The sequence below is a fragment of the Henckelia pumila genome, unplaced genomic scaffold (genome assembly GCF_033568475.1).
Source record: "Henckelia pumila isolate YLH828 unplaced genomic scaffold, ASM3356847v2 CTG_461:::fragment_3, whole genome shotgun sequence".
Classification (NCBI taxonomy): domain Eukaryota; kingdom Viridiplantae; phylum Streptophyta; class Magnoliopsida; order Lamiales; family Gesneriaceae; genus Henckelia; species Henckelia pumila.
Genome location: NW_027331831.1, coordinates 7,331,147 through 7,384,833, shown reverse-complemented (window position 1 = coordinate 7,384,833; position 53,687 = coordinate 7,331,147). Strand labels below are relative to the sequence as shown.

The 53,687-nt window shown below is 31.2% G+C and overlaps 5 protein-coding genes across 5 annotated transcripts; all 5 read right to left on the bottom strand.

The window, feature by feature from the left end:
- Positions 1-9,890: 9,890 nt before the first annotated feature.
- On the bottom strand, positions 9,891-12,447 carry LOC140872248 (protein BIIDXI-like). Its single transcript, XM_073275060.1, has 3 exons — positions 12,379-12,447; positions 11,271-11,819; positions 9,891-10,647 (listed from the first exon to the last, which is right to left on the bottom strand). The coding sequence occupies exons 1-3, from the start codon at positions 12,443-12,445 to the stop codon at positions 10,043-10,045; spliced, it is 1,221 nt and encodes a 406-aa protein (XP_073131161.1). The 5' UTR covers positions 12,446-12,447; the 3' UTR covers positions 9,891-10,042.
- Positions 12,448-22,073: 9,626 nt separating this feature from the next.
- On the bottom strand, positions 22,074-25,357 carry LOC140872298 (uncharacterized). The gene is given in 9 exon segments (XM_073275120.1): positions 22,074-22,196; positions 22,341-22,435; positions 22,674-22,721; positions 22,813-22,933; positions 23,056-23,110; positions 23,227-23,342; positions 23,531-23,599; positions 24,025-24,134; positions 25,198-25,357. Coding segments are annotated over 9 exon segments (831 nt in total). The 5' UTR covers positions 25,292-25,357.
- Positions 25,358-34,540: 9,183 nt separating this feature from the next.
- On the bottom strand, positions 34,541-36,357 carry LOC140871705 (flavonoid 3',5'-methyltransferase-like). The gene is made up of 5 exons (XM_073274357.1): positions 36,223-36,357; positions 35,630-35,712; positions 35,401-35,545; positions 35,174-35,305; positions 34,541-35,077 (listed from the first exon to the last, which is right to left on the bottom strand). The coding sequence occupies exons 1-5, from the start codon at positions 36,271-36,273 to the stop codon at positions 34,787-34,789; spliced, it is 702 nt and encodes a 233-aa protein (XP_073130458.1). The 5' UTR covers positions 36,274-36,357; the 3' UTR covers positions 34,541-34,786.
- Positions 36,358-40,168: 3,811 nt separating this feature from the next.
- Positions 40,169-41,974, bottom strand: LOC140871763 (flavonoid 3',5'-methyltransferase-like). Its single transcript, XM_073274451.1, has 5 exons — positions 41,838-41,974; positions 41,215-41,297; positions 40,982-41,126; positions 40,753-40,884; positions 40,169-40,651 (listed from the first exon to the last, which is right to left on the bottom strand). The coding sequence occupies exons 1-5, from the start codon at positions 41,886-41,888 to the stop codon at positions 40,361-40,363; spliced, it is 702 nt and encodes a 233-aa protein (XP_073130552.1). The 5' UTR covers positions 41,889-41,974; the 3' UTR covers positions 40,169-40,360.
- A 9,755-nt stretch (positions 41,975-51,729) lies between these two features.
- On the bottom strand, positions 51,730-53,306 carry LOC140871825 (flavonoid 3',5'-methyltransferase-like). The gene is made up of 5 exons (XM_073274556.1): positions 53,171-53,306; positions 52,727-52,809; positions 52,498-52,642; positions 52,268-52,399; positions 51,730-52,173 (listed from the first exon to the last, which is right to left on the bottom strand). Exons 1-5 carry the CDS (start codon positions 53,219-53,221, stop codon positions 51,883-51,885), a joined length of 702 nt encoding a protein of 233 aa, XP_073130657.1. The 5' UTR covers positions 53,222-53,306; the 3' UTR covers positions 51,730-51,882.
- Positions 53,307-53,687: the final 381 nt, after the last annotated feature.

Sequence of the window (53,687 nt, the reverse complement as noted above, 5' to 3'; positions counted from 1 at the left end):
ATTTTTGTACTCAATATGAGTTGTTTTGTGCTTAGATCTGAAGGTTTTATACTTATATCTAAAGATCTCTGTGCTTATATATCATGTTTTAATGCTTATTTTGGAACAAAGAATTATGTGCAAAAATGGTATCAGAGCTTTAGGTTAAATATTCAGACTTAATATTATTCGTTAACTCATACTTTTCTTTGTTGAGGAGAAGATTTTTTTACAAAAGATGACTTCAAACGAAGGTTTGAATCAAGAGGATTTTATTTATATGAAATCCTATAAACAAGTTAATATGTTCACAATAGATTACTTACGACAGAAAGATGATTTCTAACTCTCAATTTTTAGAAATTACCCCAGATTCCTCTAAACTCTCCGGAGATCTTAGAGAAATTAAAAAGACGGTACAATATTACAGTAATCAGCTGTATGAAATACCTCGGCAGATTGAAGGAATCCTTAAGAAACAAGAAGAAATTCTTATAACCCTAAAGGATCTTCAAACTAAAATCACAAATTTAGAACAAACTTCAGGTTCTAGAAAAGGAAATACAGGAGGAAGGTTACCACTCTCGTTTGGTACCGAACCGTTGTTACATCAGAAAGGTAAAATCAAAATGGTTCTAAAACCTTTAACTGATGATGAAAGGATGATTAATCTTATAAAAGCAGTATCAGAGAAAAACACTATCTGATGACTACTTTAGAGAGATTAAATCTCGAGGATCTACAAGATTCGCGGATTCTTTTGCGAATCTCAAAGTAGTAGATCTAAAAATGAACTCCCCTGAGGGTGAACAACCCATAGGGAATCCCCCAAGATATGCGGTTAAAACAGAATAACCACATAGTGAGTTTCAAGTTGGAGAAAATTCACATCCAGCAGGAACCAGATCAAGAAGGAGTAAAATCCCACTCCATCAAACTCCTTACGGAAAAACTGTTTTAGATCCAATACATCTTTACGGGGTTATGTTAAACCTTGATGTTTTGGACTTCAAAAACAGAGAAAATCTTAGAGATGATTGGACGTCAGCTATGAGAATTGCAGCAGGGACATTAGATCTCAATAAAGAAGGATTCATTAAACTTCTAGAAATGAGTCTAATGGGATCTGTCAAGATTGCTTGGGAGATGACTATGCCAGATACGAAGGAATCAATCTTAGCAGGAGAATCCCTCAGCGAAATTGAAGAAAGAATGGACACCCTATTTAAAGCACAATTCATAGGGGTAGACTATTTCAACAATCAAGATACAGAAAAAAAGAAAAGATACACTCAAGCTCTGTATAGCCTCGAGTTACATGATATCTGTTTAGTTGATGAATACATTATGTTATTCACTAAATACAGATGGAATTCAGGAGTCGAGGAAAATGTAGCTATTCAACTATTTTTCGCAAAAATGTCAAGTCCCTGGAGAGAAATGCTGATTAAAGAATACGTTCCAGGTCATCTTGACACTTTGGCAAGACGCGCGTCCTTTTTGAAAGGAAAATTGGCAGAATGGTGCCATATGGCAGCATTACAGAAGAACTACAAGAAAATAAGGGGTATAAATAAATGTACACCTTTATGTTGTAAAGATAATGATCTTTCAACGATCATTGGAAACAGATCACAGGGATTTAAAAGGAAGAAATTCAGAAGTAATCCCTACAATAAAAGAATGAGAAGTTCTTGGAAACCAAGAACATTTTGGTCCAAACAAAAGGCCAGATCTTATAGGTCAGGAAGAAGAAGTGGACCTACAAGAACATCCCCAGTAACAATCTCATCACAAAGCAGGGGAAGAACACCGTCAAGAAGAACTTTCAGGAGAACTCATACAAGAGCAAGTGAAAGTTTCAAGGATTGCAACTGTTGGACATGTGGAGCAAGAGGACATATATCTACAAATTGTCCAGAAAACGAGAAAAAAGGAGTTAAAATTTTTGAAGCAACACCAGATATGGATGATGCGGTCTTCTTTCAAGATCTAGTCCAAGTATATCAATTTGAGGATATCCCCTCAGATGAAAGCATATACGAAAAAGAGATATTGTTTAGTCAAGAAGATTCTGAGGATGGATCAGAATCAGAATCAGAATAAAGAAGAAGTGTTTCGGCATGAAACACACGAAAGTTTGACTGGATTCTTTAGCCAAACCACGATATCTCATAATATGGTCCAAAGGATTATGAGAGAAAATCCAACGTTACAAAAGTATCAGGGATTTTCGGCAAGACAAGTAGAAAGAGTCTTAGGTAACCTAGGGCGACATAATTTGATTTACAAAGTATCCAGAAGGAAAATGGCAATCCCCATGGAGTTAACAAGTAATCAAATAGAGATGCACTTAATTCCTTTTGAAGAAATAAAAGAGGAATTGCAAAAGTTGAAAGGTGAGGTAGCAAGGACGATGTCTTGGATTCATATTGGAGCAATCCAAATAATGATCAAGGCAACTTTTAAAGAAGGAATAGATTCACCCATAGATATCGTAGCATGCGATAAAAGAATGAGGAATATTCAAGATGCTGTCCTGGGTACTATCTCAGGAAATATTTGTGCAGGAAAAATTGTAGGAGTTATCTATCCAAGAATAGCCTACAATTTAGCTGACAGGGACTTTAGTCGAGCCTTGACGTTGTATCAAAACTTCAAGGAAAAGAGACTAGTGAAGGAAGATAATAGACCATATTCTATTACATATCAAATTTCATATGCTCTTTCTATACTCATCATTCTGAATTATTTATTAGAAATGAGTTCATTGAAATTCCAGAGATCTTTGGGAAAGTTGCTCATGCAATATACCCAGAAAGAATCGAGTTTCCTTTAATTCAGGAAACAGACATTCAAATCCAAGACATACCGGTTCTATACAGAGACCTTAAAATAGAACCTCGAAGGTTATCTTTTCAAGAAAACCGAATGACAAGTAGGAGATGGGACAAATCTCCTATTCAAGAAATTCCACCAGAAGAAAAAAAGTTTTCTTTAATAGGAAAACTTAGATCTCCAGAAGGATGGAAAGAAGTGAAAATAGTATTCGATATTACAAGTCATCGGAACCAGTTCCCTTGTAACTCGATTTACTATTTGGAACAACATGAAAAAGGAACTTACCAAGGATTAATAAATATTGGAGAATTGGAAGTTCAAATATGTGGAATTCCAGGAAAAGAAGTGGATCAGCTCATTCTTGGCCTAGAGTTTCTGGAGGACCATAAACCATGGAAACGCCTTGAAAAAGGAATAGAGTTCATGGCAAAAGAAAAGACTTGGAGGATTCAATAAGAATTCTACGAAATGGAAAACCAAGAGAATTGGATAAGGGACAATCCCTTAATCAGATTCGAGAACTCTGTTTACAAACAGAGGAAGAAGCAGCTGTTGAAATTAGTAAGTCATGAACATGATTTACTAGATCGCATCGAAGAGGTAGAAAGGAGTAACCATACTCTACCTTCTGAAGCCTTAGGAAGACTAAAGGTGAATAGTCTTAATCGGATTACTGAGTTACAACACAGTCTGTTAAAAATGGCAGGGCCATTTAGTAATCCCTTTAAAAAATGACAACAAGTCCTTTCTCCATATACATTCCGATAGGGATGTTGTATGAACAATATAAGGCTGAATACTTTGCAGCTTATATTGATTCGGGAGCAGGAATTTGTACGGCAAAAAGAGGAGTCTTCCCTGAAAAATGTGAAGAAGATTTGCCAAAAATTGCTGGACGAGATTTCTCTCGAAGAATTTTAATTCTTTGCAAAGGAATAAAACAAGCAGAGATCCTTATAGGAGGAGCAGGTCAGACACCTTGGTACAAGGTAAAGACACCACCAATCTATTTCCATGATACAAGAGCTGATATCCTGTTAAGAAATAACTTCTTACAAATGTTTAAGAAGTACACACAAGACAATGAGTCAAGAAGACTTATGTTCACTACAATTTGTGATCATAAAATTATCGTTCAAAGACTCAAAGTTGCTTTTTATCGACAATTGCCGATAATATTTCACAGCCAGCGTGGTGATAAGGGACAACTTTTTCACCCAAAAATGAAAGATCCAAGAAGGTTTGGAGAAACCATGTTGAAAATAACAACAGAACAAGAACTCCAAACAGAGGATATGGAGCTTCTCAAGGTAACTCTAAATCATAGAGATATAGAGTTAGAAAATAAGGTATCCCTTGAAGATGTCAAAAAGAGGCTCAAAGAAAGTTATAATGAGCATCCTTTGGCATGGTGGGATAGAAATCAACTCAAAGCCAGTCTTACTCTAAAAGAAGGCAAAGAGTATGAATTCGTCAGATATAAGCCTATCCCGATGAACATAACAGATCAAAGGGATATGCGAATGATTATCAAGGAACATTTGGACCTTGGTCTAATCAAAGAAGGAGTTTCACCATATAGTAGCCCATGTTTTCTGGTCAGAAATCATGGTGAAATAAAAAGAGGAAAACCCAGGTTAGTCATTAACTACCAAGGTATTAATAAAATCCTGGAGTTTGACGGGTACTTCATACCTAGTAGAGAACATCTAATTAGCTGTGTACGAAATGCTAGAGTGTTCTCAAAATTTGATTGTAAGTCTGGATTCTACCAGATAAGAATGGAAGAAGGCAGTAAGAAATTCACAGCCTTCTCTACTCCACAAGGACACTATATTTGGGAAGTTATGCCTATGGGATTGGCTAATGCACCCCAGATATTTCAAAGAAAGATGGATAACCTTTTTAAAGATTATTTCAACTTTATGTTTGTTTATATTGATGATATTCTTATAGCATCAAAAAATATAGACGAACACGTTAAACACTTAGGGATTTTTTTCTAAAATTTGTAAACAAGAAGGACTGGTGTTATCTGAGAAGAAAGCAGTCATAGCAACAAGGAAAATTGAATTTCTTGGTATTGAGATTCATGAAACTGGAATAATTCTACAACCCCATATTGTGGAAAAGGTAAAGAATTTTCCAGATAAACTCAAAGATGTAAAACAACTCCAGAGTTTTCTTGGAGTAGTTAATTTTGCAGGGATGTTCATTAACAATCTAGCAATATACAGAAAGGTGTTCAGTCCTTTATTAAAAAAGGATGCTAGATTTATATGGACCGATGACCATACTAAAGGGGTAAACCAATTAAAAGAGATATGTAAGAATCTCCCAAAAATGGCTATACCCTTAGATGAAGATGATCTGGTATTATTTACGGATGCCAGCGACGATTGGTGGGCGGCAGTCCTTACCAAAATCACTCCAGATGGGGAAATACCATGCAGATACTGTAGCGGTCTTTTTTCAGAATCTGAGGCCATTAGATGGCATATCAACGAGAAGGAATTTTATGCGGTTAAAAGGGCTTTTGAAAAATGGCCATTATTTTTACTTGCTAAAAGATTCACTCTGAAGGTTGATAACACCCAGGTAAAAGCTTTCCTAAAGAATAAGATTGAATCTAAACCTGAGAAAGCTAGGTTATTAAGATGGAAAGCATAATGTCAAAATTATATTTTTGATATTGTTATTATTAAATCTCATGAAAATATTCTTGCAGATTTTTTAACAAGAGATGGAAGGCAGTGACGTGGATTTCATCCTGAAAATGCAGAGGCATCTCAGGGAATACCTTGGGTTGCTTCAAAACGAGTTCAACCAGTTAGCCATTAATGCTGAAATGGCCGGCAGGTTACAACAAGCTGATCGGATCAAAGTATCTAATCGAATTACAGGATGTATGCAAGCTCAAACACAACTATGGGCTTCTATTCAAGGGCCAATTGTGAAGGCTATAGAGAAACCATTAGTTTCCCATAAACAAGATATACTAAAACCATTGGTTTTACAAGAACAAGAAATACAACCACCGGTTGTGAAACAAGATGTTGAGGAATCTAAAACTCAAAAAACAAGAGCTAATCTATCATCAGCCTTTGATGATCTGGATGAAGCAATAATTGATGAGGATAACTCATCAAGTCAACCCTCCGCCTCTGGGGTAAAAGAGGAAGAGATCAATCTTAGGCCCAACACTGACAAGGGCAAATCTAAGATTGATACTAATCAATCTATTATTTCTCCATTCCAGGTTTATCAACAGAAGTGGGAGAAATTGAATACAAGGAATGAAATCAACCCGAACACTTGCATGGTTGATGTTGCAGGAATATATCCAAGGGTTTGGCTAAAAAACAATGTCAATCCTAAAGATGTAAAACTCTGGTATGAATTTGGGGCTTTGGCCTCAGTTTATACAACGTCACCAAGCTTTCTGGAGATATCACAGTTACCAAAATGGATTCAGGAAGCAGTCCAAGAAACATGGGCAAATAATGATCATTTGTCCAGAGGAGATGTGCTTGAGTTATATTTTTTCAGTGCAGCTCCAGAACCAACAGTGAAAGGATCACACGAACCCTTTCATTTTATCAAGCTGAGGAGACCTGATATAAACAGTCATAAATTTATCAAGGATCCTAAAACTGAAGAAATACCCTTGGTGTCCACTTTCGGGGAAAATGAGATCTCAACCAGAAGGGCATGGAGTATTTGGGTCTGTCTTACTGAGATGGACAAAGTCAAGTTTCCATTCAAATTTTATCAAAATTCTGTGAACGGATCGTTCCTGTTGAACACAATGACAGGAAAAACTACAGCATTTGCAGAAGAACTCTTCGAAAAGAAGAGAAATCTTTTGTGGAACAACAAGCTTCCGGGGAGTAAAGAAACTCGCCGAAAATTTTGTAACATGGCTCATATTGGATGATGGTCAGAGAATATCTGCCCAGAATGCTCAAATCAGAAGGAGCCAGAATTTGGAAAAACCTTTAGACCCCGAACGGATCGAAATGATTTTTCTTAGACAAGCAAAGGTGGACAAGGACCACCAAAGATGCGTTTTCACAGGGGTCTACTTCAAAAGCAAAAGATGCCCCAACAACAATAAAGCAGGCATGTGAGGAGAATAAAGCCAAAAGAAAGTGGCAGGCATGTGATTCCTCCACTAGTAAAAGATGCCATCAATAATGACATAAAAAATTCAAGACAGCTGCCTCCTCCACTAGTAAAAGATGCCATCAATAATGGCATAAAGAAATACAAGACAGATGTAAGATTCCCTGAAGTTTCTCGGTGAAACGAGTGGAACTACAACTATAAATACAGGCATTTGAGGAAGCTGAAGACATCGATCATTCCCTTCAGTTTTCTTACGAATAAAATTGTTGTAATATTTTTCTTTCTATTGTAATAAGTTTTCGTTTATGTATTTCAAGAACGAGGCTACTATGAGTAGCTAAACAAGTTGTCTTCTCCTCTTCAAAGGAGTTGATTTATGTAATAATATTATGTCTGAATAATTTTTCTAAAGTCTCTTGTTCTTTCATGTTCATATTTTATAATTAAATTTATATACCATACGCCTTAAGGTAAAAAACGAATTAAGGCTGTGCTGGGTGTCGTTGAAGGAGCTTGTGCAGAAACCATCTGTTGCGACTGCGTGGTTGGAGTGTGAGGAGCACTTCGTAAAACTCGGCAGGTATGATCCGACGACATTATGGTCAAAGAGGTATTTAAATTTGATTCACTTTACGAAAGTATGTTGGACCCTAATCTAAAGTATATAGGCTGGAAACCTTGCGCAACCAATAGTTCTTCACGACATGAACTGGTTCGATAGGTAAAACAATGCCAAAATACAAAAGATTAGTTAAATACTTGTTTAATCAAAATTGGGGACCACTAGGGAGTGCAAACTAAAAAATTTGAATGTAGGGAGTTAGGAGAAATTTATGTTTAGGTTTAGGGATTTTAAAATAATTACCCCTTAATAAAATGTACCTTGTTCTTTTTATTTTTTAAAAAATTAAATTAAATTAAATTAACTATGTTCTCATTTACCGAGTGCGGCTATTTGTTAGTGTCCATTAGCACGATCAAAACTTAATATACACCTAGCTTCATATATGTCCCTTAAGTTTGAGATGAAATAGTAAATTACATTTTTAATCTTTTAAATGATTGATAAATATAAATAAAAAATATGTGAAGAGTGATATTGTAATTTTATATCAATTATATGATTAATATAAAATAAATAATTAATGATTTGATTGATGTAAAATAAATAATAAATATGAAAATTTGAAACTATACATGAGATGTGATTGAATTATTTATAAATCTCTCCCTCCAAAGTTCAAACACGTCCCTAGTCCGCCCGGGCTATGCTACACTGGGTGAGCTTCATCCGGTGCAGCATCTGCCCTTGATTGGACTCCCGGTGCATCATAGCATCTGCCTCCTTAGTCTTATAATGTACATAACAGTACATGGCTCGTGATATAGGCAAAATATTCGGTGTTATTGTGTACCACGGTGATTTTGCTTTTCTATTGCCACTATATTATATATAGTAAAATCTCTCTAAATTAATAATATTTTGTCAAGTACTGACTCACGCTACTTTATAAATTAATAATTTTGATAAATTAATAAGATAATAAATTTTGAAAAACTCTCATATAAATTTATGATTTTATCAATATCAATGATCTTCTAGAAACCACAAAATATAACTATGACAAGTTAGTAAAATGTCATTATTTTGTTTTTGTTTTGTTTTTTTTAAAATTCAAATCTAATTAAAATATGTATCTAATTGAATTTCATCTTTAGCTTTTCTCATTGTATATCCAATTTCTCATTGTATATCCAAAAGTTCTGATGTTGCATTATCGAATTGTAACAAAAAATTTTGAAGACTTATTTTTTTATGAATGATTCATTTCGCGTAACTTGTTCTAAAGATAATGTATTATCTTCAAGTTTTTCATCAATGTGATTTTCAATTACGTAACTGTAATTTATTTTAGGTTTTGTACTTGAGAACACATCCAGATCACCTGGATAACATGAAAATATTTTTTTATTAAATAATACAGAAACTACTAATGCTATATCAATTTGATTACTATTAGGTAGATCGAACTCTTTAAAATAATAAATTATCAATCTATCGATTAATTAATACCTCTATAATTAATAAAATTTCATGGTATCAACATTATTAATCTATAGATCAGAGGTTTTAATGTACATTTATTTTTTTAATAAAATATGTATGAATTTTAGTTTCTTTAATGAAACTTTTAATTTTTTCACATTTTTTTAATAGTTTGTATGATTTTTTATTTTTCAAAATGCAAAAAAGTATATTATATTTTTTACACTTAAGATGTATGAATTTTAGTTTCTTTAATGAAACTTTTAATGTTTTCACACTTTTCTTTAATAGTTAGTATGATTTTTTATTTTTAAAATTTAAAAAAGTATTATATATTTAACACATTTAGTGTATTTAAAATTTCGAAATTCAATTTTAACAAATTAATAAAAATAAAACCCGTGAAACTCCCATAAAAAATTTAATTGCGATTTTAAATATTTTTTATTCAGTGTTTTGGGGTAAGAAATTTTCACTAAAAATATCAATTATACATTCACACAAATCACAATCACGTTAAAAAAAAAAGACTAACAATGATAAAAACTCCATTTTTCCAATTTTGAGTTACCAAGTGTTAACACAATCCTCGGATCATATATATGGACCCCATATGATCTTAAATAGACGTCATGATATTATATTTATTTTAAAAATGATTTTATTTATTTATTTTTAAAATAATCGATCAGATCCATTTCCCAATTTTCCATGTGTTAAGACTCCAGTCACTCCACCCACAACAAAAGGGGATCAAAGAGCACTGAGAGTTCGTTTAGCGATCGAATTTATTAGATTGGATATATAAATGATATCTTGATTAATAAAATATTTGAATATAATTTAACATTGAGCAACATATAATAATAATAATAATAATATTCAAAAATTATGTAACGTAATCAAATATCTTCCGTATGTGTGCGTTGACCAAGGGAGAAATGGAACACGTTATATTTTTATAGGTGGGATGTAATGGATGGGCCTATTGCCTATACATGCACTTTAAAGTTGCATACAAAACAATCATATCCCATTTCACCATCCTTACACAAGAATCATCAAACCAAGAACCAAACTAGAAATCACAACACCAAACCAAAGTTCCATCTTCCTCGAGTTCGAGTTCGAATTCGAGTTCGAACTATATAGACTTATGTTGTCTAGGACAGGACCACATAGAACACCATCGCTCGCCCATGTCTCGTTGAATCTATAGAACACTATAGAAGTATCCCTCGACGATTCGGTTGCGATACTAAAACTCACGGAATGCCTGGATTTGGCGGATCCCGTCCCATTACCTTGCAATGTGTAGTTCCATACATCATTCCCCACTTGCAAGAATACCAACAAGTCTCCTACACAAGAATCATTAGCATCCCCTATGGTGAAGTTCAAAGTGTAAGTTTGTTTGAGCTGGAAAACAAAATCTGCTTGGATGCCAGATGAACCCGAAAATAGCTCGATTGCAGCATTGCCTCGGGGGATTTTGAAGTGCTTCGAATCAATGTATTTCACGGTTCCGAGGATTTTCCATTGTTGGAGTGGGGTATGGTATGAGGTTGAATCTTCACTTAGAAGAATTCCCTCTGAGGAGTTCTTGATCACTGCCGGCCCAATCTCGAAATCTCCATTTGCTATCTGGTTACCTGCGAAAAATATCCAATTCTCATCTCACATCGGATATATTAATATATATTAATATAGTGTTTGCAATCTCTAAAAAAAGTGATTATGGAGATTTTCTTCACAAATTTATGAAAAAAATCTTTATAGTGTGTTTGGATCCCTAAAAAATAGAATTTGAAATTGGATTTTAAATAAATGGAATTGGAATTTCATTTTGGTGTTTGGCAAAAAGATAAAATATATTTTGAAATTTGATAGTATAAATTTTATATAAATGATATTTTGTAAAACAATTTTGAAAAAAACTTAAAATTTACAACTAACATATATACATTTATTATTAAAAATAATTTAATTATTTTTATGAACCCAAATCCCATGAAATCCCATGAAATACGACCAGTTTTATAAGGATTTCACTTAGTTAAATGAAATTCCATGAAATCCCATCAAATACCAATCTCGTTTTAAAATCCCGTTTTGCCAAATACTAAAACGGTATTTTCAATTCCAAATCCCATGTAAATCCGTAATTTCAAACAAAGTGTTATAATCACTTATTTTTAGATGTCTACCTAATTTTTTGGGAGTCGTATATATGGATTTGGACAATGAGAGCTCTAGCTTTTTATGTGTTACATACCTTCGTACCATCGGGGCATTCCATTTCTCTTCAGAATGAAGTTATCCACAACGGGCCAACAAGTAAAATTTTGGTCCGAACTTTGAGCCACACTTTTGATGTCAAGACTTATGGAATCCTTTTTACTTCCCCATGATCCCAAATGAAAACCATAGCTAATCCACAAATGTCTGCTCGAATTCATCCACAAAGAGAAGACTCGTGATCGAACATCATCGTACTCAGGATCAAGAACCGAAACATTCACGGCGGTGAAGTTGTTGAAACAATTCTCGTTTTGAGCAGCCAGAGTGAAAGTGAGAATGTAATCAGAGTAATCATCAGTCCCTTGGAATGTTTGGTTGATTCGACCATTTTCGCCTAGCCGAATCGCATGACCGTTCCCCGGTAACGATAAGTTGGCAGCTGGAGTTACATACCAAACTGTTCCATCGAACCACCATCCTGGGATTGGGTTCTCTTTGTTGTGGAGAAGCAAGAATTGGGAAGTTGCGTTTACTGATGATATGTTCATCGGAGCGATTTCAAAATCCGGGTTTTGTAGTATATCTGCAGCAAATCAGAGGGATGGAATCAGACCATACTTTTTTTTTTTTTTTTTCAACGAGACAAACCGCGTTTTAAAGCCATCTCCAACCATAAATTCTATTTTAGTGTAAGTTTTACACTATTTTAGTGTACGTTTCGCACCAAATTCAACGTCCATCTTCAACCCATTTGCACCAAATCTTGTACCAAAAATAATATTCTCATAACCATAAATTCTATTTTAATGTAAGTTTTACATTATTCTAGTGTAAGTTTCGTATCAAATTCAACATAATAATTAAAAAGTAATAAAAGAATTTAAAAAAAAGAGTAAATGGGCCTGCGCTAAATTTGGTGAATGCATTGGTGAGGAGCTATTTTGGGCACCAAAATAGCACCCATTGGAGAAGGTTTGCTGCCCCAAAATGGAAACCACCATTTTGGCGCAGCGTTGGAGATGACCTAAAAGATTTCATGTACCCAAAAAAAGAAGAAAAAAATAACTACTATTTGGTCACACTTGCATCTTATAAACAAAACATAGAAGAAGATAATGAGAGTTTTGGAATTGAAAATGTACCTGCAGCATTTGATAATGTGATGTAGATCATGAAGAACAAGAGGAGGGATTGGAACACATGATCCATCGCGTTCGTGTGTGAAGAAGGAAAGGGGGGGAATGATGCTTATGTGTATATATAGCTGCATGAATTGACAGTTGACTTTGATGATAATGAATGCTGCATTTCAAAGAAATTTCTTTGCATTTTTTTGGTCAAACAAATTTGGTAAATAGTTTTTTTATTTTTGAAAAGAAATTTGTTAAATAGTTATAAAAACTGATTTTTGGTGAAGAAACCAGTCGTACTTCAAAAATAATAATAATAGCAAGTACCCTCTAATAGTGTAACTTGTTGAGATTGGTTATTTTGGTGATTTAGGAATTGGGGGATGGCCAGCCGCAGCTTTGGAATCTACTTTTGATATTTGATATTTATTTATTTTAATGGGAAATTAAGAGAAAAAAAAATTGCGGGTCGACTAATGAAATACTAAATTATAACAAAGAAGGGAAAACGAGAGTCAACTAATGGATCGTTAATAATAAAATAATAATCGAAATAAGAAATCTTTCGTAAGAACGCAACAAAAAGTTTTGGATTTGGATTAGTCAACTATCCGTCACGTGACATCCCATACTCGGATTCCCCAAAAGTCTCATCAAGTGGAACTTAATGATTAACAACGTGTAAAAATTCATTTTGATACGTAAATTATTAATAATCATTTTCGTACATAAACTATTAATAAAATATTTAATTGATATTAGCATAATGACATACACGTGTTGCATATGTATAAAATTATATAATATATTTAATATTGTATGTTATGTATAAATATTATTTTTTCAATAATATTTAATTTTTTTTCATTTATAAAAATTTATTTATCAATTTATTTTATCTATAATGTTTAGTTGAGAAAAACATGAAAATTTGAAATATCGAAATTTTAAAAAAACAAACAAATAAAAATAAAAGTTTAATATTTATATTATATATGGGAAATTTCGGCAATATGAAAAAATGGTGTCTAACAGAGAGATTCTTTATATATAGAGAGAAATATGAATTATTGAAAATGATTTAAGTGATAATGATCAAGTCATAACATCAATTTTACCTTTTACTTAAATCAATTAAGGAAAAACTGTAATTTTGGTCATGTATGTTTGTCACTTTGCGATTTCGGTCCTCTATGTTCTCATATTTCAGTTTTAGTTATGCATGTTTTGATTTTTGGCAATTTCAGTCTTTTTTTCTTCAAAAATGCTTACGTAGCAATGTCCACGTCAGCTCCACATCAGCACTGCATCGGTGCCACATCAGAAAAAAGACTAAAATTACCAAAAAAATAAAATAACGGACTAAAATTAAAATCTAAAAATATAGAGGACCGAAATCGCAAAGTGACAAACATATCGGACCAAAAAAGTAATTTTCCCTTCAATTAATTAAAATCTTTAAACAAACTCAAATTTAGTGAACTAAAATTGATTTTATAACTTGATCATATACAAAATAAATCATTTTAAAAAATTAATATACACATTTAACATTTTATCATAATTGATTTACTAAAATTATTTTTACTCGTTAATTCATAAACCATAAAAAGTGACGTTCGTAGTGGTATCATCAAGAAAAATGATTTTTCGTCAAATGAAAAAAAAGAAAGAAAAAGGAATCTATTATAAATTTAGTGGAGAAAGGGGAGAAAGAGAATCAAAGACTAGAGAAATACAATAGAGAAAAGATGAGTGAAATCAATTAATTCTCATTTCAACTTTACACCTCTATTTATAATGTAGAGGGAATGTTACACAAAAAGAATTATACAATCAAATCAATCACTTAAATATCATCTATATATAACACTCCCCCTTAGATGATTGGTGGAGAGTTTAATGTTGCCTCGTTAAAACCTTGTCAGTAAAACCCAGTGGGAAAAACCTGAACGAAGGAAAAAAAGTACAACATTTGATACTCTCCCTGATTTCAATCACCGAATATCCTTTAATTGATGCATCTCTATCTTGTGCACAAATTTCTTGAATGTTGATGTTGGTAATGCTTTTGTGAATAAATCAGCTACATTGTCATTGGAGAGAATTTGTTGGACATCGATATCAACTTTTTTTTGAAGTTCGTGCGTGTAGAAGAACTTTGGAAAATTATGTTTCGTTCGATCGCCTTTAATATATCCTTTCTTTAATTGTGCAATGCAAGCAGTATTGTCTTCGAATATAGTCGTCGGAATATCTCTTGTTGTTCGTAGTCCACATGATTCTTGAATATGTTGTGTTACGGACCTCAACTACACACATTCTCGGCTTGCTTCATGCATTGCAATGATCTCTAATTGATTTGATGATGTCGCTGTTAAATTTTGCTTTTTCGACTTCCATGATATAACAGTGCCCCCTCGTGTAAACACATAACCTATTTGGGATTTGGCTTTATGTGGATCTGAGAGATAACCTGCATCTGCATAACCTAATAAAGAGAAATTTGATTTTTTCGAATAAAACAAACTCATGTCAGTTCTACCACGAAGGTAACGAAAAATGTGTTTTACACCATTCCAATGTATTCGGGTTGGAGAAGAAATATATCTCACTAGAAGGTTAACAAAAAAAGTTATATCTGGCCGGGTACAATTTGCAAGATATGATAATGCACCAATTGCACTCAGATATGGTACTTCCGAACCAATAATATTCTCTCCATCTTCAAGTGGACGAAAAAGATCTTTCTTAGTGTCAAGTGATCTAACGACTATTGGTGATGCTAATGGATGTGCTTCATCCATGTAAAATCGTTTTAATATTTTTTCTGCGTATGAAGATTGATGAACAAATATCCCTTCTTGTAAATGTTCAATTTGCAAGCCAAGACAAAATTTTGTTTTTCCCAAATCATTTATCTCAAATTCACTTTTTAAATAATTGGCAGTTTTGGTAAGCTCTTCTGGAGTTCCTATGAGATTTAGATCATCCACACATACTTCCACGATTGCAAAACCTTCATCCGTCTTTTTCGTAAAAACGCATGGACAAATAGCATCGTTTGTGTAACCTTCTTGTAATAAATACTCACTAAGGCGATTGTACCACATGCGCCCGGATTGTTTTAATCCATATAATGACTTTTGCAGTTTTATTGAGAACATGGTCTTAGGGATTGTATCACTTGCTTCTGATGGCTTAAATCCTTCAGGAATTTTCATGTATATGTCGTTATCAAGTGAACCATATAAATATGCAGTAACCACATCCATAAGTCGCATGCCCAATTTTTCTAATACAGCCAAGCTAATCAAGAATCGGAAAGTGGTGGCATCCATTACAGGTGAGTACGTTTCCTCATAGTCAATTCCAGGTCTCTGAGAGAAACCTTGGGTTACAAGTCTGGCTTTATATCTTACAATTTTGCCATTTTCATTTTTTTTTTCATACGAACACCCATTTATATCCTACATGGATTATATTTTTAGGTGTTTGAACAACGGGCCCAAACACTTTACGTTTCTCTAAAGAATCTAATTCAGTTTGTATAGCCGTCTTCCACTTTGGCCAATAATTACTTTGTTGACAATCTTTAACAGATAGTGGTTCAGGATCATTATTGCCTTGCATAATATCAAGGACTACGTTTAAAGTGAAAACATCATCGATGTTTGTATTACTTCGATCCCATATTTTACGAGATATCAAATAATTTGTCGAAATCTCGATATTTTCACGTGATTGTGATTCTCATGAATCATGTTTTCCACATCTATTTCATTTATTTCTCTTGGTGTATCATGTAAAGTTACTTCTTTTGGAGCTGTAACTGCGTCTTTATCTTGTATCTTTCTTTTTCTAGGTATTGTATCCTTCGAACCAATTAGTCGACCACGCTTCTGGCATATTTTAGATTCGTTTGCGGGTAAAGTATTACATGGTCCTACAGGAACATCAATCTTTACTGGAGTATTCTCTACTTGTGTGTATGATTTTGTCACATTTTTTGTATTAACAAAAGCATCGGGTAATTGATTTGCAATTCATTACAAATGAATAATTCTTTCAACTTCTTTCTCACATTGATTGTTTCGGGGATCATAATGAGATAATGTTTTCTCATTCCAACAAATTTTTCGTTGTTCCTCAGGATACAACTTTGCTCCCCCTAGAGTTGGAAAATCAGTTTCATCAAAGTGGCAGTCTGCAAATCTTGCAGTAAATAAATCACTTGTTAAAGGCTCCAAATATCTAATGATAAATGGTGAATCATATCCCACGTAAATTCTAAGTCTACGTTGTGGACCCATTTTGGTCCATTGTGTAGGTGGAATAAGGACTTGTACCGCACAACCAAATACTCGAAAATAAGAAACTTCCGGTTCTTGACCATATGCAAGTTGCAAAGGTGAGTATTGGTGGTAATTAGTTGGTCTCACACGAATCAATGATGCAACGTGTATTATAGCATGACCCCAAGCTGCAAATGGTAGTTTTGTTTTCATGAGTAATTGTAAGGTCCGAATCCACTAAACTTGCTCACGATGATTTTAAAATAATTTTTAAATGATCATGCCTTAAATTGTTTAAGTTATTATTTAATGATTATTATTTAGTGATTATGTTTATTTATGTTTAACAATTTTGATTAAATAAATGATTCCAGGTTGAGCTTGATTCTGGATTCGCGGGACGGGGCTAACCTACGAACGAAGTGTTAGAACGTATTTTCACGAGTATTTTAAGTATAATATTGATATACTTTGAATAAACAAGTTGGGAGATATTATTTTTATCAGTCGAGTCAAGGAAGAGTGGTAGACAACATTTTAATTATTCACCACGACGCGAATTAAGTGTTGAAAGGAACACTCATCTACCACGTTCCCCACTTCATTATGAGTTTGTCTCCCAATAATTCCTCTCCTTCACGTCTATCTTATTCTTCGTTATTTTTCTTTTCATCCTTATTCTCTGATTCTTCCCGGAGCACTACACGGTTCCTTCAAGAAATTTCGAAGTTAAACTCCAATCTTGCTCCTCTTCGTGGTTAGTTCGTCTCCGAAAATCCGGATCATCTTAACCTCAATTCAAGACAAGTTTTTAAAGCTTTTGAATCCACCATTCAAGGTATAATTATGTTAATATGTAATTATGTATGTTGAGATATATATGCATGATTTTTTTATAATTTCAAAAGCATGAAATTATGATGTTATGAAATCGTGAAATGTAAACCGTTCTTGACGAGTTCTTGAAGTATGGGTTAAGAAATTCTTGATAAATAATGTGTGTTGATGGATTATTATGGGTTAGAGTTGAAAAAGGAATGATTTTGAAAATATGTGTTGAATTTGAAGTGTTGAGTTAGTTTGAGTTAAAGTTTTGAATTATTACATGTGTTGGGTTGTTCCGGATTAGCGACGCTCGTCATGATTTTGAGGATCAAGACTAGTGTCCTATTCTAAATGAGATGAGGCTTACTTTATTTGAAAGCTAGTTTAAATTTCTACAATTTTCGTGTTTTGAGTTTTGTCAAAATCGTTTTGGATGTTTGGCCAAAATCGCCCCGAAGTGTGTCGGTTGTTTTGAATTTCCTTAACCGACCCGTATCGGGAGAATGCGTATAACGTTTTACTGAAAAATCCAATTGAGGTGAGGTTTTCGGTATTGGAAATCCAAGATCAAGGGCTACAATTTTCATGTTTACCACTTTTTCAAATTCTGACTGTAAAATAGAGTTTGAGAGCGAGAAATAAGACCTATCTGCGCAGGGCATGCGCACCCGCGCCGAAGAAGTGGAGCGACTGCGCCTAAACTTCGAAATTCATGATTTTGATATGTTATTTTAGGGTCCTAAATTCTTGGTTATGATCTTTTAAGGCTTCCAAAATATATTTAAGAGTTTTTATGCAAAAAGTTTCAAGTTTTAACTCAAGAACGAAAAAAATGACTTACGTGGATCGATTATGTTATGTGATGCATGTACATGTCTATGTTCATTCATGAAAGCTATATTCAATATGAAAATATGATTTTTAATCATCTATGATATGCATGAAGTTATCGAGTAAGTTTTAAGATCACGACCTAAAAGTTTATGAAAGGAATCATGATGTTATGATGAATGATTTATGGCATACAAGTCATGCAAAGATGGAATGTTATGATGAGATGATAATGAGATGATATGAAAAATGAATGACATGTTAATGTATGAAAACACTTTTGATGTCTTATGTGTCTTTGTGGTGGCAAACACGGGATTGGTTCTCCGGTTTGGGCTCCGGAGAGGGCCTTTCCAAACATGGCTCATGAGACAGATAAGTACACGGGACTGGTGCTCCGGGATAAGCTTCGGAGAGGGCCTTTCCAAAGAACGAATGTTATGAGGCTTAATGCCATATGCTTGTTGATCAACAAAAAAAGGATGAATTTGCCCATTATGACGGTTTCCACAATTTCGCATAATTCGTCACTAAATGATGAGTTTATGTTATGTTATGTTACGTTTAAATGATATTTGAAATCTCATGATTTTTATTGCATATACTTGCTGAGTCTTTAGACTCACTATACTTGAATGGTGCAGGTAATGAAGATGACATTTATGCATATGTCGACGAGTTCAATGTCGGGCATGAAGAAGAGCAAGGAGTCGGACCGGCGGGCGATGCATGAGTGTGTTATATGATGAGTGTGTTAATGTGATGAGTGTGTTACAGTTATGAGTATGTTGTGTGATGAGTGTGCTATGTATTGAGTCATTTGCAACTTTATGAGGTATTTTAATGTTGAAAACAAGTTTTATAAATTTTAAGGTTTGGATTTGGTTTGTAAATTATTCTGAAATGTTTTAAGTAAAGTTTGATGTATGCATACATCTATTGAATTTTTTATTCCGCTAATTTTAGGTCATGTTAGTCGAGTAACGTTTTCATAGGTTGAGGACGTTACAGTAATGGTCTAGCAATCAATTGCAATCGTTTAATAAATGATTCTGCAAGACCGTTCTGTGTATGAACATGGGCAACTGAATGCTCAACTGAAATCCCGATCGACATACAAAATTCATCAAATGCTTGTGATTTGAATTCAACATCATTATCAAGACGAATTGCCTTGATTGAGTGATCAGGGAACTGAGCTCGTAATTTAATTATTTGCCCAAGTAATCTAGCAAAAGCTATATTTCGAGATGCTAACAAACTAACATGTGACCACCTAGTTGGAATTTCAATATCAACCTTTGTTGGGGAAGGTCTTATAATTAATTTTCCTTGTGAACAAGCCACACATGAAAAATCATCATGTAAGAGAATCTTCTGGTTCTTTAAGGGATGTCCACAAGAATTATTTATTATTCTTCGCATCATTGAACTCTCAGGATGACCAAGTTGGTCGTGCCATAATACAAAACATTTCTTGTCAACAAACTTCTTGTTTGTGACCGTATTTGCTTCAATTGATTTTATTATTGTGTAATACATCCCAGAGGAAAGTGCATGTAATATTTCTTTTATCTGCTTCTGGTCAGATATAATGGATGTAATGCAAAGATATTCAATATTATTTGCATTCAATGTTTCAATATGATATTCATTTCGGCGGATATCTTTAAAGCTAAGCAAATTTTTACATGATTTGCTTGCATAGATTGCATTTTCAATATACAGGCTTGTCTCATTTGATAAAATGACTTTTGCCTTCCCATGACCTTCAATAATGTTTGATGCACCAGAGATTGTTATATCATTATTTTCAGCTAATGTTAATTTTAAAAAATACCTTTTGTTTTGAAGGATGGTGTGTGTTGTACCACTATCAGCTAGACATTCATCGTGATATTTTTTTATCAATCTAAATAATATAACTTATATCATTATTTTTATGAAGGGTGTGAATATCTAAAAGATTAAATAATGATCTACCCAAAAAAATAATAAGTTAAATTCTAAGGTATAGATCATGATTTGTGCAAATAAAATATAAATAAACATGGTATCATGTAGAATATGGAAATATATATAAACTTGTCATGTTGCTATAGTTATTAATCAATGAAATGTAATTGGCAACTTGTTAAATCAAAAAAAATTAAGAATGCAAATAATAAGCAAACATGTCAAGATATGATGAGAAAATTTAAATCAAACAAGAATATATTTATAATTCATATTGAATTAATATTATTCAAGAATATTGACAAATATTGAATATTTAATCAAAATTCTGCAGGAATATTGATATATGTTAGATCTCGAATCAATATTATTTGTTAATATTGATAAATATTATATATATCTTATATCACTATCGTTCGCAATCTGATATCAAAATTCTTCTAGAATTTTGGCGAATCTCGAAAGATTTGATTCTTCATAAATATTAACAAATTTTATATCTTGGACATGAAATATTGATAGTTCTACCAAAATATGGATAAATCTTAAATTTTGAATCAATATTCTTCAGGAATATAAACAATCTCTTATTTAAATATTAAATCATAAGTTTTGTTATTTTGTTAAAATCAAATCAATATTCTTCCGAAATATTGTTGAATATTAATATGTCATTCTATCAAATCAATATTCTTTAGAAATATTGTCAGATATTAAATTATCTATCAATATTGATAATTTTTATATCTTGTATCAATATTTTTCGGGAATCTTGATAAATATTGTATCCGTAGATCTATCAAATATCAATATAAAACCATGTTGTGTTTCATCAAAAACATCAACACAAAATCAAACGTTGTGCTTCTTCAGGAGCATCAATGATTAACTAGAAATATACACATAAAAGTAAAATTTATGCGATTTCGAGGAGCATCAATATAAGATCGAAATATTGTGCTTTTTCGAGAGCATTCATACAAAGATAATGATATTTTTTTTTTCCTACCTTGAAGAGCACTTGTGCTGATAACGTGTTATATATTTAGTGGAGAAAGGGAAGGAAGAGAATCAAAGACTAGAGAAATACAATAGAGAAAAGATGAGTGAAATCAATTAATTCTCATTTTAACTATAACCTCTATTTATAGGGTAGAGGGAATGTTACACAAAAGGAATTATACAATCAAATCAATCACCTAAATATCATCTATATATAACAGAATCTTAAATTTTGTACATCATTATTATAGTAAGATATTTAATTCCCACAAACTCATCATTGTCGTGAAAAAGTAAAAATTTTAATTTCAAAACTCAAAATATATCAAACTCTACTCTTCACAAATTTTTCTCTCTCAATTCAATTGTGATTTTATACACAAATGGAGAGACATATTTATAGATCTCATTTGGAGATTAGTCCAAAAATAAAAACATCATCATCTAAATCATCACACACTAATTTTCAAAATTTTACAACTTAATATTCAACTTTAAATAATAATAATAATAATATCATATTTTCAACAACCATAATTCTTTGTTTTTTTTTTTTGAGATTCTGACCATAGCCTTTACAAATATAGAACTCGATAAAATCAACATTGTCCTCATTTATTGAATGCGGTTATAAATTCTAGTTTCCATATGCACAATTAAAATTTGATAAACACCTAGATTTATAAATCCAAGAACATGAAAAGAAAAATGTGACATCTACACAAGATCGAAGTATCTAACCATAATAAAGACTCAATTTCCCAGTTGTGTCAGCGGGTGTTAAAGATCAGCTAAAATTCAATGCAGAAGGTTGTAGGAAGGCATGTCTTCGATCCATGTAACGTCATCCATCAGGAGTTCTTTCTCCAATTGATATCGGGTCGATTTTAAAATATCATGTTTAACTCATGCATATAAGAACTCTCAAAGATGAAGCTCCATTTAAAGTGCGAAACATATCGAAACGTTTTGAACTAAACGGACTATATTTCAATAAACAATCATGTTTCTGTAGTTGAATATTATACAGTTCATGGTTTTACAAGAGAGATACAGGTTTCTTACGTTGAAGTCCATGTATGTCGCATTTTTTTGGAGCCACAAGTTGTCCATTATCATGAAAGCAACACAGTATAGTAGATCAAATGCCCACTCATTCTCTGCAAAAGGATCAAGATTTTAAATTTGAAGTTAACTTTCATTTTCTCAAGGAATAGCAACACGGCAATACCTGTGAGGAAAGCATAAAAATATAATCGAAACCAACAAATTTGATAACGTGCAGTCGATTCAATTATATATCTTGAACGCGTGTTGTCCCCCATATGTGTAATCATCAAAGTTATCTGTGTTTCGACGTACAACGACAAGAGAAATTGTAAGATATGATTGCTTCACCTGCTAACATTTGCAGAAAAATTGCTCTGATAAACGTCCCAGGCTTGGCTACATATAGTTGACCTCAAATTAGCCATAGCTTGGAAGAGAATACACGCACCTTAAAATTCTTTGTCAATTATGGGAAATTTTTACTTACTGGCATTCAGATCAAGCATTTGCATGAGCATAAATGTAATATTTACACCAGCAACCGCAAATGGATATTCCCAAACCGCTCTCTTGCCTGTTTGTTTCCTTAAGAGACTCTGAAAAGATGTCTGCGGCATAAAATGATAATTTAAGACATTTTTATATATTGCGTAATGTGTACCAACTTTAACAAGATATATCATGTGATACCATATTAATTTCCACAAGAACAGGACAACATGAATCTTACAAAATATGTTTTGGCAAAGAACAACAAATTTTCCAAAGAAATGAAGCCAGCTCCCCTGTTTAAAAGAAATACATGCAATGTCCATGAGATACGCAAGCACAAGGTGAAGAAAGGGCAGAATGAGCAATTTAGCAATAAGGGTGATATAAATTATCCGGAATCAAAGAATACCTGAAGTCTGTAGATGGATCTTTTCCTTGCCACCCCATATCTTTCCACTGATCAGAAACCAAACTTTGTAGTTTCTTTCCAGGGTATGTAGCTGACCATAATGTCCTTAAAGCTTCCTGTGATCCCAGCAAATTTTAAAAGATACTTTGAAACGGAAAATGAAACTTGGGCAGATTCTTGGATTGCAAATTCAGACACCACTCAACCAATTATATACAATAAACTATTGATGTGGGCAAAGGGCAAATGCAGATTTTATAAATTGTAAGATGCAAGATTACATAATTGTGTTCAGAAATCTCACCTGATGTTCTGGCCTGGATGAATCAAAGTAAACTTTATTTCGGTGTCTTAATCTTCTTAGTCTCTCCTCCTGGCCATTTGAAGTAATTCAGGGAAGGTAAATCATCTTAAACATTAAAATACGAGATAAATAACAATGTCATGCCACTTGATACTATGTGTTGGTTAGAGGACTTTGAGAGTGATGAATAGGATGGCTTTCATTAGTTAATGAGTAAATCCTATTTACAAGTATACATACATATAAAAGTGTAACTAATAGGACAAGAACACCTGGAATAGATTTATTATACAGTCAAAAGCAATCCTAACCAATTAACTAACAAAGTGACAAAATATTAACAGATGTTAGATGCTTTCATCGCATTCCCTCTTGTGCACAACGAGCTGTTGATCTTTTGCTATTATCATTATTTTGTTACACATTTATTTAGAATCTAATGGGCATCATCATTGAGTGGCAGATGCTTTACATAAACAAAATAGAAATCTTACCTTTATGGGGCTCAAGTTGATGCATACGCGTGAACAGCTTGCCTTGCGCTTGAAGCAAACACAAGTGAGGCCTTTACCCATCCACACTGGTGTGCCGCAAGAGGCAACATCTGAAGTCAAAGAAATAAATGTTTACCTTCAAAATGCATATAAATGGCAGGGTGAGAAAATGCTTAAAAACATTATGCAGAAGGTTGAAAGTGATCAAAGTCCAAATCCATTGGTCTTCTCATCCAATTAATAATTTCCTTATAAATTTATTTTCGTATTATACTCCTCAAGAATCATGATAGAACAAATTGGATTGTCCATAAAATCGCTAAATATTGTACAAGCAGACTTGCATGTTACACATCTTTTCCAGAGCCACCTAACGAGTAACGAATTTCCTTGTTAGATCTATTGATCATCCAGCTCTATACCATCATCACCTATGTTTGAAGAAGTATGAGAATGGGACATCGTCAACCCATCTCCGCTCTATTTGAGCAAACGGAGATAGAATGGTGCCCATTGCCATGCATTCACTTCTTCTTACACTGCTTATTTATTATTTGGAAGCATCTAACAAGTGCAAGCGGGGACATCGAATCGAATCCAATCATCACAACTTTGTTAGCTTCAATAAATTGAATTAAAGTCAAAGCTTTCGAGTATAGTTTCATTAATTTAATTTCTATGCCAGATCATGTACGTGGAAAGTAAAATCCTAATGATTTGTCACACTCACTATGAGATGAGAAGAACGATCCACTAATAATAACAGAAAAAAATCATCCAAATAAACATTTAAATTTTTTTCAAAGTACAGCAAAAAGTTAAAAACATAATGAAAACACAGTAAAAGAAAAATCTCAAACCAACCAACAGAAACGAAACACATGACATACACCAGCTCAAGCAGAGTGACAGACACGAATCTTCAATCGATCAAATAACCCAAAAAAATCACTGAAACACGCAGCATTACTCCGAAAACCGTGAAGCAACCAATTGAAAACTAATAAAAGCCAGATTTCACCCAAAGTAACACCAACCACATAAAACTTATATATATATATATATATATATATAAATTCTCAGCCGATCCTTCTACCAACACGCAGCACAAGACATCGAACGTACATATGATTCAATCAAAACAAAGGAGGTAAAAAAAACACAAATCAACACCTGAATGAGAAGGATTGCATTTGGAAAACGAGGACGAGTGAGTAATCGCCCGAATCGCGACGCATCCGCCTCCCTGAAACCTGTCCGATCTCATTTCAGCCGCGAGAAATCCAACAAATTGCTCTCTCCGGTTCTTATGATACAATGCATCCAGTCACCATTATCGTGTTGCTCCTCGTAGTTTCAGCCTGACTAAACTAAACTAGTGGCACTGCAAGCTCTCACTGAAGCGGTGAATTTGTATTTATTTACAAGTATTATATTGCATGTGGACATAAATACCCCTCTATTTTTTAAATCTCTAACTTTTCTTATTTAATTATAATTGTTACTATTTATAAGTGAATATATGTATCACATAAGTGAGTGGGAGCAATCTACGGGATGTGATCTTCTTTTCCCCCCTAATATAAATTTGTTTCCTTATAATTGAGTAGAGGTTGATAATTATATTATCTGCAAGATTTCATTTATTCAATTACATGCATTCCAAACGGGCTAGATTTGATTATAATTCAATATTTTTATTTGTGTTTTGCAATATTGTCAAATATCTCGACTGTATTCTTCAACGTTGACTTGAATTCACTCATTGAAAGTTCTATATATGAACTTGGACAATCATTTTTACCGTCTTTAAGTGTGAAGTATAGGACTGAGATACCAAATCAAAATACCGACTTTTTGGGATACAGTACCGAAAGTTTTTCGATATATATACATTTTTTTGGTATATCGAATTTTTTTTCGGTATCTATACGGTATTAGTATGAATTTTTTTCATACCAAAATTTTAAAATTTCGATATCGGTATCAGTATGAATTTTTTTCATACCAATATTTTTGATACGGTATACCGAAAACTCCCTAGTGAAGTATACCTAAATTCATTGTCTTTTAGTTGCCTAATAAAAAAAATATCTTTTTAAAAAAATTACGTTGGGGGAGGTGGGGTGGGTATAATGGACATAATGGAAAAGATAACGATGGGGCGGCATATATGGAAACATGTCAGCTTTTGTGGTCTTGGAATTTACAAAAACAATTCGTTTACATCGGAAATCTATATTATATCGCCGGTGTCTGTGTAATTTGTTTGCATCCCAGGCTCGTGCAAGTTGCCTACATGGTTTTTGCACATATGGCGCCATTTTGGGTCACTGGCACACGAAAATATCATATTGTTTTATTAGGAGATTCCTATGGTGTGTATTCATTTCATATGGTGCAAAAGTTTGTGCACTATTATTGCCTGTTTTAATGTATAATTTTCGCGTTTTCTCGAGTATTCTACCTCATGTGAAAACTTTTAATAATTTGAGTTAGGTCAGATCGGAGATCTATAGAACGAAATTGACCCGTGAATCAGTTTAATACGAACTTTTGCGCATATCAATGACGATAATGATACAACATTGGTTTCCGAATTTTTGGATCCATAGTGGTTTAGTGAAGCAAGATAATTGAGATTTGACATATGAAGATGAGAAGATCCATAATTTATTGTTTATATTTCTCATTTGATTTTTGTCAATGTGAACTACAAAATCTACAATGTAATGTAATGTAAGAAGCACACATGAAGTGCGGAACACTTTGAACCCGTTTGGTATCTAAAGTGCTTTGTAAAAAAAATGTTTTTTCAAGCTCTAATTTTTGTTTTTTGAAAAAACTCTATATTTGACTTAAATAAATGTTTTTTTAAACACCAAAATGCCCACTCAAATACATTATAAATTAGAAAAACTCTATATTTGGTTTAACTTTTCATACCAAACGGGCTCTTTGTCTTGGTACTTCAATATTATCCCACACAAACTTGTGTCACACAAAAGGCTTCTCGTAATGTAAAAGAATCTTATTACATATATGGGCTTTTTGGAGATGATTATAGACCAATTGGTTGAGTTGGTTATTTTGCGTAAGCCCAACTAAGAAAATGGGCTTCAACATATTGACTCGCGCTTTTTTGACTAAGCCCAACTAAGACTGGAACTTTTTTTATGGATTGGGTTTTTCAACTGTACGGAAACTAACGCAACTAGTAAGTAGTAACCCATTTACCAAAATATAGTAATTCATTTAAAATGGGACAACTCGATTTTTATCATGTAATTTTGTCACTTACGATTTTGGTTCTCTATAACCCATGTGATCAAATTTCAATTTTTGTCCTGTATTTTATTTGTGTGGCAATTTTAGGTTTTTTTTAATTGAGAATGCTGATGCGATACTATATACGTCAACGCCACAACAACACTGCATAGATTTATTGTCGACGCCGCGTCGGAAAAAATGACTACAAGTGCTCGAAAAACAAATGTATTAGACTAAAACTGAAATTTGATAACATCGATGATCAAAATCGCAAAAATGTTACATATATGAACAAAAAAATAATTGTCCTCGTTTAAAAAACACGCCGCGCCATCGTGTCATGCGGGATTATGAGAAATGCTATTTTGTTATACACAATAATCTATTTAGGAACATACCTAACACTCATGTTACCTCGATGAATCAGGAAAGAAGTTACAATAAATAGTTAAAAAACCGAAAGAGATGTTACGCATAGGGATGACAATTTTTTTCGCGGGAAAAACCCGAAACGGGACGAATTTGGGGGAGTATTTTTGGGTATGAGTTCGGGGATTTTTAAAAATCACCGAAACATATTGAGACGGGTATGGGGATGCTATCCCCATCCCCGAACCCGCCCCGATAATAATAATAATAATAATAATAATAATAATAATAATAATAATAATAATAATAATAATAATAATAATAATAATAATACAAATATTTTAATTATCAATTTTTATTAAATCTAAAATATTATTAAAAAATTAAAATTAAAAGTATTATTATTTCGTTTATATATATTTTTATACATTATATATAATACATTCGTTTATGATAGCGTAGTTTTTTATAACATAAAAATTTTATTTGAATCTCATTCATGTTACATACACTTATAAATTATTTATATTAGTATATATATATATATATATTAGATAAATTTAGAAACAATATATAATCTTAATAAATTTTTGATACATAGTATTTTTTAAAAATATTAATTTTGATTTAAAGAAATATTTTGTATTTAAAATATTTTTATTAATTTTAAAAGTTAATATTATAATAAAAATTGACCCAAAATATTTTAGGTATTTTATTATAAAATTGAATAATAATTTTTATATTCTTATATAATAAAATTTATTAATTCATATATATATATATATATATTATAATAAAATTTATTTATAATATATAAAAATATATATATTTTCGGGTATGGGTATGGGGATGAGGACTTGATCCCCGCGGGGATGGGTATGGGGAATCCCCGATAAAAATTAATGGGGATTGAGGCGGGTATGTGGATCGGATTTGAATTCAGGAACGGGGATGGGGAAGACATCCCCATCCCCGACCCGCCCCATTGTCATCCCTAGTTATGCAAAATCAATTTTTTATTAATATCAAGAATCGACCAATACTGAATTCACATATTAGCCCATGTGTTAGCTTACTATGCATAAAATGCGATTACTAATAATAAACTACTCAAATATTTAACCATAATTTCAATTATGTTATAAAACATAATAGAAATAGAGAGATGAGTAGAGAGAATTCATGAGAGAAGAGATAATTCATATGAGTCAATACTCAGGTGCAATTTTCATTGAACTCAATCACCCTTATTTATAGGGAAAGATTACAAGATACAAATCTTCATAAATATTATCTTGACATATTTATCTTGATCACATATCTTTAATATATAATCATCTATAATAATAATATATTTATAACACTCCTCCTTAGATGATTATTTGCACAAGAAACCAATTCTTCAAAATCTCCATTTGACAAGATTTATGTCTGAGAAATTCATCGGGACTCAAGTGTTGCCTCGTTAAAACCTTGACAGTAAAACCCGTGAGAAAAATCTGAAAAAAAAATAAAATAGTACAACAACATATATTTTCTTTGGATATCTTTCCGAAGATGGATGCGTCTCGTTAAAACCTTATCAGGAAAAACCCAGCGGGACAAAATCCTAATGAAGCAAAAAGAGTACGACATATCTTGATACTTGTTAATTGTCTCATTAAAAACCTTGTTATGAAAAACCACGTGGGAAAAATCATAGACAAGGAAAAAAAGTACAACTTTAATTGCTCCCCCTCTTGCAAGCATCACTTTCAATTATTAGCTCTTAATATTTCAATCTTATGCATTGATTTGCCAAAAATTAATTCAGATGCTGATTTTGCCATATGTATGGTACTTCAAGACCAAATATTTTTTTTTCTTCTTCAAGTTGGCAAAAACAATATTATGAGCATCGAATCCTTCGAGGATGTTTTTATATGTATCATCATCAAATCAGTGCATCAACAATAAGTGTAAATATTTTTTCATAATCCGCTTGAAATACTTTGAGAAACTTTGCTAATATTTGCTCATATTGCCACATATCATTGTTATTGAAAGTTCAATAAGTTGTAGTTCAAAATAATCATCATTTTGCGTAATAGCAAAACACACGAATGATTATATCATTTCGATCCCAAATAATTTGTGAAATCTCATATTTTGATATACTTGTTATTTTTCATGAATAACATAATCCAAATTGGATTCATTGAAATAATTGGTCGTTCACGCTTCTAGCGTTCTTTTTCATTTACTTGCAAGTAATATAAAATATGATCCTGCAGAACGTTGATTTATTTCATAACGACCAGCCTCCATTGTTCTTTTCACATTGAGATATTCACTCATTTTCTTTAAAGGAGTTTTGTTCCTAAAGACGATTTATATATATTGTTCAACTTGAACATAAATGAAGCTAAACGATCTCATACACAAGATCAAATAATGTATTTGAGATTTAAACTTTGAACATCATGTCCACTTTATATTTGATTGGGATCGATCTCAAATATTATTGTAGCTTCCATTTCCACCCCTCAATGTTGGAAACATTGTTTCACAAGAATAATGAATTAGAATTTCGCGTCATAAAATCTCATTGTTCAAAATAATTGATCATAAGATCTAATTTATTTCCAACATTTTTATAATCTCTTCAAGAGATTTATGTAGTGCATTTACCGCACAAACATTAACTTTCAGTACATAATCATTTGGCATAATATTTACAACATATATTTCAGATATCCCCAAATATGACGCATTTATTCTCATGGTTTAATAGTTGATTAGAGGCAAAATAAATCAACTAAACCAATATATTTATAATCAATAAAATTGATATGCATATCCTCTTTTGATCAAGCTTGTCTTGATTACATATTCTGGAAATTTTCTCAATACGTATTTTTGCAAACATCATGTTGCGCTTCGTGGGCCCAAGTTATTTATTCATTCTAGATAATATGGGGATTCTCTACCAATTTGAACTAATGATAGTGATATCAAATTTGATAAGCCAATAAGAATTCATAAAATCTTCTGGATCTTTGATTCAAAAACATTCATATTTATCGATCCAGGAACTTTTGGCTTATTCGTAACAACTTTGTGCACTATCAATAGTTTTTCAACTATTTATATAATTTGAATGCTCGATTCAATCCATTATGCCAAACTCTGAAAGTATTTGCATCAATGATACTTTTGGAGCTCTTTAGCTCTTCTAGAAATATTGATTTGTAATATACTATTTAAACCAAATCAATATCCACTAGATTCAAAATTTCATATACGTCAATATTGTGTATCACTATTATATAATATCAAGCACATCATTTTTTTCATCGTCAATCAAACGATCTTCAAGATCTTTCATACATTCATATCAACATATGATGAAACAAATAATTTGGGTAGACATCAACGGTCTCCACAAAATTTTATATCTTAATTGATAGATATCAATAAAATCTCTTTACGTACTTCAGGTACGATAGTGATACGATATACCGATGTACATTTAGTACAATACTTGATTGTGACGTATATCTCAATATTTTGTGTCGAATACATAATTCATATCTCGCTTCATACAATATGACATATTCTTCCTTGAAGAATTAAACTACAGTGTATCAACTGTGTTAATTGACACTGTCACATTCACTTAAAAGAATGGACCACATTAATCAGACAACTTTTATAATTGTCTTTCCTTGAACAAATTACTATAAATAAGATATTAGAATAAAAGAATTTAAATTGAAAAATCGGACGTACCTTTTCAAATTCATGTATGCATCAAGTAGACCTTTCACCTTTAATAATAACATTCAATCTATCACGAATGTCATTTTACATTAATTTCATGTTCCTGCATGTAAGATAATAACATGTGATAAAAATACTCTATCATTCATTTAAAAAGTGATAGCTTAATCAAATGATTTTGAAAAAATTCAAAATTTATATCCACAATCAAAATTGAGGAATTTAAAATTCATAATCAAATTTTATTAAATAAAGATTTAACAACCCAATATATCCTTAAAATATAAAAATTCTCAAATCAAAAAATTTGTCACCAAATTGCATAATCAATATCTCATGCAATATATTGACTAATAGAATAGATTCACAAAATTTGTAGTTCTTATTTTTTATCATCAAAATAATTTATGTGAATCAAAACACAACACATGCTAGAGTTTTCCACAATTTAGTTTAAACAAATACAAAATTAATTTACCAAAAATAAATTAGTTCAAAAAATAAATAAAATAACTTGAAGTTAGTCATAAATCAACCCATTGACATCATCATGCATATGCTACCATCAATCTATCATCACCGTTGCCCAATATATATGATGGTCCAATTCATTGGGTTTAACATTTATTTTTCTTTTTCGATTGATAATGTTGCGATTTTACTATCGCACATTAATAATTGTCAATCAATAGCCTAAACAGATCATCATTGAACATCAAGTCGCTATTTATAAAAATAGTGACAAATAATATATCATGTTTCTTCTAGAGTATTAATAATAAATATATGATTTGAATCGATATCAAGTCAATATCTTTTGATATATATCTCACATATATACTTAATTATGGATATTGACAATTTTAGATCATATATCGATATTCTTTGAGAAATTGTACTAAATTTCTCAATTCATAAAATTTTCAACAACCAAAAGAGCATTACATTATATTCTTCGAGAATATTTTCAAATCTTGGATCTTATATTAATATTCTTCATGAATATTATCAAATCTTGCATCTTTTTATCAATATTTCAATATTGATACAACCTTGCATCCTTTTATCAATATGTCAATTGACACGAGATCAATTTTTTCAATGATATTTATAGATATTTGATATCATATCAGATATCAATAATGACTTCTTCACTTTCTCAATATACGAAATCATATATCACATCTTTATCATGAATCTATTCAGATTCTCAATATATTATATTATAACTAGGAATCTCTTTAGATTCTCAATATAAAATCATGTTGTGCTACGTTATAGCCATCAACATATTCATGATATTTCATGGGCAACAATATATCAAAATTTTATTGTGCTACTTCTAGAGCACCAATGAACATCTCTCATAAAATCGAGTATTGACAACACGTTGTGCTATTCCAATAGCATCAATAAAATGAGAATTATTTTCATTATCAGTTGGTTTGACAACACGTTGTGCTATTCTAATAGTATCAATAAAATGAGAATTATTTTCATTCTCAGTTGGTTACAGCATCGTGCTGATAACGTGTTATAAATCATAATAGAAATAGAGAGATGAGTAAAGAGAATTCATATGAGTCAAATACTCAGGTGCAATTTTCATTGAACTCAATCACCCCTATTTATAGGGAAAGATTACAAGATACAAATCTTCATAAATATTATCTTGACATATTTATCTTGATCAGATATCTTTAATATATAATCATCTATAATAATAATATATTTATAACAAATTAAAAGATATGAAGTTGATACAATTCTTGGCAAAGATAATTTTCACACGTTAATTTCAGAAATTGGGCCCTCAAACCCGTCAATATTGAAGTGACTTGGTACGAAATTCTTGTTTGCGGCGAAGAATGTTATTAGAATTAATTCCGTGAAGTTTGATAGGGCCCAATTTTGAACTTAGACGAACAATTTCCCCATGTTTCATTTAATTCTTCCATCGTCCCAAAATCAAAATATATTATAGTTTAGTTTTCACATCTAGTAACATTTTTCAAATTTTTTTTACTAATATATTATATTCTCTTATTAACTATTTTTCGAAAAATATGTAATCGTTTATTAAATGAATTAAAAAAGAATAAAATATGAAATATGTTTATTAATTTGTCTTTCCAATTTTTTCAATATGTGTGAAAAACAAATAAACTTATATATTTGACATTAAAGAGTATATTTTTTTGACAACACGTATATAATTTATATTTACGAGGGGTAGCAGAAATTGTAGAACAAAATGGACCACGAACTCATTCCAATCATGGGCTAAATTGACTTGATTTGTCTCATGTTTCACACTCGTCGACTACGATTTTCCATCCAAGACTCGAGTGAAATGATGTGAACCCCACGAAAACATATATATTATTTCTGCGCATGGATATAAGTAGCCAATTTTGGGTCCCTATATGTTGTTTCTTGAAATATTTTGCTCCTCTATATTCGAAATAAGTCAAATAACTAAATTTGACATCTACAGAATCCTAGCAAAATTTCATATGTAGTGGAATATGGATAATTTTTTCGGTTTCGTTTGGACAAATATTTATAAAACATTTAACCGACTTAGACCATCCAAATAATATTGTGGTGGCTTTTGTGAAAAAGAGTACTTTCAAGAACTAAAATTAATAGCTGAGTCAATTAGCGAATCAAATGACTTTGAAAAACATGGACAATGAGTGGCAATCGACTAAGGCATGATTCAATGGAAGTTGAAATATAATGTCCAGCTTAAAAATCATTGTCGACGTTTGTCATTTGAATAAATTTAAAGTTCATGTATGCAAATGGAACATAATGTGTATACCGTCTCAAATATATAGACTTGTCACTTGTTTGTTTGTTTGTTTGTTCCTGACATTGCTCAATAATATAATTGGAAATTAAATACCAATAATTAATTAAGGAAATTTCCGATTTTATAATTTTTTTTTGCTGAGTTAAGAGAAATGCTTGTTACAATGGAGTCTTGGTTCCAAGACCTAGATGTTAATTAAATGGACTACAAGTCATAAATTCCTATTTTATACTAAATAACCATGCAGGAAATGTCACCAAAAAAATTTAAATTAAATCGATCCGTAATTTAACATTATTCACATGCCCAAAACAAGGAGCAAAAAAGTTTATATTCCAAGAAGAAATAAAATTACATTATGAGTATTCATACCAATAGTATATTTATGATCTATTATTATATTGAAATATCATACAATTCAAATAAGTTCGAGAAATATCACAAGTTTAAACGAAATTACAACATAAAGCAACACATGCATGTTAAATAAAAAAAAATCATTTATAAAATAAATTAAGATTTTTCAAACTATTATTTTATCTATTTGAGGCGCTTGCAAAGGGTGAGGCCATCTCCAATGGAAAGAAGAGCCAATTCGATACGAGAATCCTTAGCCAAAAAAGCATTGAAATCAACCACAGCTTGTCTCCAAACTCTCAAGTAATGCTCCATTTCATCTTCTTCTGAGATTGCTACGGTTCCACCCCACAAGGTGTTGTCGTAGGCTATAATTCCTCCAACTTTGACCAATTTCATTAATTCCTCATGGTAATTTATGTAATTATCTTTATCAGCATCCACAAATGCAAAATCAAATGTTCCACTTTCCCCCTGCGCGCATATTAAATTAATTACTTTTTGTTACCAATTATATATATTAATTCAAAATTTGTATATATATATATATATAATTAAGTAACTAATTACATTGGCAACAAATTCCTTGAGAACAATATTGGCATCGGACTGAATGAAGTTGATTTTGTGGCCCACTTTTGCCTTCTGAATGAATGGCAATCCAGTCTCAAATGCTTCCCTATCTGGATCAATTGCTACTATCTGAAAAGAAATCATAAAAAAAACATATATTAGTAACTTTTCTTCATATATCATCATTATAAAATAAAAGATATAAATTAATGAATTTTACGTACTTTTCCATCGTCGGGGAGGGCTAGAGCAGTCGATAGAAGCGAGTAGCCGGTAAAAACTCCGAGTTCGATGGTCTTTTTTGCATTCATAATCTTCAACAACATTGATATGAACAATCCCTCGTCGGCAGGTACATTCATCATGCTCCTGGATAATTATAATTCATATAATTAATTAGTAAATATTAATCACAATTAAAATTTTCGAGAAAAATATAAAAATTAATCTTACATGAAATCGTATTTTTCTACAGTAGCCATCCGTATTTCCTTGAGTTGCTCATGCTCCCTGGGATACGCAGTTTCCAAAATGTACTGCGTGTTTAAAAAGTATATTAATGATAAGAAAATAAATATATAGGATGATGCTTTTTTTTTTTTTTTTTTTTGAGTTGGGGGAGGGGGGGTTTAAGTAGTAATTGGGTAACGAACACGAGACCTCGCCCCAAATTTGGAACTTGGTGTCAAATGAGCTACACGTCATCGACGATAAGACGATGTTATGTAGCAATAAATCAGTCACTCTGATTGTTGAGTAATATAAAAATATTATATAGATAATTAATACTTATATCTAAAATAAACCCAAATTTAAAACTTAGGAGACTCTCTATATATATAGTGTTGAATGACAGTGAAATAGTGTATAAAATCCGAATTCTAGTGTCATGTGGAAAGAATGGAAACAAAAAAAACAAAAAAATATCCCGAGCTAATTACATTATATAAGTACTTTAAAGTAAAAAAACGATTATAGAATATTTAGTAAATAAGTACACACGAACTCGAATTTCGGATAAAAATTATTGAATATAGAAATTGAACCTTGGAAAGAGCATGGCTCTGAAGAATGGTGCCCGTAAACTTATCTTTCATTGTTGAAGAAAATTAAGGAGAGATCCTAATTTAATTATATGAATTATACAAAAGGAATTCGGAACTATGAAAATGAATAATGGAATTTGGTTTCTGCTTCCTTTGCCAAAAGTGTAGCCTTATTTATAAGCTCTCTGTTGCCAAAGCAACAAACGCGTGAAGCGTGAAAGTTTCAATGTGAAGATGTCCACGACTCAACTAACTCCTCTTGTGATCGATTATTTTATTGAATGACATATTTTCCTTTTTTTTTAAAATGAATATGGTCCCATATTCGTTATCTTTCAATGTACAATTGGTAAAGTAAACCTTCGACTAACACATATAGTTATAATACCCTTGTCCTATGGAAAATATTGAAGATTTCGAATAAGACTATAGCAAATAGCAACTTGAGTTAACGATTTCTTAAAATAAGAAATGATGCAAAGTAGTTGTTATAAAGACTCATTGTACAGTCGCGTAAACACGGACTTGAACTCCGGACTTGATATCTCCTGTTTTCCCTTTTTTTAAATAAATAAATAAATTCTTAGAAAAATTTTATTGAAATTATGGGTTAGGGGGCATTGGTGCTTTTTCACCAACACCGCCGCAATGGCTGCTTCTAGGAAATGGTTTGCATAGGACTGAAATTCTTACGCCGCGGTTTTAAATTATTAAATACGACTGATTCAGATAAAATATTTTTCTATGCGTTACGCATTAAATTATTTAAAAAATTATGACAAAATTTGAAAATTTTGTTTTTAGGCAGCAAATATGACTTTTCCATCTCGTTCGCCTTATAGTGGAGTTGAATGTAGCACATGGCTCAATTATACAATATCTTGTCAAGATAGTTTTATAGAGTTATAATTATTTTTTTTATTCATAGAGATGTCTAAATTTAGATTCGGATTTCTATTTTGTTTAAAAGATAATTGAGTTGTCTCGTTACAATTGATTGAAGTTTTTCCTCTAACAACAAGACTCGATCTTAAAAATGATGTTGGATTCAAAATTATGTGTTTCTTTCCAAAGTAGCTTCATTATTGGAAGATGACTGTAAAAAATAATTATTATATCTAACAGAAGATCGATCGAAACATGAAAATTAAACTTGTTTGTTTTTGTTTTTTTGTTTTGTTTAATAGAAGAACCAACACTTGATCTACAATCAAGTCAAAAGATTGAAATGTGGTGAGAAATTTTTTACTATTTAATTGAGAAATTTTTTTAAGCAAACTATTTATATGTAACAAAGAAAAGGTCAAATCAATGTAAATTAAAAAAATAAAATGTCGAAGACCAATGGGAACATTTACTAGGATCGTGACCCCCCATCAAATTTACCTACCAAATAATCGTTGACCAACATATATATGATTAAAAAGAGATGTACGACTCTCCAACGGCCAAAACATCCTGCCAATTAATAACACAACAAAAATTAAAGAAAAAGAATTAACAAATCAATCCAATATACTTCTCTTCCGTCTCATGTACATATTGTAAAGGGTAATTGCAGTTTATTTTAAATTTGTGTAGAGTTCGTGTTGTGTGTTAGTAGCGCACTAGAGTCAACATGAAGCGGAATCAGTAAAATACAAATACTAATAAGACAAATAAAACCAAAGATAATTATGCACAAGTAACTAGTAGTTGTGCGGGTGACTTATGACCAAATAATAAATATTAGAAAACGTAAATCAGTTTTACAAACTATATTAGTGATTTTTACGAAAAACAGTAAAGACAATTTCTCAACAAGTTGAGAAACCAAATTGCATCATAAACAACCAGAATAATAAACATAATCAGATGCAACTTCCGCCTGCCAAAACATGGAGAAACAAAAAAGATCTTCGAACAATACTATGCACTAAAACTATAGTATCTCATGTCTCCAACACGTACGACAACACGAGAAAAGCAGCAACGACAGCTACAAAGTTTCTTCAGCAATCTTTGAATTCGTTTACCTGATTTTTCTCTGAATTCCCTCTGAATTCTCAACTTAAGAACTTGATTGTTTTTACACAGGAATCCTTACTTATAGATGAGATTCCAACTACAAAAATAAGAAAATAAGATTTTATTAGGAACATGACTTTTTTAAGAATAATCAATTATATCTTGATAATATTTGATAATGATCATAATACTCGAAAAATACCATATCAAAATATTAAAAAATCTAGGTAAATATTCAATGTACAAAATAATGAATTTCGATAGTTAGTGAACTATAAACCTACAAAAGATAAAGTCTAGAAAAGAAAAATTCTTAATCATATTTTTTCAAACGTAGGAGAATATTATGAAGGAATTAATATTCCTTTCACATATACTAGTTTGTTTTTTCACGTAAATTAAAAAAAAATCATTCGAAAATAAATTACGGACAAACTTTTTATTTTATATTATTTAATTTATTCAATAAATGATTATATGTTTTCCAAGACTTATTTAACAAAAATATCAGATATATTAAGTCAAATAAAAATATAAAAACTGGAATATATATTTGAGACAACTAAAAAAACAAAAGAAGTCTATAATAACTAGGGATGTCATACCGGACCAAAATATCGAATTTTCGGCATACCGTACCGAATTTTTTTCGATATACAAATATTTTTTCGATATACCAAATTATTTTTCGGTATCAATATGGATTTTTTCCATACCAAAATTTCGAAATTTCGATATCGGTATCGATATAAATTTTTTTCATACCAATTTTTTTAGTACGGTAGATCGAAAAACCACCCTAATAATAACTATATAATTGATATGAAGATATTATATTTATGTCATTCAATAAAAGTCATTTAAATAAAACACCCACTAAACATAAAATTAGGAATCTTCTTAATAAAACTCATGGAATCAATCAGAATCTCAATTATTATGCCTAAGAATATATGCAAATAAAGAAAATAGTTAGTGGAAAAGTCAGAGATATGTTAATTTCTTTCGATAGTTTAAGAAATATTTATTTAGAAATTAATGACGGATATATACGAGTATATACCATTCCTAACACAAATGCTAATTTGGAAGATAAAAATAGGAATCAAATATTTTCATTAGCGCATATGCAAATTTGATGTCATACTTTATTTCTCTTTTTATTTATGTTAGTACGTATGAATAAGATGCTCGTTGCTTGTCGACCAAATTTTTTTTTTAATACACAAATACACATCCCAACGATAGTAAAAACAAAATATTTTATGCGCTATGTGCCTATTAACCAAAAATATATATGTTTTTTTGAACTTACGTAAAATAATAAGGTTTTTATTTTTATTTTTATTTTAAATTTTAACTACCACCAATATAATTTCAAATATACTTTTAACTTACGTTAGGAAATTCATGCAACAACTTTGTTTGAAGAAGCTATTCCTAGAATTAAGCATTAATATTTTTTTGGTTCAAAAACTTATGGAAATGAACCAAATTTTAAAGTTTCCAACCAACTCCGATCCATTAATTAAAAAACGTCGATATATATAATCAATCAATTTATTCGATACTTTAATACATATATTGCGTGCAATCATTGTTCCGGCTAACAATCAACACATTACACTTGAGTTTTTATATAATTTAAAAGCTTGAAAGTTACACACTAATTCCATTTTTTGGAAAATAAAACTACGAATAATTGAACTACAGTTGGTTTTAGAGTTAGGGTCAATTACCACTTGAGCTACAACAATGCATGCAAGATATAAATACACTGCAAGTCATTCGAAAAATATGTGTGTATATATATATATATATATATTACAAAAAAATTAAAAACCTATTGAAATTAAAATGTGCACGTCCACTTCTGAAAAAAGAGCAAAAGCGTAAAAAAGAAATCAAATTCCATAATATATATATCCGTGTGCGTGTATTGGCCGTGTTGATAAAATTAATACATTTAAATATCGTTTATTGAAACGAGATTCCGAAAAATCATAAACTGAAACGAGAATACAACATGAACATTATAATTAAAGAAATAAAAGGATATAAATTAATTAACATATATTGCATAATCTTTTTCATTTTTTTGCCCCTAAATAAAGAATATATAGTTTGGTCTCTATTTGAGACGCTTGCAAAGGGTGAGGCCATCTCCAACAGAAAGAAGAGCCAATTCAATACGAGAATCCTTAGCCAAGAACTCATTGAAATCTATGACTGCTTGTCTCCAAACCCTCAAATAATGCTCCATCTCATCTTCATCCGAGATCGCAACGGTTCCGCCCCACAGCGTGTTGTCGTAGGCTATGATTCCTCCAACTTTCACCAAGTCCAGTAATTTCTCATGGTAGTTTATGTAATTATCTTTATCAGCATCCACAAATGCAAAGTCAAATGTTCCACTTTCACCCTGCAAATTAATATATATACTTAATTAGTTATGTTTTATAATTCAAAGTCAACATGTTTATATATGAATATGTAGCTAGCTAGGTGTAATTTAATTTTTACATTTTCTACAAATTCCTTGAGAACAATATTGGCATCAGATTGAATGAACTGGATTTTGTGCGCCACATTTGCCTTTTGGATGAATGGCAATCCAGTCTCGAATGCTTCCCTATCTGGATCAATAGCTACAATCTAAAAAGACAAAAATATATTAGCAACATTTCTTTAATATAATTTCATATATCATCACAACATAAACCATATAATTAAATCGATGAATTTTACGTACTTTTCCATCGTCGGGGAGGGCTAGAGCAGTCGATAGAAGCGAGTAGCCGGTAAAAACTCCGAGTTCGATGGTCTTTTTTGCATTCATAATCTTCAACAACATTGATATAAGCAATCCCTCGTCGGCAGGTACATTCATCATGCTCCTAGATAATTATAATTCATATAATTAATTAGTAAAGAGTAATATAATTAGATTTTCACATTTATTTGAAAAATATATAATAATCTTACTTAAAATCGTATTTCTCTACAGTTGCCATTCTTATTTCCTTGAGTTGTTCATGCTCCCTGGGATACGCAGTTTCCAAGATGTACTGCATGCAATTTAAAAAGTCAATTAATCATAAGAAAAATAAATACGACGGTGTTATGAAGCAATAAATCAATTACTCTGAGCTTAGTGTTGTGCAAGCTAATATGAAAAAACAATTAATATATATATATATATACATACATATATATATATATATATATATATATATATATATATAGATAATACTTAATTATATCTAAAGGAAACACAAAGTTAAAACTTAGGAGTCTCTATCATTATACCGTACGTACATATTAACACGGGTGCTTCTATGATCCACCGGGTGAATTTCACCCCGGTGCAACATAAAATGAGCCTATTAACACTACTTCTGACTTCTGAGTACTCAAGTAATTATAAGGACATGCAATTTATTTTGTTATGATCATGTGGAAAAAATGGAAACAAAACAATTATCTCTAATTATATCTTGTAAGTATTTTCAAGTAATTAAAAACGATAACGTATAGATGGATATTTAGTAAATAAATACACACGAACTCGAATTTCGGATAAGAATTATTGGATATAGAAATTGAACCTTGGAAAGAGCATGGCTCTGAAGAATGGTTCCCGTAAACTTATCTTTCATTGTTGAAGAAAATTGAGAGATCCTAATTTAATTATATGAATTATACAAAAGGAATTCGGAACTATGAAAAATGAATAATGGAATTTGGTTCTGCTTTCCTTTGCCAAAGAGTGGCCTTATTTATAAGCTCTAATAAGTTGGCAAGTAACAACGCGTGAAGATTGAAAGTTTCAATGTGAGAATCAATAAATTAAGAATATCTACGACGACTCAACCAACTTTTCTTGTAATCAATTATTTAATTCGATAGCATATATATATATTTGTAACGTGGAAACCCGCAGTCGCTATCTTCGGTGTGCACTGGGTAAACCCTCGAGCTAATGCAATAGCCTTCAAACTACGTTAGCCAAGTAAACCATACTAGGCAAGCCCTGTGTGACAGGCTAGTCCAAGAAGATGTTGGTAAGGAGAATCGAACTCCTGACCTCTGACCAAGAGTTTGTTATGGATTATGCCGAAGCAATCATGACGATAATAATTGCGGAATAAAATAATCAATAAGAATATCAAAGATTTACGTGGTTCACCCAATATAGGCTACGTCCACGGAGCTGCTGCAAATATTTATTATCGGAGAAATATTACAAGTATAAATAAAACACTATATCTCTCACACGATCCCAACCCCCGAGTATTACCGAGAAAATATTTCTCTAACTCACACAAAAAAACACTCAAGAAAACCCAAGAAACTCTCTTTTTTGTTTCTTTTCCTTTTGCACTCGTATTTTTTTCTTTTCTGTTGGGATATATAAAACTGAGAGGGGGGGGGGGGGGAGCTCTATTTATAGAGCTCCCCGATACGCGTCTTCTCCTACTACCTGCAATCCACTGCCCACTACCAACCATAATTAATAAGGGCTGACATCCCACCTAACAAATCTCCCACTTGAAGACTTGATTTCAATCATGACTTCACACAGTCAATGTAGCAGCTCATGTCTCTTCTCTTATATTTGCAGTCCATGTCGCCTTTAATGGCTAACTCCCACTTGATTGAATTATCATTTTGCATCGCTTTTTCAAAGGTCTCCGGTTCACCTTTATCTGTTAGCAAAATATAATGAATTGTTGAAGAGTATTTTTGAGGTGGTCTGATTGTTCTAGAAGATCTTCTGAGTTCAATTTCCGGAGTTTTCGGGTCATCATCTTGTGCAACCATTTCATTATCTTTCAGGTTACTGGTTTCCGACTCATTCACAGGAATATCCATCAATGGTATTTCATCTGTCTTCTTGACTTCAGGACATTCATCACCAGCTCCAACGCTACCTGTCCTTGTACATCACATACTCATTGAAGATTACATCTCAGCTCCGAATGATCTTCCGATTTTGGTCATCCCAGAATCGATAACCAAACTCATTTTCTCCATAACCAATAAAGAAACACTTCTTTGATTTCGGATCAAGTTTTGTTCTGCTGGCTGAATCAATATGAACATATGAGAGACAACCAAACACTTTCAAGAACGAAAGGTTTACTCCTTTGCCGCTCCAGACCTCCTCTGGTATTCTGCAATCAAGTGGTACCGAAGGTCCTCTGTTGATCAGATACGCTGCAGTGTTAACTGCATCAGCCCAGAATGATTTCGGCAATCCAACATGCAATCTCATGCTCCTGGAACGTTCATTCAGGGTCCTGTTCATTCTTTCAGCCACACCATTATGTTGAGGTGTACTAGGAATGGTTTTCTCCATCTTGATCCCATTCTGTGCGCAATACTTCTTGAACTCAAAATCTTCATATTCTCTTCCGTTATCAGACCGTAAACAATTCACCTTCGAGTTGGTCTCATTATCCACCATGACTTTCCACCTCTTAAAGGTTTCGTAAACATCAGATTTATTTTTCAAAAAATAAACCCAAACTTTCCTGCTCGAATCATCAATAAATGTGACATAATATCGTGAGCTGCCAAGGGATGTCATAGGAGATGGCCCCCACACGTCAGTATGAACCAACTCCAACTTTGTTGCTTTCGGTTCTCTACCGCCTTTCGAAAAGCTCATCCTTTTGCTCCTTTTCAAGAACACAACTTTCACACAGTTTGTGTTCGACAGTTTTTAACTCCAGTAGTTTTCCTTTTGACATCACCATCTTCATTCCTTTCTCACTCATATGTCCAAGTCTACAGTGCCATAGACTTGAGTTAGCTCCAGCATCCACAACTGCTAACATATCTCTGCAACTGGAAGTCATGTAGAGGGTTTCAGTTTTCTGTCCTCGAGCAACAATCATAGATCTTTTGCTCACTTTCCAAGAGTCATCACCAAAGGTCACTTTATGGTCTTCGTCATCGAGCTGTCCCACTGAGATCAGATTCCGAGTCAACTTTGGTACATGCCTTACTTTGCTGAGTTTCCAGATAGACCCGTTTGACATTTTCAAACTGATATCACCCATACCAGCTATTTACAAAGGTTTTCCATATTCCAAGAAAACTTTTCCGTAATTACCAGCAGTGTAATTACTGAATACCTCACGATCACCGGTGGTATGAAATGAAGCTCCTGAATCCATAATCCAAGAATCAACCGGACTTTTCATGGATAGTACTAAGGCATCATGTACATCCTCAGTAGCATCATTTGCATTATTTTTGGGTGATCTGCAGTCCTTTTTCATGTGACCAGTTTCACCTCAGCTCCAACACTTTAATTTCTTTTCGAAGGTATTTTTGTCTTTTCCACTCCTTGATTTGGATCTGCCACACAATCGGTTAGAACCTTTTTCGCTACTTCTGCCTCTGCCTCTATTCTCAAGATTTAGGGCAGATCTCGACGATGTCCCTTCACCCGAATCCATCCTGCGAACTTCTTCACCAAGAATTAGATCTCTGACATCATTGAATTGTAACTTTTCTTTTCCAGCAGAATTGCTAACCGCTGCCCGCATCGGCTCCCAAACATTTGGTAAAGACGCCAAAATAATAAGTGCACGGATCTCATCATCAAACTTGGTTTCAACCGATGTTAGCTGAGAAACAATCGTGTTGAATTCATTGATGTGTGCCGTCACCGAAGCACCTTCCTCCATCTTTAAGTTGAATAATTTTTTAATGAGGAACACTTTATTATTTGTTGATGACTTCTCGTACATGTCCGACAAAATGGACATCATCTCCTCAGTGGTTTTTGCCTCCGCCACGTTGTGTGCCACGTTCTTTGTTAGGGTCAATCATATTACTCCTAACACCTGTCGGTCAAGAAGCTCCCACTCATCATCCTCCATCTTTTTTGGCTTCACCCCAGATAGAGGTTGATGCAGCTTCTTGCTATACATATAATCTTTAATCTGTAACCGCCAGAACGTGAAATCTGTACAGTCGAACTTATTGATTCCCGGTCCCGATCCGTAATTTTCGGCCATCGCTTCTACTGTCTTAGCTTAATAAAATTTCAAAAAATCTTTTCTGATGTGGAAGATGAGACAAAGCTGCGACCACGGAGCATACTCAGAATTTTAAAAAAAAATTCACCAAGGCTCCCGGACACCGTAACAACTCTAATACCAGTTGTTAGCGATTATGCCAAAGCGATCATAAAGATAATAATTGCGGAATAAAATAATCAATAAGAACTTCAAAGATTTACGTGGTTCACCCAATATAGGCTACGTCCACGGAGCTGCTGCAAATATTTATTATCGATGAAATATTACAAGTGTAAACAAAACACTATATCTCTCACACGATCTCAACCCCCGAGTATTACCGAGAAAATATTTCTCTAAATCACACAAAAGAACAATCAAGAAAAACCAAGAAACTCTCTCTTTTGTTTCTTTTCCTTTTGCTCTCGTATTTTTTTTTTTTTGTTGGGATATATAAAACTGAAGAGGTTATAGAGCTTCCCGATACGCGTGAATTAAATTCACGCGTCTTCTCCAACTACCTGCAATCCACTAACCACTACCAATCATAATTAATAAGGGCTGACATCCCACCTAACAGAGTTCACCTACTCTACCAACTTTGACACTTTAAGATCATTCGATGACATATTTTTCACCTTACAAAAATGCTTCCTTCTAGGAAATACGTTTTGAAGGTAAATTCAATTAAATTTTTATTTTTTTTTTTGAAAAGATGTGATTGATGATTTTCAGTTTCTTTATTTTAATAGATTTCAATGCGCTGTCGATTAAATTTATTCAAAAAATATTTAAATATTTTATTTAAAGGAGAATTGTTTTTTATTGTCTTATATTTTTGTGCCCTCATATATGTAATGTGTTGTCAAATTGCAGTTTTAGTTTGTTATTTTTTCTTTTTTTTTAAAAAAAAAAACAATTTTAGTTTCTTTTTTCGACTTGATACTGACGTGTATGATGTCACGTCAGTACTCCCAATAAAAAAATTAATTACTTAAATTATCAAAAATTAAAAAAAAAATATATAACCAATTAAAATTGAAATTTGATAACATAAAAATAAAAATATTAGAAATAGAATTATAGGATCAAAAATATAATTTTTCTTCTATTTAATGGACAACAACTATGACTTTTCCATCTCGTTCATCCTTTTTAGTGGAGTTGAACTTGAATGTAGTACATACTACATATGTAATTACTCATCAGCTAGCTGCTTATTGTAGATACAACTTATTTAATTTTCGTATTTTATAAAGTGTTGCGTCATTGGATCGAATATAATTGTTTGGGAAAATAATTATATCAATTTGTTTGAAAATCGGTTGAAATATTATACGTAATTCGAAATACTTTACGATTTAAAATTTTAAAGATAATTTTGTTATTAATGTTACCTCCTTATAATTTTCATAAACCTGGTCAACACTTGATCTATAATTGGGTAATAATAAGATGAGTATTTTGTACTACTCTGAAGAAAATTTTAAACGTGGAAACTATTTGTATATTTAAAAAAATCCAAGAAATGTATATTAAAAATGTAAAAACCCTTGTTACAAAATTTAAAAAAAAATTGTTATAACGATGTGAACAATTTTCGAGGATTGTGACCTACTATCAAATTTACTTACCTAATAATCGTTGACCAGTTCGATGATTATGACCTACTATCAAATTTAGTTACCTAATAATCATTGACCAATGACATATATATTTAAAAGAGATGCGCGACTCTCCGGCGCCTAAAATTGTTAAAAATAGTTAATATATTTAATATTTAGGGATAACAATATTTTTAGTGATGCTATTTGTTTTTTTATATTTTTTGTCACGTTAACGATGAATTTGTATTTTCAGTCTCATAAATTACATGTTTATTCTATTTTTGATAATGTTACAGTGAATTTGTATTTTTAGTCCTCTAATAATTTGTGTATTATTTTCATTTTTGATCATTTAATTTGTATTTTATTTTATTTTCTTATCTTTTTGCGACAAATAAAAAAGTTCAAAAATGAAAATAACTACAAGTTAAAAGTAAAATACGCAAATAATATATAAGTTATATGACTAAAAATAAAAATTCAACATAACATGACCAAATGAAAAAAAATTACAAGACTGAAAATACAAATTCATCGTTAACATGACCAAAAGTGAAAAAAAGTGCAAATAACGAGATAAAAATGCAGTTCTCCCTAATATTTATCAAGATAGAATATATTTTGGTAAGAGAACATATAAAATAATAATAAATATAAAAAATAGATTATATATTTGAAACAAATGAAAAAAAAAATTGACTTTTATATTTAGAACGGATAGATTAACAAAGTAAACAAAAATAAAAATAAAAATTTATCCATATCATTTATATCATCGAATAACAATAATTAAAAGAAAAACACCCACTAAATGTAAACTTAGGAATCTTTTCAATAAAAGTCGTGGGTCTCAATTATTATGCCTAAGAATATATGAACGAGAAGAGGGAGATTCAAATCAAGAATGTAATTTATGTGTGTGTCATGTGTGTAATTATTTGTAAAAAAGTCAACAGAAATGCTTATTTTCTTTCGATGATTTCAAAATTAGTTATTTAGAAATCAATTAATGGGGGATAAACTACCATTCCTAACGTAAATGCGCCAAACCATTATTCCAACCAAATTTTTGTATTAGCTGGTGGCATCCATTTGTTTATAAATTGAAGAAAAAAGAATCTCTATTTTAATATATGTTTTGATACACATTTAATTTCGAAGCATATTTCATTTTTTTTAATTAAATATTATATATTATAATTAGCATATACGCATTTCATGTCATCAAAAGTTTTCTTAATACGAGTAAGATGCTCGTTGTGTGTCTTTCATACCAATTTTGGTTCCTAAATACTCATCACCGTGATAACATTATTCTTACATAAAAAAGCTAAATATCTTAAAATAAAAACTCGAGCATAAATTTGGTGTAAACAAAAAAATTTAGGTGTAACAATTGCTAATGCCAAGTGAGCATTCAACACGTGATATTTGAGTTGTGAAAAATTAAGATATTGCAGTTATACTATTATTTGATCATAAAATCAGTATGAGAGTTAATGTCACGTATTTCATTATTCACATTGATTGCAAAATGTGAAAATTTATAATGCATGCACAACAATTGCCTGTGCTTAGAGAACGATCGACATAAGTTGCTTGAGATCAGTTGATTTTTTTGTGTATTTTAAAGATTTGAGTTATGTTATTGTGTATTATATAATCGACTATAACTTTGGTGAAATTGATTATATTTGGTCCTACAACTTTAATATTTTTATACTTTAGTATATATATATATATATAATTCATCTTGAAATTTTGTATATGTGGATACGCTACGAGCCAAGATTGACGGGACAATTTGAAAAATAACATTCTTTTAATTTTTACTTAGATTTTTGACCTTTTTAATATTTTATTTTGTAAACTAACCTTGTAAATGAGTTTTAATTTAATATATGTCAAAATTACCCTTTATGCTATTTAATCTCAATTAGACTAATCACCTAAAATCCCTAATTTTTCCTTCTCAGCATTGTTTGCCGCCTCCGTTCAACTCCTCCTTTCTTCTTCCATTGTTTTAACCTCTCCCTTTTTTTAAAAAAATAAATAAATAAATAAATTTCCCACTCTTAAATTTCTGGAACCTTCCATTTTTTCATACCCAAGGTACGTAAGTTTTTTTTTTAAAATTTAATTTTTCGTTATTTTTTATATTTAAATAATTTTTATTCCTTTGATTTTTTGTTTTTAATTTTTAGTGTCTATTACTTTGTTTTTAAATTGTGTGAAGAACCGAAATCATAATAAATTAAAGAATTAATGATGCAAAGAAATTGAGTGGATTTATTAAGGATTTCTAGCTATTCCAATGCAATAAATATCAAACTTGACATTTTGATGATTTTGTGTTTCTTTGATCATTTTTGAAAATTAGAAGAAAAAAGTTTTTAAGTAATTTTTTTTTGTTTTTATGTGTACATAAATTATCGATAAATTAAACATTTTCAATTAAAAATAATACAGTTGGTGAAATACCTTAATTAGTGGATTTGGTAAGGAGAAGAGTCATATTAATAAATTAAGATTATTAAGTTTTAATTATATGTAATTATAGCACAAATCATTAAATTTTATAACTCTTTACTTTGGCAAATTGGCATCTTTAAATTGCCATCAAATTAAGAAGGTCAAAAATCTAATATATTTTAAGTTTTCATCAAATTGAGAGGTCAAAAATCTAATACTTAATAATGAGAATCATGTTAAAAAAAAGGACAAAACAGTAAAAATAAGTAATAAAAAAACAGGAGGTTATTTTTCTAAGTGAGATTCAAATGAAGGTTAATTACTTAATATTTCCCCAAGATTGACCCAACAAAAATAATTTACTTTGATCTTATCTAAAATAATATGTCTTTTCTTTTAATTGCCACAAATTTTCAATTTAATTTTGGTTTCTTTCTGACTTCTGAGCTATACCATTCTCATAAATGATTTCTCTTTTGATTTAAAAATGTTAAAAATGGAATTATTATTATTAGTGTACTAGGCACCATTTGGTTTGGTGTATTATTAATCTATGTATAATTTATCTCATCCAATCTCGCATTCTTGTCATATTATTTATCTATCTATTTTAATTATTAGTTTTACATCAATCAAATCATTAATAATTTATCTTATATATCAATCAAATCATTTAATATAAATTACTATACTACTCCTTATAAATAATATTATTCATATTTTATTTATTATAAAAAATAAAATAGTAATTTATCATTTTTATATAAAATTTAATCAATCAAATCAAATAAATTATAATCTATCAATCAAATCAAATAATATATTAACTATCATTTATTATTTACTTTTTATTACATTATATTACTTATTTATGTATTAATTATCATATTATTCAAACCAAACAGTGCCTAAATGTATGGATCGTGGGGAACAAAATAATATAACAATATCGTATGGACCGTGAAGGACTAATAAATATAATTTCACTCGTAAATAATATATAATTTAAATTAAAATATAAAATTATTCTATGGATTAATGTAGCTGTCAATTACTTAAAAAATTCATGCACCAACTAATTCTGAAGAAGCTATCATGTAATTAAGTATTTAATTCTTTTAGTGCAAAAAATTTTGGAAATTAATGAACCAAAATTTTAATTTTTCCTGCTGACTCCATAGAAGAAAAAAAAAATCAGTAGGTAGAATTGGGTTATCTAATGGATATTTACTTCATCGTAGACAAAATACATCTTAATCAACTAAATAATACTTTAAATAAGGAGAAACTATATTTTTAATTCTATCTATAATTATTATTTTTTTGAAAATTCTATCTATAATTATTGATTGTACGTACGTCATCTTTTATTTCCCAAACTTTATCAAAATAAAGTTTTTATGTTGCTTTTGTTACAGGTAATAACGTTCAATACAATATAGTAAAAACTAAATTGGAAATAAAGAGCTTGACAAAAAAAAAAACTGGTTCAGTTATTTAATTAATTTGACAAAGGTTTGATACATAATTTCCTCAATTTTAATTTTAACATATGTGGAGTATACTATGTACTTTAAGGCACCGTTCTGTTCACTGTATTACTAATATATATATAACTCATCTCATCTCATCCCACGTTCTTTTCATTATATTATTTATCTATATATTAACTATTTATTTTACATCAATCAAATCATTAATTATTTATCTCACATCAATCAAATCATTGAATTCAAATTACTATATTATCCCTTATAAATAATATAATTTTTATTTTATTAATTGTTAAAAGGACAAAATAGTCATTTAATATTTTTATATAAAATTTAATCAATCAAATCAAATAAACCACAATCTATCAATCAAATCCAATATTATTTTAACTATCATTTCTTATTTATTTTTTATTACATTATACTACTTATCTATATATTACTTATACCATACCTCAAACTAAACGGTGCCTAAGCATTGTCCTGCGTATAAAATCATGTGTTTTTTTTTCCCGAATGAGAAGGCCAAAAATTGGGAAAGAAAGTCAAAGTAAACTATAATTAAAATTAACAAAGGTATTCAATAAAATTGCACATAGCCACTAATTGACCATGTATATATGCAAGAAATGTTACAAACAGTAAATTTGATATCTATTACTATAATCACTACAACACCTCCTTTATGGCAATATTTCAATTTCGAAAATTAATAGATTTTATTTTAATTTTTTATAAAAAAAACACTCCATTCTTTTTTTTTTTTTTACGGAACACATGCATTCATCGCGCGTGTCACAATCAGTTAGTATGTGTTAACATTTTATTTTTAAGAAGAAGTGTGTGTATTAACATTGACACACACACAAATGATAAAATTGCAACAGCATAAAAAAGAACGACTGCTATTGATTAAATCATTACATTTATTGTATTGTTTATTGAATTACAATTGATATAAGTTGAATAAAAAACGCAAATTGAAAAAAAAAATATAACATAATTAAACAATATATAAGGACATAAAAAAAAATTATTTTTTATCTATTTGAGGCGCTTGCAAAGGGTGAGGCCATCTCCAATGGAAAGAAGAGCCAATTCGATACGAGAATCCTTAGCCAAAAAAGCATTGAAATCAACCACAGCTTGTCTCCAAACTCTCAAGTAATGCTCCATTTCATCTTCTTCTGAGATTGCTACTGTTCCACCCCACAAGGTGTTGTCGTAGGCTATAATTCCTCCAACTTTGACCAATTTCATTAATTCCTCATGGTAATTTATGTAATTATCTTTATCAGCATCCACAAATGCAAAATCAAATGTTCCACTTTCCCCCTGCGCGCATATTAAATTAATTACTTTTTGTTACCAATTATATATATTAATTCAAAATTTGTATATATATATATATAATTAAGTAACTAATTACATTGGCAACAAATTCCTTGAGAACAATATTGGCATCGGACTGAATGAAGTTGATTTTGTGGCCCACTTTTGCTTTCTGAATGAATGGCAATCCAGTCTCAAATGCTTCCCTATCTGGATCAATTGCTACTATCTGAAAAGAAATCATAAAAAAAACATATATTAGTAACTTTTCTTCATATATCATCATTATAAAAATATAAACGATATAAATTAATGAATTTTACGTACTTTTCCATCGTCGGGGAGGGCTAGAGCAGTCGATAGAAGCGAGTAGCCGGTAAAAACTCCGAGTTCGATGGTCTTTTTTGCATTCATAATCTTCAACAACATTGATATGAACAATCCCTCGTCGGCAGGTACATTCATCATGCTCCTGGATAATTATAATTCATATAATTAATTAGTAAATATTAATCACAATTAAAATTTTCGAGAAAAATATAAAAATTAATCTTACATGAAATCGTATTTTTCTACAGTAGCCATCCGTATTTCCTTGAGTTGCTCATGCTCCCTGGGATACGCAGTTTCCAAAATGTACTGCATGCATGCAATATAAAGAGAAAGATATATAGAACGAGTTATGAAACAAAAATAGATAATAATGCTAAAGTAAACCCAAAGTTAATTGTTGGATTATATTACTTCTGAGTCAAGTATTATATTAATGTTGAACAACAATAAAATATTGTAGAGAATATTTGTTCGAACAAAATTACGTACATGCCTGAATTAATTCTCCAAACATTTGGAAAATAATTAAGGAAAGAAATTTTCTACGAATTATGAAAATATTTTATAAAATAAAACTTATCTAAGTTTTAAATCTTTTGTAATATTAAAATAAAGTAATACACGAACTAGAATTTTGTACAACAAACATTTGATATAAAAATTTAACCTTGGAAAGAGCATGGCTCTGCAGAATTGTGCCTGTAAACTTGTCTTTCATTGTTGAAGATACGAATTAGAAAAGGAGAGATTCTTAAAATAGGGATCGGAGTACTTATAAATAATTTGAAACTATGAAATATAATTTGGTTGTGTGGTTCATTTGCTCCAAGCGTAGCCCTTTATATAAGGTGTATGTTGCCAGGTAACAACGCGTCAAAATTGAAACTTTCAACTTTCCATATGGTAAAATGGCCCAACTCAACCAACTCTTCATATAACTATTTATTATATTTTGCCAATGAGGTCAAGACTGAGGCCCTGAGACCACGAGGTTTCAGGTTCGATTCCCGCTGACTGCGGGTAGATTTCTTAATTTATTTAGGTAGATTTAGGTACTTTCTTAGCTCGAGACAAGCACGTCTCGAGTCCATGTTCAAATTCCGTCGGTTGTGCGGATAAATTTCACTCTTTAGTGTTGCAATACGATGTAATTTCGATATTCGATATAATTTGTACTTAAAAAA

Excerpts from the sequence above, each read along its gene's own strand:
- LOC140871705 (XM_073274357.1), bottom strand. The coding sequence starts at position 36,273 with ATGAAAGATAAGTTTACGGGCACCATTCTTCAGAGCCATGCTCTTTCC. Across the intron at positions 35,546-35,629 it reads GTAGAAAAATACGATTTCAT|GAGCATGATGAATGTACCTG; the intron begins GTAAGATTAATT and ends ATAATTATCCAG. Across the intron at positions 35,078-35,173 it reads TCAAGGAATTTGTTGCCAAT|GGGGAAAGTGGAACATTTGA; the intron begins GTAATTAGTTAC and ends ATATGCGCGCAG.
- LOC140871763 (XM_073274451.1), bottom strand. The coding sequence starts at position 41,888 with ATGAAAGATAAGTTTACGGGAACCATTCTTCAGAGCCATGCTCTTTCC. Across the intron at positions 41,127-41,214 it reads GTAGAGAAATACGATTTTAA|GAGCATGATGAATGTACCTG; the intron begins GTAAGATTATTA and ends ATAATTATCTAG. Across the intron at positions 40,652-40,752 it reads TCAAGGAATTTGTAGAAAAT|GGTGAAAGTGGAACATTTGA; the intron begins GTAAAAATTAAA and ends ATTAATTTGCAG.
- LOC140871825 (XM_073274556.1), bottom strand. The coding sequence starts at position 53,221 with ATGAAAGACAAGTTTACAGGCACAATTCTGCAGAGCCATGCTCTTTCC. Across the intron at positions 52,810-53,170 it reads AGAGCCATGCTCTTTCCAAG|TACATTTTGGAAACTGCGTA; the intron begins GTTAAATTTTTA and ends GCATGCATGCAG. Across the intron at positions 52,643-52,726 it reads GTAGAAAAATACGATTTCAT|GAGCATGATGAATGTACCTG; the intron begins GTAAGATTAATT and ends ATAATTATCCAG.
- LOC140872248 (XM_073275060.1), bottom strand. The coding sequence starts at position 12,445 with ATGGATCATGTGTTCCAATCCCTCCTCTTGTTCTTCATGATCTACATC. Across the intron at positions 11,820-12,378 it reads CACATTATCAAATGCTGCAG|ATATACTACAAAACCCGGAT; the intron begins GTACATTTTCAA and ends GATTTGCTGCAG. Across the intron at positions 10,648-11,270 it reads AATGCCCCGATGGTACGAAG|GTAACCAGATAGCAAATGGA; the intron begins GTATGTAACACA and ends TATTTTTCGCAG.